Source organism: Haplochromis burtoni, unplaced genomic scaffold, assembly GCF_018398535.1.
Source record: "Haplochromis burtoni strain Fernald_Lab_line unplaced genomic scaffold, NCSU_Asbu1 Contig_13, whole genome shotgun sequence".
Taxonomy (NCBI): domain Eukaryota; kingdom Metazoa; phylum Chordata; class Actinopteri; order Cichliformes; family Cichlidae; genus Haplochromis; species Haplochromis burtoni.
Genome location: NW_024582374.1, coordinates 1673182 through 1744911, shown reverse-complemented (window position 1 = coordinate 1744911; position 71730 = coordinate 1673182). Strand labels below are relative to the sequence as shown.

The following is a 71730-nucleotide window of genomic DNA, read 5'->3' as shown; positions in this document are numbered from 1 at the left end:
CACACGAGATGATTTCAATATGGGAGCAGGTTCTGTGCCAGAAAGTGTCAAAAGTGTCAGTTGTTTTAGGTTAAATATGGTTGTTGTTGTTTTTTTTGTTGTTGTTTTTTACAGGCTATCAAGGATATAAGTCTGCTAGGTTTTTAATTAGAATAAAAAAGGAAGTTTCTGATTATGATGTACAAATGAGCACATGAAACATTTCACAGCCTGAAGACTCGCACCAAACCAAAGAAGAAAACAAGAACATGCACGGCTGAATAGGTGGCAGCATTTCACACCGCTCCAGGCAGGCTGTCAGATGTATGGAAGCATTTAGGTCGCCTTTAATGAACCTGCATTGTCCTAATGCACTCCATACAGAATACATATCAAATTCACCTCTCAGAGGACATTATTAGTAGCCAAAACTTCAAAGCCAGGCCTAATATGCTGCTGCACGCTGTTGTGCTTTACGTCCATGAGGTGGTCCGTGCCATTTCCTCTCACGCGGCACTTTGATGTCGAGCAACACGAAATATGCTGTGACACAGCTCGGGCGGAGGAATAATCTTCCCAGAAGTTGTGCAATCCATAAATAGATAAACAACAAGCGGGCTGGGAAATGGGAAGGGGGAGCCCGATTCCTTTGTGACCTTTTTCGTAACAGTTCAGTGTCCTAAAAACTACGATGAACCCTGCATGTGTGTGTTTAATTAGATGCAGTGGCCAGAGAGCATTTGGTTTTCATCACTCCCCCATCACTACTGCCACGCATATTCAGATAGCCTAACCCTGCTTTTGGCCTGGATCTGCTCTCCTTTTTGTCGAAGACCACAAAGGCTCTGATCGCTACAGATTAGGAGCCAGGGAGTTAAGAAACAGCTACTCAATGCTGTCTCATTGTCAGACATGCAGCTCCAGTAATCTGCGGTCCCTGTGGGTCGAACCACGGGAGAGTTTAATTATTTCAGAAACACAGTTTGTGTTTAAGAAACATGTCTTGTAATTCTGCACTCTGGAATCAATCATTCAAACAACCTGCTTCCACGTGAAATATTCACAGTGATAAATCGCAACAGGGAATGTATACAGCGGCTGCACATTATACACAGACCGCTATAGTGTAAATACATGTCCACTCACATGGCAATATACTCTCAGGTTTCCTCCATGGAGGTAAATGCTTGCGAGACTACCAACTGACAGATATACTGTTTTTGGGAACATCTACAGCATTTTCTTCTTTTTTTTTTTGCATCTGCTGCAGCTACAAAAGTAATAACTGAAAGTATTTGTCTACTTAGTGCTGAAATATTGTAACTACTATTGGACATGTCTGGAAACTGCAAGATTAAAGAAAACACATCCAATTTGCAAAAATCAACAATGACAAAATAAAGTAAGGTCATGAGCCTGGAGCGTTACTCATGCCTAACCGTAACAGGCTATAACTGATCAGAAAATAGGCGAAATGCTGCCAAAACATCTGCCAGTTCGGGCCTCTCAAACGGAACATACAAAACTTTCCATTCATTTCACAAAATTAATTACTAGCCTGTCCGCTCACTTTCCTTCAGCTCAAAGAAAAATAAGGCGCGAGTATAAAAACAAGAAAGAGAGCTTATAATATGGTGAGGGACAATGCTCATTAATTAACGAGCACTTGGGTCCATCGTGTAAATGTGCCCAAATTTAACTACAGAGGCTTTTCAACTGTAGTTCCTGGCACAGAGCAACAAAGACAGAAGCACATAACATTAAAGATCACCACTCATACAGTTTACACGCACAAACAAAATCACATGAGCACAATAAAAAAACCGATTGCACTTTGACAAATAGACCAAACTAAAACTCACCGACCTTGACCTTGAGCAGTTCTCTCGGCGCACACTTCGTGGTATGACTCACACCGACTTGTGCAGCCAGGTATTGGGGCGTGCTATCTTAAGATCACCGTCCACTTGTTTGACACCATCATCAGCGTCTCTTAACAGTGGCCAAGGGCCGCCAGGTAATAAACAATAAACTCTGATCGGAGAATGCTGTTAATAATTGAGGGACCGGATAGGATGGCCGGTAATGTCACTAATGCATTGACAAACCAGCGGTCATGCTGTTACACGCAGGGAGGTATCAGCGGAAGACTTGTCAAAGCACCTGGAGCAGAGACATGCGCATGGGTAATCAGGTGATTTTGTTTTTCCACCTGGGACGATTGAATAGAAGAGCTCATTCATCAATCAAAAACGCTCCCACCCGAACCCCTCAGACTCAGCCGACTTTCCTCTGTACAACAGCTTCATTATATTTCAAAGTATCACACGTGAACACAGATATGACTACATTAGAAAATTATTTTGACTCAGAAGGAATAGAAGGTGAAGATGGTATCAAAATGTAGGGAAAGAATTCGACCTTTCATATGCTGTAACTTGGTCATCACAATACGACACCATATATAGAAGTTTACATCACAGACATAAAACTGATGCAGTTTATAGAACTTCTAATTGGAATTGGTTTTGCCTTTTTTCTACTTAATGTTGCGTTTTTCTTTCTCTCACTTTAAATTGGGTTCAAAGATACTACTTAGTTAAAACATAGACCTTCACATCAGTAACCAATCACACTGAAAGAAGTTGGGAGTGACGGACCAATCATATCGATCTCATAGTCAAAAAAGGGATATAACAAAACAACAATATTTTACACTCCGGCACTATGATGCCGTCGTTCTCTAAGGGGTATCAGGCCCTCCAAACTTTGAGAACCACTGCTCTGAAGGCGCCCGTGGACCCAAAACTAGCCAGCAAAATGTCCCATACAGCACCTTTTATAGCGTATATGAAAGCGCACATAAAACTGAAAAATAAATTCAGGGTTCAAATTTTTTTTGCAGTCTAAAACCAGATATATAATAGCAAAAGAAAGTCATGATACACAGGATATAATGAGTGATACACTTTATACTGACAAAAGGTATTGGGCCACACCTCTTTAGCCCATTGATGTATAAAATGAAGCACCTGGTAATGTACTCTGGCTTTACAAATAAGAACCATAGCAGTTCAGCCATGAAGTGTCAGACCATGTGAGTCACAGAGCGAGGTTTGAGATTTAGTAACTGCAGTGCTCCAAACTATCTCTGACCATTAACATCAGAACAAAAACTGTGCACCAGGAGCTTCGTTGCATGTACTTCCATGACTGAGCTGTTCCGGTAGGTTAAATGTGTTCAGCACTTTGTCCATATAGTCCATATTTTATAGAGCTGTAAAATATCTCTACACTAGTTTCCTAATAAATATCACATTTTGCACCCAAACATTCTGAGTCGGACAGACTCACAGCTCTGTTGTGCAAGAGGATAAAGTGATGTGATGAGCCCAACAAAATTCATTAAATTCTCTTTAAAGTTATTAGATTACATGTGTTTTATTTCTCAAAAGAAATGTAAAACTTTAGACGTGTGTCTTAAAAACCAAAGTGATGACTGATGAATGCTCTTTCCAAGGTTTCTAAAAATAACAAAAATCTCAAACACCAGTATCTTTGGCCTGATCGCTCTGTGTGTGTGCACGCGCGTGTGCGTGTGAAGTAAACCTCACACCGCACACTGTTTATTTGATTGCAGCTGTTGCTGAGATGCGAGATGAGGGAAGAGTAGATGACAGCGCTGAACGAGTCTGACCTCGCTGTGAGTGATCCAAACATGGCAGCGAGTCCAGATCTGCAGCGGTCACTGTCCCGCTACATTCAGGTCACTTCTCGGAAATGAGATTATCCAACTGACACTTAAGAACCGATGAAACCCGCGATCTACGTTACAAACGTAAAACACCTCCAGAAATGTAATTAAGGCACGTCTACCTGCACACCTTATCTCTGCCACAGCTGGATTTAAATCATTACATATTCTATCCTGTAAATGTTATAAAGATTTAAATCGAGTGACTGTTTGGTCGGTTGTCTGTCAGATGACCTTTTACTTCACACTGAGTCTCTGTTAGTGTATCCAATTCATAAAGTGCCAAGAAACACGATATACCATTCAGTCTGCTACCATCATTACACAGCATCCAGAGGTGACAATCATAGCACTTCCAAGCCTCTTGGAAAAAAACATGACTGACAGTCAAATGTGTGTTTGATGCCAATGACATCCTGCTCTCCAGCTCCACAAAGGGATAGAGTTGCCGGCTCCAGGCATCAGAATGGTGAAAACGCTGAAACTTAAGCTTGTGGATCCCATAACGGGCTCAGCATTTTCACCCGCGGGCACTCCACCTGAGCCGCTGGAGAGAAGTAACTGATAGGCCTTTAGTTGGCGGTGGCTCGGGCTGCGTCGGACGCCACAGCAGCCCTGCGCTAATTAGCTTCCCTTTGTTCATGGGAGGATTATTTCTTAAGAGGAGCTCGGCAGTCACGCCTCACTACTTCCCTATCATCATCCTCTTCATGTATGAGTGCTGCTCTTCTCCGCTGACTTATTCATGGATCCTATTGGCCGACAGCTTTGGTTACTCTGTGTAGCCTGCGTTATAGGCAGCAAGTGAGGAGTGGTGATGGAAAATAACTACATCAGGCTGCAGGTGGACAGCTGTGAGGCTTTAACGTTCAACAAGTCTGCTGACAGAGTGGTCCCCACCTGTCCCAGGAGGTGATGCGACCATTCAAGGTTTACCAAAATTCAATGAATTTTTCTCCACTGAATTATCTGAAATCACATCAAACATCCTGAGTACAAACTTTTTTTCTGTTTCTCTAATTCACAGACATCAAATTAGTGGAGTTTACTCAAACTATGATAAGATCCTATCATACTGATGTTCAGAACTGGTTATAGAAGAAAGACGAGATCTCGGTTTCAGACACTTTTGACACTTAAGAGTGGGTCTAAAATTGATTTGGATTCGGTTTAAGCAGCACTTCAAATGGATATCCTCTATCCTTTCTTATTTGAGAACTTTCATTCAGGTTTCAGAGCTCTCCACAGTACAGAAACAGCTTTAGTAAAGGTTACAAAGGATCTTCTTAAGCTTTCTTCCACAGCGTGTTTTTATCCTGTCTTCCTCCCCTCACCCAAACCAGTTATAGCAGATGGCCACCCTGCTCTAAGCCTGGTTCTGCTGGAAATTTCTTCTTGTAAAAAGGGAGTTTTTTCCCTTCTCACTGTCACCAAAGCACTTGCTCCTAGGGGGTCATATAATTGTTTAGTTTTCTCTTTTTTTCTTTCTGTTATTATATATTTATATTATATACATACCGTACAATATAAAGAACCTTGGGGCAAGTGTTGTTGTGATTTGGCACTGTATAAATAAAACTGAATTAAAATGAATTGTGAATTACAGAATGCAAATTAAAAGCTATGAAATTTCAGCCTACTCATGTGACGTTATGAGTCAGTAACTCAAATTGTTCTTGTCTTCATGAAATATGCCAAAGTTATTTGAAAAAAATCACCTGATTCTGTGCACGTCAGGAGGAATGACTTACATCAAAGTGTTCTGAGATGATTAACCCTAATGCAGGTAAGTGCTTCCTGCAGTGACGTCTGACTTGAACAGGCAACACCAGCAAAAACAAGGTGTCAGCTCTAAAATATTGATCAATCGCATTGAGGAGTGCTGTGCATTCCACACGAACCAAAAGAGCTAGCCTGACAGACTCATCTGTGGAAAACAAAGAAAGAAGAATACCCCCCCTCCCTCCCGCCACAGTACTCACGCCATCATCTCCTGTAATGCCCTAAAGCCTTTATCCTCCACTTTCTCAGACCTCTTGAACTGAGAGCAATGTAATCAGGTTGAGTGGAAGAGAACAGCTCAGGAGAATGATAGGCTTGACCTGAATGAAATACATGTTACAAATTAAGAAAATGATTCACTGAGCTTCCAAGATCTTCCAGATGTTTGACCGTACTCGAGCTTTGATTTTTATGCCAAGGCAAACAGCTGTGCCGCGACACAAAGAGAGGAAACAAACAAGGGAAAACGTGCAAAATAAAATATACTGCAGGTGACAAACATCTTACGTTTCTCTCCATGGCACGGAGATATCTGGCACATTCAGCGTGTCCGTTGTACTCTGCCAAATCTGCTGCTGTGAACCCATCAATATCTTGATCTGAGGGGTTGGCTTGATGGGCCAGCAGGATCTTACAGCACTGAGAGATCAAACGAGACAAGTTTTATTAATACAATTGAGTTTATTCAGGCATAACACAAAACATAAGATATAAAAAATGTGGAAAAAAGTTAGCTCTGACCTCCAGCTCTCCATTCTCTGCAGCATCATGAAGTGGGGTCCCTCCCCAGTAATCTTTCATGACCTTTGAACCCATGTGTAGTAGCTTCTCCAAGATGCAATAGTGTCCCCTGCTGGCAGCAAAGTGCAGAGCAGTTGCTCCATCTATGTCCTGACAGGACAGGTTGATATCAGTGCAGGTCACCTGTTCAGAGTTCATTAAATACGGATCAAAGAAAGCATCAAATGTAAAAAACAGCTTCATAGATTTATGCTTCTTCACTTACCAGCCACAACGCCACAGTTTGGTGGCCCATGTGAGCAGCAGCATGCAGGCAGGTCATGCCATCATAGGCCCTCAGGTGCACATCAGCCCCGCAGTCCTTCACAAGGTATTCGACAACATGCAGGTGCCCTTCTTGGCAGGCCAGGTACAGCGGTGTAGCACCGGTAGCCGTCTGGTGGTTCACACACCTGTACACAAACAGGTGATGGAGGTTAGCCATTAAAAAAATATATGAGCACAGGCAGATTTAAGAAGTTAAAAAGAGATATTCCACTACAGATCCAACACTTCAGGCCATGGAAATAACCAGTCTCTTTAAAAATATGCACCAAAGCCTTCTCTTGTTTGTTGGTATAGCAAATTTAACCACTGTCAGTGATTAAAAGTAAGGACATATCCTTTTTATTTTTATTTTAACAGTTCATTTTTGTTTCTTTTATAAGTCTAGTTCCAATTTTTGTTCCGGTTAACAAATCATTTTGTTGTATTGTATTAGTTAGAGTTACCACAGTTACTCAGATCCATTAATAAAATACCTGAAAAAACCTACAGTGCTTTTTCCACTAAAATATCAGACTTGTACCGTTTCAGCTTTTTTAACTGTGAGCGTTTTCTCATTAAACATACAAGTTAAATAGAGTTTATGGCTTATAATTTCATCTGTTTTTATTTTTATTTGGTTTAAATTGTTCCTTTCTTTTCAGTTCAGTTTCAATTAGTTCAAAGATACATATAGGTTTGCTTATTTCATTATAGTTGCTATTGTTAAAAATGTTTTGTTGGTAGTTAAGTTAGAAATTGTTATAATGTGTAAGGTTTTTGTAAAGAGAGAAAGATCTGGTATTCTGGTATTCATGGCCAACATGGTCTGATGTGTTCTAACAGAGCAACATCTTAATGAAATATGAAAGCACAGATAATTGAAGTATGTTTTTAATTCTGGAAATGATTAAATAAATATTTAGTTGCTGAATGTGGGTAAAACATATTAAAAATAACACCAAAAATAATGAGCACACCATACGTGTATCTATGGATACACATCACACTGGACATCGATGTGGAAATTATGCAAAAATCGAATATAAGCAATAATGTTAAATTATGTCACAGGGGAAATTTCTTCTTTAATTTAAATCTTTTTTGGTCCTCAAAGCAGCGTTTCCACTGGTGTGCACACGGCTCTTTAACAACTGCAGGCCGAATGTGATGGACAGCATGTAGCCATGTATTATTCACAGGTCACTGATGGTTACTTGTGATGCTCTAAACTCTGCCATGCATCATGCAAATTACAGTCAGACTCTATTGTAACAAGAGGATAAGGCAGGAAGAGCCACACGCGCCATTATCTGTGCCGCTGTCTCGGGTTTAGGAGATGGAAAAGTTTAATTGGAGGAAGAAGTGAGGGCTGGTGCTTATGTTTACTTACTTGTTCCTTTTGATGAGCGCAACCCAATACCGTACATCCTTTAATCATCTCAGATGTCTGTAAATGTGACCTCATGCCATAATCGAAAAAGTTATGCTCATTAAGAATCGCAGATGACTGAACTAACTTTTGTATTAGAACCTGTTTCCCTGTGTTATCATGTGTAATTCTATTTTTGTCATTTAGAGTGGTAATGACTTTTTTTTTCTATACGTGACCTTTTGTCCTTTAGCATCTGTATGAACAGGGATAAAACTGTGCAGGTAAAGAGTGGCTGCTGACAATATCACGAGCTTGGTCAAAATCTCCTGAACTTCAAACAAACATCAAACTTGACCAGATGATGGCAGAAAAGTCACCAAAGCGTTTTGGACTGACCCTCCAGCACCTTTGAGGATAATTCTGTGGGGATGCAGACAAGAAATGTCGTTCTCATGGTGGCAGTAGAGGAAAAGCCAGACCAACAGCAGTTGCAGTCATAATCTGGGGACTACGAATTTCTGCACCAACTTTATTATGCTGAAGAGAAATAACAGCGCAATAGTAGTAATAATAATAATACTTTTTATCCAGTAATTTGCTGTTACTTTGTTTTCTGGTGACACAGACATTTATTGATAAGATTTTTTTAAGGGTTTGGAAGTGAGTCAGTGTAAGATCAAGTGGGACATCACTCTTAAATAGGGGTTGTTTTTTGATTATCGATTTATCGATTTATATCGATTCTAGCTTGGATAACGTGATATCGATTCATTAAAATCCTGAATCGATTTTTTATTATAAATTGATTTTGTCTGAAACGCCAGAATCTCAGGTTACAACTCACAAAATTTCAACCACCACCAAACAGCTAAAACAGTAAATGAGAGCAGGTACACGGATTCTGCACAAAGACGTAAACACAAAGCGTGGACGCACTAACACATAAGAATCAGTGAGATGTCGCTTTTCTCACCCGACGGCACGGACACGGTCGCGGCTGAAAGCTGACAGCTCGCTGATTCTGATGTTTCAGCGGGTCCGCGCTTTGTGTTTACCTCCTTTTTGCACTGATTCTGAAGCTGCAGGTTTTATCCCTCTCCAAACAATATTGACTGAACCAGCAGCAAAATTTCCCAGATTCAAATTGAATCGATTTGAATCAAATTGAATCGAATCGATTCGGAACCTTGTGAATCAGAATCGAATCGATTCTAGAAATCAGTGACGATACCCAGCCCTACTCTACAAAGTAAGTTCTTACAAGAACTAATCTGCCATCTAGGGCTGCAGTGAAACAGTAAAAAATATACCTAAAATCACCTTTGTCTTATCCCATTACCTTGGTCTCAACTGATAACATATCATGAGGTGAAAAAAAGATGCGAAGGAGAATTTATCTATAGAAAAGAGAACAGCAGTTCTCAGAGAACTATACTTACAGCAGACTGCTAAATAATGTGATTGTGGATGTTGCGGACATGCAATCTGAAAGTACAACATCGTGAAGAAGTTCATTGTAGATTCTTTACCCAGCATGCTCTTAAGGTGTCCTTCATGTGTTGTTTCATGCAGGTTAAATAAATGGGGATGGGCAGTGAAAAATATAACTTCACTGCCAAGGACGAAAAAAAAGAAACTTTACAAACTGAAATGAAATGTTTGACAGATTGAGATTAGTTGCTCATAATGTCTACAAATACTTTATCTTCTTAATGGAGGCATGATCCAAGCTAACGCCTGCCTTTTTTAGGCTCTGTACCCAAGTGCTGTTAGGACTCCTTATGGGTAGTTCTGTGCATAAAGAAAATGATTCATGCATTGCTGTGTAGTTGCTGTATAGTTAACAGTTGGTCAATGCTGGACAGTTTAAGCTCTAGTTGTAAAGGTAACCAACGCTGTCACATGTCAATCAGCGTTATCCTTCACTTCCACTGGAAGCTGCATCACTCAAAACTGAAAAATGTTTAACTTAGGACTCGCTCACTTTATGACTGTTGTTCCACGGTCTCTGGCCATCGTATAACCGCTAATCTCGTTTTATGTGGACGGTATGCTTATAGATCTGTGGTGATCGCTCAGTGGCAAAGAGAAGTAGTGTTTTCAATGCTTTAAAAGAGCAAAAGTTTCTAAATTTAATACCTGCCTGATAGAAGAATGAGTCTGAAACACCACTTTTTAAACTTGCACTTAATCAGTGCTTAAGAACTTCCAATGGCAGCGGCTCAGGTGCTATTATGCTTTGTTTGGGTCCGTCAGTTACTATAGTGCCATGGAAAATAAAGCAGATCAGAAGTATCATCAAAAATTATTCTAAAGTATAACATTTCTAACTTTTAAATTTTTAACATTTTAAGTTTCTTCCTAACAGCGCTACTTGAAGTTTCACAAACTTGCAACTCTTTGCACATACTTCCAAAAACAAAATACTTACTAAACTTACTTACTAAAAACAAATGGAAAAATGGAAACGCAAAGTCAGTTAATATTAATGTAGTAAGAGGGTCCAATTCAGCCCACTGGATGGCTTTGAAAAGTGTGGATGCAGATGATTATCTTTGTACAAACATCCTCAGGCAGGCAAACAGAGCCTGTAATGTTAGGAAGTGAAATTAGGGCTGTGAACTCACCCAGGTGCTTCCTGAATGAGCAGTTTCAGACAGGTGAGGTCCCCGTTGGCTGCGGCGTAGTGAGCAGGCACAGCTCCACAGTTTGTCTCCACCTTGGCCACACCGCCAACAGAAAGCAGCCACTTAATGACCTCCACACAACTGAACCGAGCCGCGAGGTGAAGGGCCGTGGCACCGGCAGCATCTCTATCCTGGAAACATTCGCAGAGATCTGATGTGGACAAAACTGAAGACCTGCTCCTCTACAGGCTCAGGGGAGGTAAATGATTTTTGATTATCATTTTAGCAACAGATTAAAAAAAATGAAGTAACATAAAACAAGTAAAGAGTAATTGTGTGTGCACAGGTTCTCAGTCATTCAGGTCATAGTAGCCTAAGTCCCTTACTTTCCAAGCTTCTTAGACTGAACCGTAAATGCTTTCTGTTTTTTATACGAAAAGCTGCAGGAGAGATTCTTATCTAAGAGATTTCCGATAATCAGTAAGTAAAATAGAAGCTTAAAAATCTGATCTTGCACATTCAGTTTTGAAAAACAATGTAAATAAACTTTACTCTGCTTCTACTCTGTTATACTTCCTGCAACCATCTGGGCATAATTACTGGACATGTGATACATTACCATAATGGATGTCAGCTAAGTCAAGACCATATGATGTAATCAGTCAGTAATACATCAGAATAGGTTTAAGCTTTTAGAGAATTTTTTAAACTACTTTAACTACTGTAATTAATTTCTTTCCCTATGCTGTTACTGTTATTACTTTTTTTCCTTTATTTTTCGACCCTCAAGGAACAAAATGATTTTAATAGCTAAAATAACAAAGTGAAGTCATTAAGAGTATGTTTTTAATGTGTGTTTATTATTCCTATTCTGCTTCTTTTGCATATAACAGATATTCTAAAGTCTTCTAATTCCATTAATTATAGTTTTCAGTTATTGCCTTCAGACTATCCTTGTATGTTACGTCTTCTAAAATACATTTAACCAAATTTTAGATGAATTGATGACCGTGTAATACTTTAAAAAACAACAACTAACAATTAAATCATCATAGTCAGTTCTTTTTCATCCTTTGTTACTTTCATGTTTCTGTTTTAAACAAAATCTGAAATTTGGAATAGTGGAATACTGAAAACATTTAGCTTACTGAAATACCTGAAAAACAGAACTCTCAAATCTTTAATGAATAAGATGATGACGTATTTCTCACATTTTGCAATCGCCTTTTACAGAATTTAACTACAACTTTCACCACCAGGGGGCAGAGTTTGTCTTTCCAATGGCTGTTATTTATTTATTTTTATCAGTTTCTGCATCTTTGCTGCTATTCTTTTAACTTCTGACACTTCTTTTTAGCCTTATTCTTAATTTATCAGGAGGTTTTCTTTTACTTTCCTTTGCAGGAAGTGACTTACCTACTAAAATAAAGGTTCGAATGACATACTTCCACTATCTTGTGGTAAAAATTGGTATTACACACTAGTACAGTCCGGCCCTTATTCCACTTCAGCTGATATCTCTTTAAATTGTGTTTTAATCATTTACAATGTAATAATTTGTTAATTTATCATAACCCTGTAATGCCAAGTGAGTTTTTGAGAACTCTACATCATCACTGTGATTTCCCCCCAAAAAACTTTTAATAAATGTAATTTATCAAAAGGTTCAATAAACACTGCAGTTTTAAAAAAAAAGAATTTTCTAACAATTACTTCTTGGTTTAGGCTTTACAGGTGTAACTACCTGCGAAAGGAATACATTAATAAATGTACTCAAGCCAGTGGAAGTCAAGTTAATTCCTTAAGCTCTCAGGATGGGTTTCACTCTCTAACTTTTTGTGCCAAGATTCCTATGAGTGGATATATTTACCTCAATGTTGCAGCCTCCTTCTTGCACAAGCCACTGCAGCTCCCGGATGTTGCCAGTAGCTGCAGCATCATGTGCTGGTGTGGCCCTGTTCGAGGCCCGGGTATCAGCACCCAGCCCAAGCTCGCTCACCAGGAACTGCAGGCAGTCCAGGCGCCCACACCTGGCTGCGTGGTGCACCGGGCCAGCACCCTGAGCATCAGTGATGCCTGGAGAGAGGTGACCAGAAGAGGCAAGCTCCTTCAGGGCTGCGAGATCTCCCGCTCGAGCTGCCTGGATGGTCCGATGAAGCACCATGCCTCGCTGCTATCAGTGGGTTATGGCACAGGCTGAACAAGCTCCCTGGAGCTCTTTCCCTTCCAGTAAAACACCATCTCACACGCACAAAGTCCCACACAACAACAAAAAAACCCTCGTGTACTTGTTGGCTCCTCCTGAGCCGGGAAAGCGACACTCGAGCGGGAGCCAGCTGGCCAGCATAGCTGTTGGGGAGAGAGGAGGGGGTCAGAGCCGGTGAGAAAGAAAGGTAATGAAAGACGGGTGGAGGCACAGCACTCGTGGCCTCCTGCTCTCTCTTTGTGTGGCAGTGACCATATGCTGGCACATGCACACACACTTCACTGGAGATGGGGGAGCTGAGGCAGCACGGAAACTTAAGTAATGGGAGAAGTCCGAGCCAAGGCATGGTGGATTACAATGAGAGTCATTTTTTACAACTATTTTAAAAATTAATCAAAGAGAAGGGCGACTAAGCAGCTGGTACATGTAGAATATTATAACCCACATGAAACATTTCATCGTTGACTTGAGAAAATATTAAAAGTGCATGTAAATATTTTATTTCATAACACTCATACATGTTCCCCGACTCCAATTAGCTGAAGCGCTCCTCACATGACGTGATGGGAGCCGAGTACACTCCTACATAACATCACCCCTAAGGTCACTTTGAGTTTTCCATTTTTATTATTTATATGAAATATTTCATGCATTTTACATGATCGGTTAAAGTGTCGATAAACACAGATGGCGCATGTTTAGCTCTGTGCATTCTTATTTGACCTGCAGAATAACTTTGTGCAAATGAAAGCCATCAGTTCATTTCTTCCAACAGTTGCACGGTTTCCCTCAGGTCCTCCACAACTGCATCCACATCTGCTTCAGTCGTCTCCCTGCCAACGCTCAGCCTCATAGCGTTAGCTGCCACCTCTGAGGGGACGCCACAGCTCAGAAGGATGTGGGAAGGTCTGATGGATATAAACAGGAGGAGAGCAGGAGGGGAGTGTTATCTAACAGCAAACAATACAGTGTGTGGACAAAAGCATAACAGCTTAAAGGGACTCTTTTACCTGTTTCCACTGTCTGAGTGGCAGGCGGCGCCGACACTGGCTAGCAGCCTCCTGCAGTTTGACAATACTCTCCAGCCTAAAGCACGAGGGGGAGAGATTAATCATTCAAAGCCTTTGTAGTTTACAAATAGCCTCGTGCAGGTCATGACCTGCCTCTGACAAACATTGGTGTAGGGTTAGAGGACACTGTTGGGACCAGCAAGCCAAAACAGACATAGGACAGAGAAGAGTCATGACATCACCTTGTAATCTTGGGCCCAGGATGGACACGTTACATGTGTTAGGGAGGATATCAGAGCCGAGGAAATGGCTGTTGAAGCGGATCCGGCCTGCAAACACGGCCTTTGGAAGAATGAAAGAAATGCAAAGAAGTAAGTTTTACAGAGAAGGAGGAGAAAGACCGTCAAAACCACAATTTCAAGACTACTCATCACAATGCAAACAAACAAAACTAAGGTGCACATCAGACTCAAGCTCACCTGCAGTCGTTCTTCTAAGTAAAGTTTAATTCTTTGCATATGACTCTCATAATCTGACAGATTAGAGGTCACCAGCTCTGCAGCCTAACAGACACACAAATAATAAATAGGTAGCTTTAAAAGAGGCACACTGTTACAGCTATTTAATTACCAAGCACTTTATTAGAAACACCTCCACACCTGCTTACTATTCAATAAAGCAAAAAAGGACAATCACTTGGCAGCAGATGTGACCCATATGCCAAAAAGACTGCAAGGGTCTGACTTCGATTCCACCCCAAAGCGTTTCCTGCATGTTGTTCCCCCTAGTTTTCTGTCTGGCAAAAAAAGCCAAAAATGTTCACATAGAATGTAAAAATGTTGTTCAGGCAAACACAGGAGGTTTCTCAGGCAGTCTTCTGTCTGCCAATATAAAGAATATAAAACAATATAAAGTGTAAAATAACATGAATTCATGAACCAATCTGCCTTTTGGTTTAGTTCAGGTGGACTAATAGCAGTAGGGGAAGTCTTCTTCTTTCTGGCACACCGTTGACCTCTTACTAGCGTTAAATCATGGTCTGGCAGCTGGCACATCAGTTCAAAATCATCCTCCGATTCCTCACCAACTTGTTCCATCTACTTGTTTGGTAATATGGCTCTGTCCCTATAGTCCCCTTGTTTATAGTTACTTTTTGAAGTGTGATTTAACACTAGCCTTAGTCTGCTTTGGCTTTGTTTGTCTGTTCACATCCTTTTACTAACCAAATCAGTTGTCAATTAAATGTATTTTAAAAAACAAACACATGTGCATTTGTTTTCTTCAACAGATATTTTTTTTGCTTTGTAAGTGACGATCTGACCACTGCTGTGGAAACAATGGCGATTTAGTTTTCATCAGTAAACTAGGGAGGTAAAGTCACTGTTTCAGCAATACTTGCTGGGTTTGTCCAAGTGTTGGCTCTAAGCTGGACCAGTTCAGACCTCCCCATGACCACAGTTGGATAAGTGGCTATGTTTCCAACTTTATTTGGACCCCTTGACACTCAGAGCTGAGACAAAGAGAACCTTTATGGTGTTTCTAATTAAATGATTAGTGAGTATACTTGTAGTACAATATTTATATTATGTAACTCAAGTATTTGTAGCAATAATAAGTGTTTTGCTTTGCCCATGATTATAATGCTAACACAACAGATTCTGTGGTAAACAATGTATCAATAAACATTCACCTACAATAAATCACTGTATTTGAAAGCTTTTTAAATGCTGGAAAGTGTCACATTATTTATATTTAGAGCATTACTGATTAATCTTCCATCTCCACCACAAGCAATAACCATTTTTAGTCATCGAATATTGACTGCTTTTAACCATAGTAATTAATGCAGACATTCAGTACAACAAACCAAAATAATATCATGTGTTTGTTCATGTTATTTGTCCACTGCAGTTCTATTGTAAAGAAACTGTGGTACCACTTAATAGTGCTGTATGTATAAAGCATTTATAACATGCAACTAATGAAATACAAGGTTTCATACATCAGTTTAAACCATTATTGGCCAGAAAATGTCATGTGGATATGTCCTTCACTTATGAATTTTGATTAAACAAAAAATGCTGGAAAAATTATTTTAAACAATCCCTTTGTACTTTGAGGGCCTCTAACTGAGAAAATATTGAGAAAATAAATGGTTTATGCTTCAAGAGAAACATTAGAAAAGTCCTAGAAATCATTCCAGTACTGTACATTTAGTGAAGGAAACGCACCTTTCCAAGACCGGCAATCATCGGTGTGTTTTCTGTGCTGTAATAATAACAAAGACAGAAAGGAGACACTTATAAATTAGAACTGCACTTATTTCATTATTACCAGTGTTTCATTCTTATTCAGTATTTTACAGTAAAGATCATCACCCTGGTCTAAAGTTCCTCTCCTGTCCTCCACCAAAAAGCATCGGATACAATGGAGTTTTGGTCCCAGGGCCGTTCACGTACAAAGCACCAATGCGAGGAGCATAGAACTAGAAACACAACAAAACCTCTCAATAACATTTTAGTCTTGCTATAAAAAGCTCTTAAGATGTCCCACACAGTAGATCCTGACCTTGTGTCCCACTATGGTGAGGTAATCCACTCCCAGATCACTGACATCAACTCGGATTTTCCCCAAGGCCTGAGCAGCATCTGTGTGGAGCAGGATCCTGAGGCGCTCACGCTGCTTGTTCAGAGACTTTATTCTTTGGCAGATCTCCTGAAGTGGCTGACAACAAGAAGGTGGTTCAGCATTCAGCTGTAAACAGAGCTGCATAGACTCATAGACACATTGCAATTAGAAGTAATGATTTAATAAGAAAATAAGCTCCTTTAAAGCTAGACACTATCCTACGTGTTAATCGTCTAATTTAAGATCCCAAAAATGGTTTCTCTAACATTAGTATGGCAGGGAAAGGCTCCAGCCCGTCCACGACCCTGAACTGGGTAAGTGGAAAAAAATTGATGAATGGATAGATTAGTAGTAGCAGAAACTCGGCTGATTTTCTAGCCTCTCTCTCATCTTACCATAATGACTCCCGTCTCATTGTTGGCCAGCATAACAGAGATGAGACAAGTGTTGGGGCGCACAGCGGCAATGATATCCTCCACCTCGACCCGGGCTGTCACCTTAGAGACGGGCACAAAAGTCACGTCTATGGAAAAAAACAAAAAACAAAGAGAGTAATTAAAGGCAAGGAACCTACATTAGGTTATGCGAATCTTGATTTGTTTAAAGGTACTTTTTGTAATTGCCCTCCACAGACTTAAACCAAAACTTTCACCACCAGGAGGCAGTGCTTTAGCAGTTTATATGCTGAATCCACTTTTTCTTTGACAACATTTAACATGAACCATGACTGGAAGAGTATCAAGGATCCGGCACTATTTAAAAATGGAAATCAGTAATTTTCAAGACCTTTTCAGAAACTCAATAATTAATAATTAAAATGTAAAAAAGCGGAATTAAATTAAAGTTTTCCATTGGGTTAGCACTCTTACGTGTTGGCACATAGAAGGTACTACATCTTCATTAAAAAAAAGATTATGACATTAATGTTATTGGCAGCAAATGGGATATAAAATAATTTAAGACCTTTAATTGTCTTGATATTTATTTTAGACATTTTGATTGCCCACAGGAAATCTGAAGCATGTTATTGACAGATTTCTCTTTAAAGTAAAATAAAGAAATGCATAGACTGTCCTTTGTAATACAGGAAATATTTCTTTATTAATCTTTTATTTTAATAAAAGCTACACAGAGTGGCTTCCTACCTGCTTTTCCTTCCTTTTCAAGGTGCTGAGCAACTAGTTTGACTGAGTCATGCTCCACATTAGAAGTAATGATGTGAGGAAGGCCCGTGCATCCATTCTGGTGTCCTGCACCTTGTTCTGCAGCCCTGCAGTGCTTCCTGAAGTGCTCTACAGCGGTGTGCAACACCAGGTTATTGGCCTGAAAGACAAAATCTTTGCTGTAAATGACCAGTTTGTAATGTCCCATGATCATAAATTACTCATATAACTTATTTGCGTCAAAAAAGAGCCCTGCCCACCTCAGTTCCGCCTGAGGTAAAAATGATGTCCTCTGCTTTCCCTCCAACCATTCTTGCCACATTTTCTCTGGACTGATTGATGATAGCCTTAGCTTTAGCACCTGAAAATATAAATGATTGAAACATTGAGATGTAGCATTCTCTTTTGACAGTGAAACTCACTTAGAACAGTAAAAACTTCACATTCAGCACTCAGAGAAAGCCACAAGTTTAATCCACACAAGCTGCTGTGATTGTATTCCCTCCTCCAGTTACACAACATACATTTAACAGTTTCTTTTGTATTTATTTGGTAGAGTGACCTTGTCATATTTCACACAGGAATACAGAGTTAGAGCACTAATGTCCAATTCTTGTCACTAGGCTGGGATTTGCGCATACAATATGGAATTTAAAAAAAAATTCTCACAAAACTTTATTCAATACACATGGAAAAATAATGAAAAATAATAACAATAATTTTAAACCTGTTAGTTTTGATACAGCTTCAAGCCTTCCTCACCTGCTATATAGTTGCTACTTGGGTTTCCCCAGGCATCCTGGAGGGCTTCAGAAATGGCCTGAATCACCTCTGGTTCTGGAGGGGTAGTAGCATTGTAATCCATGTAGATCCTGAAATATACAAAATACTCTCATCACACTTTGTGCATTGTCCTATGGGAAGTATATGCGTCATAACATATTAATAAACCATCTACTAACAAGATCAACTCATAAAAAAGTGAAATTTCAATTACTTAAATTGCAATCAATTACTTTGGTTTCTGACCATTCTTAAAATAAGAAAAATATTTAAAGAAAATACACAAATTTTCTAAAACCTACCTATAACCTCAGTAACTATGATAAAACAATATTAATTCAGCAGTCCTAAGTTACAGCATCACAGCTGCTGTACAAGTAACTTGATATATATCAACATTATTTTCTTACCTGTCTAGATTCATCTCAGAAAAGTGATGAAAATTATGTTCACCGAAGGTCGGACCCTGTACCAGCGGGACATCATCAAGCTTTTTGGCCATATTACCCTTGGAGAGGAAAGGACATTTATTTCATTTATCTGGATGTCTGAATAGATAAATTAGATTATAACTAGATTATAACTGTCTGCAAATAAGATGACATTCACTGACGGCAGATGCTGATACTTTGTGTGTGTGTCATTTTATTTACTTTATTCTGATATCCGGGATCCAGTTTCTTGTTCAGTCACACATCAAAATGTGACTGAATGAGTTTAGACCCTTACCCTGAATCCGCCCACCAAAAGTGTAAAAATTGCAGTCACTACAAAATATTTTGGTGGTGATTAGCATTAGTCTATAAAACTGGATTATAAATAAATACTAAAGTATTTATCTATTTCAGTAAGTTGTTTTAATTATACAAAGATTTACACATTATTGTTATTTTGCATAAAATACAAGATTTTGTTCCTCTGGCTGCGATCTGTAATCTGTAGAGACAGACTGACAGGATATGGAAAACAGAGACGTGTTGTTGAATATGCAACTTTTGTTTATTTCACAGTTCATCTGCTTCTTTGCTTTTTAATGGATTTAAATGGATTTCTCATCAAAGAGATGCTGTTTATTTCTAAAGTGACAGCTGCACATTAAAAAGGAAACTGAAACGTAGTTATTGGATATTCTCTGTGATAAACAGCTTAAATGACTGCCTACCTTGTGTCCCATTCGCTGCATTTCCAGCAGTGTAAAACTTATCTAAAACCTTTTCATGGATTTTCTGCATCACAAACTGAATGCTTGCCAATTCTAGTGACTGTGCCACGCACACGGTTTGGATTGCTTCATCACGCAGTGTTAGTCACGTACAGCTTCACAAATTTATGAAATGCGCACTTATTAGCAGACCCTCTATAGTGCTATAAGTTCAGTGAACACACAGTCTTAAAAAAGATTTTTTTAATGGTCATAGTTGTCCAGTGTCTTGTCAGTAGTCAGCAAACGTAACATCCAGCTGATAGCGCCCTGTTCACAACACTGTTCTAGTCAACCAGCACACAGAAAACGTATTAAAAGAACCACAGATATCTTTAGGGACACTGTCAGTCAGCTCGAGCTCTTCATTATCCAGCTAGCGCTATAGCGCTAACTTTCTGTGACAGCTCTCACTTTAGCCTGCAGCTAGCTAATTTTTAGCTAACTTAGTTTCGCTATAACATCGTATTTAACTGTGATTCCGCCTTTAACCTTAAATTGATAAAGGAACTGAATCCTCCAGGGACAGCCAAAGCTTTGTATCTGACCTTGTAAGCTGATGTGAAGATTTCCTAAATGGATTTACAACTATACGGGTCAATCATCAGCCAGCTAGCATGTTTCTGTCACGTCCCAGACGGGGTTGCCAGATTTGTTAAAGGAAACCCCACAGTTTAATATCTCGAAGAAAACGCACAAGAAATATTAATTTATTATGTAGAAGAATTGAGTGTTACTGTCATGTTCTTCAGTATTTTATTCTTTATTTTGTAAATATAATTAATTACTAAAAAGCAAAAATTATTTGGAGATTTGTCACCTCACAACTTGGGGAAGACTCAGAATGGTTAGTTTTATTTTCGTTTGAAGTCCGGCAGGTACCATGTTGAAAAAATAATTTTTTTTAAAAAACATCAACTTAAATCTAGTAGATGAAGACTTATATTAACAGTGAGTAAGTAAAATAAGAAGAGAATTATTTTAGAAACAGCTCTTAAAAAACGTTGACACACAGACATGGCAACACTGGCGTCTGCTGCTTAGCAACAGCCAGGGAGCTGAAAGTGCCAGGAGTATTTTATTTCTCTGATCGTAGTTGTTCTGCGATTAATTCATTCTTAATAGTAAAAAAAAAAAGTCAGAATTCTGACGAAAATAAAACTAACCATTCTGAGTCTTCCCCAAGTTGTGAGGTGACAAATCTCCGAATAATTTTTGCTTTTTAGTCAGAATTCTGACTTTTTTTTAAATCAAAATTGAGGAAAAGAAGAAGAAAAAAAGACGTGCCCACTTCCCCCCCCCCCAACGGCCCTAATCCTCTTCCGTATGAAGCTGCTGAAATGTTTTAACCCACATTTTATGTTCAAAGATTTTCAGTCATATAGAAGTGTGTGAAAAACCGCCTTGGCTACTTAACCTGTGAACTCAGTGAATGCTTTCCTGTTGACTTTATGGGCTCACAGCTCACAAACTGCAGGCCTCAATTTTTTTCCAGTGTAATGCATCACGAAAAGTATGTGTGATTTGTACTCTGCTGAGTACTATTAAAACATACAACACCAACATACAGTTCTCACCTTCATAATTCTAACACTAATACAGCTGGCTTGGGCATAGAGTCACTTCAAGATAAGGACTGACATGTGACACATTTCTATGCTGAGCATAGTTACCTGTTAAATAGCTGATAAGCCAAGCAATGCAGAAGGAGGAACAGTTAGCTGTAACTGATGTCATGACAGACTAAAGTGATGCATCTATGTCTTAGTTGCAAAGTCTGCCAGATGGACTTTGATGGCAGAGCTCTTTGGGTACGTTAAAGTCTGATTTGGGGTTTTTGAGTTTGGGTCTTCCAGATAAACATTATCAACATCGTAACAATATCTGTGATTGCCCAACTGACAAGCCAAAATCAAAAGTTGTATTGTCTTTAACAAAAAAAGAGAGAAGTCATTTTTGTGTTGCATATTTTCCATGTTTATTTCATATATGACAATGTGTTTAGTGTACACAAACAGCTGACGCTAAAACTCCAACACTCAGAGACATCGACTGAACTACGGCCCATTTGTAAATGGGTGCAACTTTATAATACAGTGTTCACAGCAATCATGTTTATATACAATGCAAAAAAATATCTGAAGAGAAAGAAAAGTAATGGTGTGAAAAAGATATGGAAGCACAAAAATGGAAATGATGTTCCTTGAAAAGGGGAGGGTTTAGAAAAAGTAGATTAAGTGAAGGCTGCCAAGAGCATGACGGTGATACTGAAAACTCGACAGTAAGGTAACCTACAGCATTACTCTGTACATGATGCCCAGCTGGGACACAGTGAACCACCACCCTCCCATACATTAGTGGACAGACTGTTTCAGCTATGTCCCACAGCCTCCAAAAGGTTCCCTGATATTGACCTACGTACAATCAATAAGGAACCGGAATGTGAAGACAATTCAAAACGATTATTTCAGCAGAGTAAGTATTTTCAAAGATCAGTTTACATTCAGTGTTACATTTTTGTGACTGCAACAACAAAACTTTGGTTGGCTCAAATGTGATGTACATTAAAAGGCCCAATAAAAACATGAGGAAAAAAGTCACCATGGAGACCAGACTGGAGCAAACCCGGGGACACGCATTCTTTTTTCTGACCACGTTGAATTTTAGGAAATGAGATGCGACAAAAACATGTTTGAGATATGGTGGCCTGAAGTACACTTTAATCTGTTTGTTACAAAAAAATATTCTGGTTGTTTGATTTGTCTCAACTGTCAATGAACTGATGATTTCCATAGCACACAGAATACTTTAAAACCTCTGGAAAGATACTTCTTATTAGACGTTAATGAAGGTATTACATCAGCAGCCAAACTTAGAACATACTGAACTGGAGCTATGTTTAATTTTACTCTCACTTACACTCAAATGACACGTCATGCTCTCACTGAGCATGCTCTCTAGGCTGGATGACCTGAGGCACGCTCATCAGTCCAACTTCTCACAACAGCTCACACGCTTTATCTTTTGAGGGTTTTTAAACGAGAGGCATGGTTGCATTTTCATCAAAAATTTGCCAACAGGACTAAAACTGTGTAAAAGGAGCCCCGACTATTTAACTTGTGGGCCTTAATATGCTTTAAATAGCCAACATTCAACAAAACTGTTGCAAGTACTATTAGTATGCAATGAATTCTGGGTCAGTGACATAAACTAAATGCTCTTTTTAACAACCTGCAGTATACAAACCATAAACAGTATCCCTGCTACTTTTGATTGTAATTTCCAGCAGTAAGGAAACAAGAGACATGATCATTAATCTCCTGCTGCTGAGAAAAGGAGAAAGAACCTGTGGCTGCATTCTCAGCACTAATGCATTTAATGCATTTAGTCACTAAAAAAGCTGACAAATACTGCTGGAAATGATCATTGAAACTAAATGCTGTTCCAGCAATCTTTTTATAGGCGTCCAAATGTTTTTGGGTAGTGATTCAAAATAGCTTGAAGAAACCTGAAAAATGGGAAACAATAGCTGCTGCTGACAGTAAACCCTCTGCTCTGAAAGCAAACCAAAGATCACGACTCTGTTTACAGAAAAGGTGAAAATCTGACCATTCGATCAGCTCAGCAGTTTGTACGTGTTCAGTGTTTCTAACCAAGGTAGCATTCGAGTTCAAATCTTTATTACTAACACATCTACAGTGGATTTATTGGCATCCCTTTTAAGTTTTAAGTGATTTTAATGTTAATATAATAAACTATACATGTGGTCATAGTCAGGGTTCCTTTTAATATGGCCATTTGTATGAGTGAAAATCCTGAAATATGTTTCTCTGAGTATGCTTTGTGTTATGGAAATTCCACACTTTATGATATCATAAATGAAACCTTCTGCTTGGACTTGAAATGACGATGATGATGATGGAAGGCAGGAAAGTGATGATATGACCTGCAGACACTCCCAGAACAGTATTTTAGCAGCATGAAGGATGTAGTTTCAAAGCAACCGGTGCAGAGGCATACTGTAGTGTGCAGTATGCCTGAAAAGAGAGGCACTACATTCAATCAATATACATATCATTCAGGAAAAAAACAGCTTCATATTCTGTACTGTGAAGAAGATTTCATCTTTTTCTTTTGATTGAATAAGGTAGCTTTGTGCAGCAGAGGATGAACTGGCCACCTACTTATATCATCTACCTAATTACTGGGCATTTTAAATGCATGTTAGCTGGGTCTAAAGTGTGACTATGCTAATCGCGTATCAGATTGCATTTATTCAAGTAATTTTCAGCATAAAGAAGCTGTGAGTTATTAAATTGTTTCAGTAATATTCATTACGAGGGGAAAAGGTTGTATCATTTAAACATTTAAAGAACTCATTAAAAAGTGCAGTGTGCAGAAATTGCACTGTACTACTACTTTAGAAATATAAATGCTTTTTTTTTTAAATAAATACACGCAGAAATAAATAATAAAACTGTTAAATATCTAAATATATCACATTTTAAAACAAATAAAATACAGGTAGAGATTAAAATGGGAGAATTAATGTCATGACATCTGATTACTTCTTGTGGGAATGCAGGTAACCTCAGTGCTCCTACGAGTGGCTAAAAACAACATGAATTTACTACAGCGACATAAAGTTTATGATGAGATGCCATTCCCGTGCCAGGCTGTGTGTGCTAAGGTTTCTAGAAGTTTTAGGAAGAGGAAGCAACTTACTGGATATCAGGATTTATGGACCAGAAAGAAGAGAGAAATATTCCTAAGAGAGAGACACGTGACTGTCCCTTCGTATTTTTTAGCTGTATGTTGTATGCAAATCAGTTTAGACCCTTATATATAGCTGTAGAAGAGTTTTTCTATTTACTGATGCAAATGTAGCAATGTGATCCTTGCAGCTTTAGGAAAACATGCCTGTCACTGCTTTTTTTTTTTTTTTTTTTTAAGAACTGATGTATAAGGCTTGATGTGTCACCGACAACAACTACAGTACATTACCATACGCATGTAATCTGAGATAAGAAACTGTTGCTACTCCCTCCATTTTCTTCTCTCGTCCAGTTATGAACAAACTCCAGTACAGTACAGTGACAGGTTTTTGAAGAGGTTCTTCAGACTAAGAGACTCACATTGCAGAATAGGCCTGACAGGAAATGGGTGCTTTAGGTGCTGAGGACACTAGTGATAAACAGAGAACGTACGGGGGAGAGAGATGGTTGTTGGTGACTGTAGCGGTGGAGACGGGGCTCAGCAGGAGAAACGGGATAGAGACAAGGATCTATGTACATCATAGTCTTTGAGTTGCTCTCATGACATTTTTTAAAATGTCTTGTTTCACATCCTCATCTGTCCGGCTCGTCTTCTTGACAACTTTGACCTGAGAGATAGATGAGAAAATGTCCATTAAAAATAGATTTTGTTTGCAGTTAGAATTTTTTTCCCACCTGGAGATTTTTTTTTAACTTACCTGATAGTTCCAGCAAGGAGCGGGTTAAAAGCATACAGCCAGTCATGCATGTCTTTGTCATTTGTGGCTTGAAGCAATATTCCACGATGTTCTGTGCACACAGCAAATGTGTTTGGGGTCTGTGGAAAGAGCCACGAAAGCTTAATGCAGCAAGCTTAATGCAACGTTTTGAATGATTCTCACTCAACTTTCTACTTTCTACTCTACCTGCTTCCTTAACTTGCTATTTTTATTAAATTGAAAGTGCGCACCTTAACTTTCACTTACTGTGCGATGTGTGTAACTTAAACCTGTTGGGTTGATCTGACTTAAAGTGAAGTTCATTAAAAAAATAACTTAATAAAACTGTTGATGGAGGAGTCTGGTTCACCAACCTTTAACATTGCCTGCTGGTCCTCGCTGTACTCCACCTGGGCAGAGGAGAGGTTGAGAATAGCTCGCTCCACTGCGTCTCTTTCCGTGTTGTAGATGTAGACGTACGGCCGCCGCACGACAACATAGCGCTTCACCCATCCGTTGGTGAGCGGCTCCAGGAAATGCAAGTAACCCTTCTTCGACACGATGGGACTGAAAGATAAAGATGATATAATAGCATGTTTGGGTCTGAAGTAAAGCTCAAATAATAAAATGTTCTGAAATGACTTCTTCCTCCTCACCTGACTCGAATCTCCTGGATATCTGGGACAAACTTCTGGGTCTGAGGTTTAGTTTCAGAGGCTCCGTTGATGGACTTCTTGGCCTCTGCGTCCTGCTGTGCATCAGGACCGGAGCTAACCACACGAGAGCGAGGGACAGGGGGTCTGCAGTAAAAATAGAGAATATCTGAGCTCTAGCAACAAAGGAGCTCTCTGTGCCTTACAAGACCCAAATACTGTTAATACCAGAGAATTTCAAAATATTAGACCTATTTGCTGATTCTGTTCCAGATGATAAGCACATGAAACATGTCAGACACCTTAAAAGAGAAAGAGTTCAACTCTGTCAGCTCTATATCTCTGTCTTATTACATGCGGGTCTGGTATAAAAGCGGAAACCTTAAGGTCAAGAGTTTCTGGAACTACGACTTTATTTATTCATTTTAAATATTTTTTTTTGTTTTTTCAGCAGGAGATGTTAATACTTATTTTAGATGTCTTTGAGGAACATCTTGAGAGCACCCTGGAAGTGAACTGCAGCCAATGTCAACACTCTGCTCTGCAGACCGGCTCTGATAATTACTAACAACAGCCATGTCAATCTGAGCACTGACCTGAGTCCAGCATTGCTGTAGCAGCCCTCAACAAGTGAAGGGCATGTAGAGGAGGGGGTGATTGTGTTAAGAGCAGAGATTGAAGTGGACTCTCTTAACGTTGTGATGGACATCTCAGAGATCTGTAATGAACACAGTCACACGGATCCACAGCGGAGCAAATGTGAGGACTCAGTCGACCAAAACAGAAATCTGATTTTCTGTGTGTGTGTGTGTTTAAACCCCTAAAGCCTGACCTTGCTTTCACTGGCGCTCACACACACATGGCTGTATTCTCTGTTGAAGGAGTGAGTGAGCAGCCGCAAACACTGTACGGAAAAAGGAGAGAGAGCTTAAAATGTCGGGTTATATAACAAAATCACGTGTGACATGATAAGCACTACATTTCTGCTTGACAGGAACGTTTATATGAACAGAACCCATTACAATAAAGTCAAACCTGAAATAAATTATCGACAGGGTAAAGACGGCTGACCTTAGCAGCGAGCTCCCTCTGCCTCTCAGTGGTGATTTCGTTGCAGCTGACCTCGGGGTCCATCTCAGTGGGCTGAGGAGACTCATTCAGCTCATCGGTGACACAGGATTGAAGGGTCTCCTGGCCCATGAGCAGCGTGGACTCTAGTTTCTCCCTCAGAAGGAGGTAATGTTTGGTTTTTTCCACCTAGCAGAAAAACATCAGTCACTAACAGCAAACAATGCCCCCTGCCTGAAGAGGAAATTAGGAAGGAAAGCTGTTTATTTGATAAATTCCAGTCTGGTTTCCATCAGAAGCACGGAGCAGAGCCGGCTCTCTGTGGCACTTCTAATATCATACATTAGAAAACTGAATGGGGCAATATAAACCCTAGGACTCGGCTGGCTTTATTCATATTTTTCTGATGGCAAATTCTTCTTATCCATTGATTAGAAAGCTGGGGTGCTGCTCACAAGTGGAAGCAGAAGAATGACAAATGTATTGGTGAATAATCTGGAGTGAGGTAAGAGTGGCAATGGTCCATTTTACTAAGGGCAAATCTAAGCACGGAGTCGGAACTGTCAGTTTATTGGATGATTCCCATTTTCACACATGGCCATGAAAGTGGTGGAAATGAGCTTCCTCTGGGTGAAAGTGGGTGAAAGGAGCCAGACGAGGTAGTTCTTTGAGGGTCTTCCGGCGTGTCTAACCAGGAGGAGACCCAGGAGATAAGGGAGACGTTATGTCTCTCACTTGCCCTAGGAAAACCTCAATATCCCCTCACTGACACGTAACCAGCATTAATTAGTGACAGCATTTTTTGTCAAGGAAAATGTACAATTTGAATGACATTCATCTCAGTTACTCTTTGAAGGCTCAATTAAGCAACAACTTGTCTCTCTAAACTTGTCTCTGGCAGTGGATGAACTGCAAAGCTGCACCAAAGCCCAGTATAAAATTCACGAGGCATAACTCAACCGGAGCGAAAGAACAGAGACAGTAAAAATTAAACAAATCTTACATCTTGGAGGAGGCTGAGTTTCTCCAGCTCCCACTGGTGGTCCAGAATGAGGCTGTCACTACGTGGCCTCCATCCAGCCAGGTTCTCTTCCCCACGGACGTAGGCCACGGAGGTGTCCAGCACCCGCCTGCGTCTCCTTTGCATTCCTGGTGAGAGGATGGGTGCAATGTTAGAAGTTCAGGACGACTGAGCTAAATGCAAAACTGTACCATTTTTTTTCCTTGCCTCTTACCAGGGCTTCCTGCATCTGCCTGGTGACACAGGCTGACCTCATAAACTCCAGTTACACGGTTTCTAAAAAAAACAGGAGTGAGAGGGCATTTAACATTTTTTTAGAACATCATCAGAGAGAACAAATTAGCTAAATGATGATTTTAAAGATTAAGATGCCTCACCCATCTGCAGCTCTTAGGCTACCAGTACCGAAAAGGTTACGGATTGATCGGGAAGCTGAGAGCTTTGTGTCCCTAGAGTAAAACACCATGCAGATATCTTTGGTAATAACTGCAGGCTGCGTGCAGTTCTCCATCTGCAATTCATAAAACAGGAGACATTTCCAACATTGTTCCTCTAGAGTAACTCACACGTCACCTCTGATCCTGTAAGAGCTATTTCTCCTTCTTATGAATGCAGGCAGTGTACAGTACCTCCAAGTAGGCTGAGAGGGTCATATAGATCTTCTCCCCGTATGGAGTGACTCGGTTTAGGAGCAGGGAGTTGTGCATTGAGCTATCCCAAGCAGCCTCAAACCGGAAGAAAGTTCTGAGGTGGTCCATTGAGACAAGAAGCCAAGAAACTGAATCAGCAGTTGAAACTCAAGTTCCTCTACTAAAACAACAGATTAGCTGCCAGAGCTTAACCCATGCTAAAGTTTACTCTGCAGATGTAAACATAAAAAACTGGATAAATCCCAAAAATGTCCAATAATAAACAATTTAAGCAGAAAAATGTGCCCTAATATCATGATTTATAAACAGAAGCAAATCAATTTACTGATCCACTTGTGCAATATATAAACATTTTAGTAAATATTTCTCTAGTTTTCAATAAAACAAAAGCTCTTATATGATCATTTTGCATGCAACAAACAGACTGAGTTATGTTTGCTTTGTATAAAACATCACAGAAAAGCAAAGAGAGCAGAGATGAATATTGGTACAGAAAGAAAGGCAATGGAGGGATGAGGCACGAGCAGGTAAACATGAGGGACAGGGCAGTGAAATACCTATGGTCAACTCCCAGGGAAATGCTGTGAGAAAGAGGAAATCAGCAAAAGAATAGACAGTGAGAGTCAGGAAGTATGTTGTGCTTGTGTGCTTGTGTGGCTGGGATGCCGTTTGCCTTTTTTTCACACTGATAACTCATCAAAGCTCATCAGATAGAGCGAGGAGGTTCTGTGAGGACGGCTGATTTACTGTACGTTAGAGAAGGTCAAATAACAGCACGGGACCATTCTTCAAGCACAACAATGCTGCTTTCTATTCCTCCGATGATTTACTCCATACACTAATGTACACAATTTTCCTCGTGTCCCTCGAGGGGAAATACTCACACACTGAAGTCACTTATTATTCTGGCCTGTAGCCCGGTGCTGCCTTAAATCTAAAAAAGATAATCCAAGCAAGAACTGTAAAAGGAAACTAATGTTTCTGTAAGCCATGAAAAGAGGCCGTACGGACTCTTCATGAGGTTCAGATGTTGGGCCCACTGGCCTTGGACTGAGGTGACCTTGTGGGAAAGTGAACAGAGTGTCACTAAGAAGAAAGCAAACATCTATGCGCAGAGCTCGCGTGAATAAAGGAGAGGTGCCTTTTCTGTTGCCAGCAATTAGCAAGTTCATACAAATTCACACCTTCACACATGCACACTTTTTTTCCCAGTAGTAGAAACCTGTTCGCTTACACTACAATGAAGCAATTTCCTCCCTGCACCCCTCTAACATGTGCTTCTCTGCACTTTACTGCCTCCTAAAAAAGTGGGAGCCAGCACTGAAGTCATGCTCCTGGCATAACATGTGAGGAACCATTTGTTTCTGGTGTTTGGCAGAGTTCCGCTGAGGTACGAGTAGGATTTAAAAATATTCACAACATTGCAGCAATTTTGTGTAAAGTGCTACTGGTGAGGTAATGGTTCACTGGAATACATTTTAATAGCTGCACTGGAGTATCGTGCCAGAGCGTGTACTGTAAATGATGTGATCCATATTGCAGCACTTGAGAAATAGCGAGCGAACAGTGTTCCTGTTAATATTCTGTAGCTTTGATGGGAAACACTCTGACTCTTGGGATTAGAGGTGACTAACAAAATCATATCCATGGATTCAAAATATTCCTTCACTGTAAAGGCCAAAAAAATGAACATAAGAAACAGTGTTGAGAGACAAAAGCAGAAAATAACCTCTTTTTAGCCTCTTTTAAATATCAGTTTGCCTTTGTAGAATTAGGCTATGTTTCTGTGATGGATTCCTACCACCCTCTACTGGTAACCAGTACAAATGCACCTTCTTCACAGTTTTACTTTACTGCCTTCTCAATGTAATCTGCAAATAAAGGAGCATTTGTAAACAAACAGGCTAAAGACAGAGTAAACATTCGTGTTCTAAAATCTGCCTCATCAGCTGAAGTGGAAACCGAGAGTTTGATACTGGCCCCACGACACCTCCAGCAGAGACACAGCCAAGGACAGTCCACGCGAAACAAAGCAGAGCCATGCAGATCCCGTCCGTCATCGGCCTGACAGAAGCTCAAACACACATCCAACACAGCCAGAGAAGCAAAGAGGCACAATTGAAATGCTGACAGCAATGACAGAGTCAGAGAGAAGGTAACAAAATCACGAAAGAGATGACAGGGTATGGAGGACGTTAGAAAGATGAGGCGTTCGTGTAACTTAAGAGCATGAAAACAGAGGCAAATAATATACCTAGGCATGTCCGAATCAAGAAACTGTCTGCAAAAGCAAAAAACAACATTCCGTTAGTGGACTGGAGGGAGAAAAATGTTAGCATCATATACTGTGATGTTAGTTTCTGACCACACTGGACCGCAGCTTGATCTGGCGCTTAGCCATTAAGCTTAAGTTTTGGCTACTGAGCCCATAACACGACAAACAATTAGGGTTAAAGAAAGGCTGATCCAGCAGAGGTTAGAGGTTAGTACAGTATGGAGCTCTCGGTTGCTTTACATTAAAACGCAGTAAACCCAAATCTGGACGATGCTGCTGCTGATGTTGTTAGATTTCTTGGCGATACGGGAAGCAAGAGAGATTAAGCAATGAGGAAAAAAAGCAGGGTCAGGATGCGCTATAATTTTCAGGACTTTTTATGTGAATAATTACAATATTATCATTCATATTTCTTATATTGTAAATATACTCATGGAGGTCTACTACTACATAAGAGTTACTACCATAAGATTTATACAAGGACGAGAGTTAAGTAATTTTAGATATTAATAAAGAAGCAAAAAAAGAGTTAATAACATCTTTTATGGCAGCAATTACTTGATTTATTAACCGAATGGTCCATCTACAAATCAATTGCTGTTTAATCCTAAATTCTCATCAGCTGTAAAAAAGAAACCTACTGCCCTCTACTGGTGGGATGCTAACATTAAGCTGTGCAAACTGGGCTTTTTACATTTCTCTGTTTTGCACTTCCTCGACTCCTCTCTCCTCCATCCTTCTGCCAGACACTCCACATTAAATCAATCCTGAAGGATGTCTCAATTTATAAAACACACAGAGGAGAGGAAGGAGGAGGAAGCACATACATTTATGTAATTTATGGAAGTCTTTTGAGCTTGAAAGGTATGTAAAAACCATAACAGGAGAAGTAATTACTCTTTTGTATTCATTTTTTCTTTCTGCCTGTCTCCATTAGTGTGGAGAGGATTATCAAAAAAAATGCATGATATCTCTACACTCTTCTCACAATGTGTACCGCTATCAAATAATACCAGTGGCAGCTGTAACAAAGCAATGGCCAGATACTGCTTCTGCACTACACTTTGAATTAAAATCACTTTAAAATGATGTCTCTGCAGCCTCTCATTCTGTTAAATGTTGGCTCAACTCCTCTCTTACCTCCTTGGTTTGCATTGTGATAAAATGCAAGAAAAGGAGGCAAGGAAATGATGCATAAAATGAGTGTCTGTACAAAAAGTTGCATGTATAAAAGTCAGAACATATTTTTCTGTTATACATTCACCACAGCTCATTCTAACCTCTTTCCTGTGAACTTTGTGTTAGTTATGCTATTACTCATTAAGGGAACAATACACCTTCTCTGTTCTTCTGTTTTTCTTTATAAACTAGGCTCCAGTTGTACATCACACCCAGAAACATCATTTCCAGGGTCATTAGAAAAGTGAAGGTCAATCAGGTGATTTAATAAAATGATGAAATGCTGCATGTCAAATGAATGACTCTGCACTGAGTAGAAAACAACAACAAAATAGTGTGTTAGTGATTTTATATTTAAGTAAAGAAATGCATGGCAGTGGAAAAGTTAGAAGGGCATGCATTTCTATTTTATACTGATCTGTTTACACAGAGTAAAATTAAGGTGCACGGTTAATAAAAAACACTTTTTAAACCTACACTGGGGTCAGTGATGAGAGGATTTAAATGAGAGGTGATGAACACAGTGAGATGCAACATGTAGGTGCAATGAGACAACCAACAGCAGCATATATTAACACCAAGGAGGGTCGCGCAGCCAGCATGGACGAGTGACTTCAGAGCTACTGGTGTGGTAAGTGTAGCTTTAAAGAGATTCTTAAATAACTCAAAGAAAGTGACTCTGGATCTGACCTGCTGTTGTCAGAAAGAGGGATCTACAGCATATTCATGCAGTTACAGTGATAACGATAAGAACACAAAGGGAATTGGCAGAGTTTCCTTACATAACATTCAAGCTGTGACTCTGCTGCCATGCTTTTTACAACTTATATGCTTAGGGTGACCAGATCCCAGCAGATTAGATGTCATTAAAGATTTTGTGGGCTATAAATTATTTCATAAATCTCACTTGTAATTGAAGAACAAATATGGTTTACTTTTTACGAGCACAAATGGAAGCAAAGGCTTGTTTTAATGGTCTTTACATACTTGTTTATTTCATTTGTCTTTTCCAGAAAGCATTAAAACTGTTAGCTTCTGTTTCAGTTGCTATTCTGTTTCCAAATCATTTTTAGGTTTTATGGTAACTTCATAAATCCGCGCACTTATTTTCAAGCCACATATTTCCTGCAAGCATCTGTTGACTCTGGCAAACATGAGCTAATCAAAATGTGGGAGAACGGGTTAATAAAATGAAGTTTGAGGACACCTGGTCACCCCATATGTGCCATGCATTTGCCGTGTGTCGTGTTCCAGTGCAGGAGCTGCCGCAGCAGTAACGCGCACTCTCAGATAAGACTCACAAACATCAGAACCGTAAAGTGGTTTCCAAATTCAGCTGAGCTGCCACATAATTCAAAAAGCTATGGGAACACAGTAGTTTGCTATTTAGATGAAAAATATTTGCTTCAAACATTAAGCATAGTACATACCTGTCATCGTGCAGGGGCCTGACATACCCAACAGATAAAATGTTGAGAGATAGAATATTAGGATCAATGATGGTCTCATCAGATTCGGGCGTGTTGCGCAGACGTCCTGGGAAAGCAGAAATGCCTCAGTGAGAACAGCTCATACAGACTATTGGTAAAATGTATTCAGCTTTAGAGAAGCTGAACATCAGTCTTACCCACAACAAGCTCACGGACTTCCTTCCATTCTATGTCATTTCCAGATTCATGTACAATAGTAACGGTGATTCTCCTCTGGAGGCCCTGAAGAAGGAACAAAGATAGAGTGAGCACACAGAATATGCTTTTACGACATTTTTCAAAGGTTGCAGAGCGTGACACATCCACTGAACAGGCTGTCTACAATTACTAAGACCAAATTGGAGACGCTTTTGATGTGCGTCATTCTGGGTAGAATTGCATTTGCCCTCTCAGAGCAGAGCTATGAGAGGGCAAATGCGAATGTCTTCAGGCATAAAAGATCCTTTGATGACAGTTGATTTGACTGCAACATATTTGCTCCCAGCCTGACTAAGATACCTGGTGCAGAAGAAATGTGCCATGGCAGGGCATTCCTCCTCTGTGGTCCACTACTGCAGGGATGTAGCTGAATGACAGAAAAAAAGAGAGTCTCAGAGATTTCTGTGGCCCATCAAATTCTCCCAATTTTCTGCTGACTCGGGATACTCACTCCCCGTTCGCCTCCAGCTCGCAGATCTCGAAGAAAACCATGAGGTCATATTTACAGTGACAGGGTCCTGCCTGTGGACGGGTCATGGCCGTCAGTTTGGTGGCAGGTACTGCGTTGAAAAAGATTAGAAATAGGATTATACAAGAAGGCACAATAGGGGTAAACCTAGTGCAGGCTAGCAGCTAACAGCAGGGAGAACAGCTACCTACCCTACAAAGGAAAGAGAAACGGGAGAAGAAAGGAAATCAGTGATTCAGGGAAGGAGCACCCACTCAGTACTGTACAAGAAGCTTTTTTTCATTTAGCACATTTTTGACCGCTCTGTGTAAAGAAATAAAAGTCTGAACCATCCTTTAGGCGAGAGAATGCATATGTATGTCTTTATAAAGCACTTTAACGTTCAGGTGACCAAGTGGGGATATTTACAATGCCAGACATCTTAATCTCTATAAAAGCTTGGTCGCCTGATGGATAATAGTAACATTTTTGTACAGTAAGTCTATAATGTTAATAAGACTGACTAAGAGTTAAAGAAATCCTTTAATTTCCACTGGTGCCCAAAAGCAGTTCAGAGGTAAAGAAAAAAAAATCCATGCATCCCTTAAATTTGTCCCAAGCTGAAGCAGAAATCAATTTTATAAGAATAAATACAATATAATGTGATGCATTGTGGGAGTTACTATGTATTTATATATATTAAAGGTGCTTTAAGTGTCACTTTTAGAGATGCGATATAATTCTTAGCCAACGGAATAACTGAAATAACAATCTGGTGGATAACTAACGCTAATATTGTTCATCTGTTTGTTTTCTACCTCCTTGGATTGATTGCTTTCCTATTATAACATGTGAATTTATTCCCAGGGATTGATAAATCTCAGGTGTGTTATATATGCATATGCACCACAATGTACATTATAGTTAACATTCCCATCGGAGAGAGTTTCATTCGTGGCAGACTAATATAGAAGAAAGGCACTGTGATCCAATCAAGAGGAGCTCAAAGAGGGAACTGCAAGGAGAACGCACCACATAACAGTGAACACACAGTACAAGAGAGCCAATCCAACTGCAGAATCCTGACACATGAAAACTCCCCTTTTATATCGATTAACTTGAGTTTTACTACACAGCAAGTAGCAACTAGTAACTGACACTGAATATTTGTGTTAGTGCTTTATCTACGAGGCGACTCAGTCACAAAACCTTAGAGCTGGAAGAGATACTTTTAGTGCTTTTAAAATGCACTTGGCTCATTTAAGTCACACCAAGAAAAACACTCGATATAAAAAAGGGTTTCCACTTGCAGGATTCTCTTGGATCTGACCAATCAGTGACCAACCCGGCTTCTGAGCTTTAATAACTGAACAGATAGAGATGGGTGGAGCTGGCAGCTGAGCTTGCTCGTTTCCTTCCAGCAGGAAGGAAGCAGCTAAGCCAGCGGCAGACAGAGCGTGGCCTGACAGCGAGTCCACCAGTGACCCATTGAACACATCTGGGACCAAGTATCGGATGAGCTCCAGCGATTTCTCCCGGTCCGACGAGGCGTCAGGATCCACTGCTCGCACCCAACAACATGAAGCTGAGATGATACGACTTGCAAGCAGACGAGTATCACAGCAATACAACAAAAATAAATGATAAGACACGAGCAGAGCATCTTATTTACCTGGTTTGGAGAGAGGCATCACTCGTGGAAACTGTCTCCTGCAGGGGCGTAGTGGACTGGGTGTCACAACACACGGTTACGTATGAATATAAAGAATTGCAAGCATATTCATCATAGTATGTGTATAAATGCAGTAAATGCTATAAGCAAACACAGTACCTCATGACATCTTTACAAAGAGGAAGAAAAGGCTGCTTCTGGTAGTGGCCAAAGACTTCAAACACAATTGGCTGAGTCTTGATGTAGTCCACGAATGATCTAGTAACCTCAACAGCAATCTACAAAAATAAAAAACAGTCCATTTTAGTGCCTAAACTCTTAAATACAGAACAATGCATAAAGCTGTGCAGGACACGAGCCGACTCTTCTTACGTTCTGCACATGGTAGAAGCCGAGAGGAGGGCCGCGGCCTGTGTTTTTTAGGGGTTCAGTGGAGAAGGCCTCATCATGGCGGTGGATGAAGCTAAAGACAAAGTAATCAATGCAAAGTTTGCATGTAAAACAGTAAAAAGAACACCAACGATCACAAATCTCCAGCGGAAATATTGTGAAGAGCAATTTACTTGAACTGGCAGAAGATGTCGGCATATTCCGCAGAGATGCTGGAGGCTTGCAGGACAGTCACTCTGAAGGTAAAAATATTACCGATCCTGAGATGTTCCAGAGTTGTATCGAGTGCTCCATCCAGACCAGCCTTCAGTGGATTCTCCACCTCATCTGATCCAGCTGCAAGGAACCACAAAAAAGAAAAAGGAAAAAAGAAAAATAAACGCAGGTTGGAAACTAGACTAGACATCCATGAAAGTTCTTTCCTAACCTAAATCTGGTTGGTGGGTGTGACCTTCATGTTTAATTTTTAAAGATTAAGCTTTGTTATTCGAGGATATTGGACAACCTAAAGGTTTCCCAGTAGCAAGGGTCTTGACTTTTCAGTGTTGATATTCTAGTTTTTTGATCTAAAGGCCATGAATAAATCATCAATCTACTTAGAGTGATCTATTTTATTGATCAAGAAATTCAGACACTGTTAATTCTACACTTTGACTTTGGTAAATACTGCATACATGTACGTGAGGTGAAAGACACTGCAAGATTGTATAACACTGTATGGATGTTATATAAATCCCTGCTGTTTAAAAAGGCCTCTCCTTTTACTCCTTTGTGTGTTTTTATTAGATTTAGTGGGTGTTTTTGCTTTTTTGATTGTTTTTTGCATCTTTTTTATTTGTAAAATGTCTGGCGCAGAATATTTTACAGCATCATTCTGACCATTAGATGATCTCATTAGTGTTAATAAAAAAAGAGCAAGAAGCATCTGGGTTCAAATCTCCTGGTTGTCTGAGGGGAGGTCGGTGAGGACTTCAACCACTTTTAGATTTCAACCACATTTAGTAGTAAATTTTCTTTAGGAGTAAAGAAATGTGTTTTCAATGACTTCAAAAGACAAGTTTTTCACATTTTTACTCATTAACAGATCTCAGTGATGTTTAGACACTTCTGTTTAATGTTTTTGTTGGGTAGGTTGCATTCCAGGTAGATGCTGAGCTGACTGTCAATAAATTCTACTGGAACAGACGAGGAATGGACTGGAGTTACCAAGAAATTGGAGACAAGCATTTGGGCTAATTTATACGTCTTCCACATGAGCCACCGTTTGCCATTGTCTGCCCTCCAAATCCAAGCCTATCTAACATAATTTCTTTTAAAGTCTTTCCTGTGAATTTTCAGTCTGCTGAGCCAAAAAGGAGACCATACACACACATACAGACACAAGCAAACACGCAGAACATGTGCCCATTCACTCGTAAAATACGATTACCCGCACATGTGTTGTTGTTGACTTCATCAGCTGACGGCCCCATTTCTGCATTCTGCCCTTCTCCCTCCACGATCCGAAGCTCCTCCTGAGAAATCCCAGTGCGGGACAGTCCTACAGAGCAGGACTCTGACTGGAACTACAGGAGCACAGCAGAGTGGTGAACAGTCCTCAGATTTTTAAACAGTTACATCATTTACTCATTTAGTTGTCTACCAAAACATTTTTCACTTATTGTATATGATAACGAGGGCTTTATTTTGCATTTCCCTCTTCATTTGAGCGCCACTATTGCATTCATTGTAGAGAAATAACACATTTCTAAATATAGTCACATATTTCAGATGTAGTTGGAATTCTCTCAAAGGCAATTTTAATGACGGGTATGGGTTATTTCTTGGTAATTTCTTCATAAAATAAGTGGATAAAAGGTCTGGAGATGATTCAGAGTTTGGCCCTTGTACTTGGAGGCTGTTTCTATAAATACAGAAAATGCATCAAAGGAAACTTAAATGGTAAAAGAAGTTCTTCTAAAATTGAAAAAAAAATACAAAATACATCTATCAGTTGGAGAGAAGGCAGGAATATTAGCAAAAGTAACAGTTTGGTGCTATCTGAGTGAAGTAAACGTCTACACTGGTGACACAGCGCTGTATGATGGCAGGATCCTTTCTTTACATTCGAGATAAGTGATTGGTCAAAGCCACTGACCAGCATGTTTGTATGGCCAGAAAACCCTAAATCTATTGAGAGGGTACATCGAGTTCTACAAAAATGTTACAAATGTTAAGAAGCCTTAGAACAGCGTGTAATTCAACTCTTTTTGTAAACACCTAAAATCACAAAAATTGTGACGGCAACTGTATACAGAAGTAAATCCTACACTGTGAAAACTAACTGTAATAACTATAGTGTGTTTTTCACTACCTTTTCATACTGCTGATCCTCAAAGGAGATTTTGGCAGTGCCCGACTGCCTCACTCCGGAGCCGTAGTCGGGAGCCTCCTCATCAGCTGGAGGGAAACACAAAGAACCTTCACCTCACTCCCTCCAGAAATCACACACAGCTTGCCCCGTCAATCGCTTCAACGATCGTGAGTCTGAGGATTTGAGCCTTACCTGATATGGCCTGTACTGCCACCCTAAGGAAGCCCTTTACCTCTCCCTTCTCACTGACAATGGCCACGCGATGGACGAGCGGAACCGGGTACAGCAGATTACTCAGATAAACAAAAGCCCTGCATGGGAAGCCAAAGAGAAAATAAAAGGGGAAAAAAAGCATTAACAAGAACCAGACCAAGGAGACGTGCCACATTTGATAAAAATCACTGGACTGGACAACAGAACACAGAACTGCAAAGCAACCAAACAGAAGCTGGGACTGCTCTTGCGACGGCCATGGCTGCCCTTTACTATTGCTTTGGAGTGGGCTTATCCTTATCATCCAATAATGACTATATAATCAGGTCAATAATGGGTCACATGCAATAACCCTAAACCTTTGAGTTGTACTGATGAAGGATAGTGAGGCTAAGGAGCATGTATGTAAGGCTAAACTTTCAATTCTTTTTATTAACTTCAAAAATTAGAACCCAGCTCAAGACTTTGCTGGATAGCAGATGTTTTCGTCGTAAGCAATGAATTCATTTTAATGCATTGCTTTATGATCACATGCTATCATGACAATGACTCTATATAATGTATAAAGCCAAACTGAGAACTTAAAGCACTTTGCTACAGACTATGTTTCTTTGAGAATAGAAATTTGGGAACAGCTGCATTAGAAATGCTTTTCTTAAAAATAATAGAATAACTGATCCACATTTTTCACAAGCCAATAGGGATAGACATTTAAGGGTGGACAGCGTAAAAAAGGACAGGCTTATGACAAGATTGGTGAGGTGCAAATAAGGCATGCTCAGGACAAAAAAGGTGAACAAAAATGCTTTCAACTTTTTGACTCAAAAGGAATCAAAAGCAAATGGAACAGAAATCATCATACGGAACATGGCTCAGCTTGAATCAAAACTGCCAACAGCTTCATAGACTGTATGCTACATCAAAAACCAACGAATGACATCAGAAATCAAAGTGCACCTCCTGGGCCGGAGTGGTAATTTCTACAAAATAGGGGTACGAGTTCATCATCAGACGTATTCACGTAAAAACCGACAAAAAAAAAAAAAAGGTCAAAATGAAAAGACTTGTGCTCTGGCATGCCTAAAAGAGACAGCTGCTGCAGAAACCAGCTCTTTCATCTTGAGATTTTGAGTCTTTGTTCGAACACCACTTAGCTCAAAAATTTTCAGATTCTTTCAACCGTATTCAGGTTTCACAGCACGGTGAGAACATTTCGCTGTTTGTTCCTCTTACTATGCACATCAGACCTCTATCTACTTCTTGAGCTGCATCAGTGCTTTGGGGAGTCAAAAGTCCTTTTTCTTTTTTATAAGCCACTATGATTTGACATACACCTCAAACAGCCGTGCAGCGTCAGCACTGCATAGAAACAAGAAGCATAAATGGACCCACTCTGGACTGAATTTAAGAAGAATTTAAGTAAGAGTGAGACGCATCGAGCCACTGTATACCCCCACTCCAAAAGCAAAGAAAAATAAGCATTTAGTTGAAAGAGAGATTAAAGATAAAAAGGAAAAGATGGACCTTAAAGTCCAGAAATGTCTACTCCAGTGTCCGCATGGTGTGGTACTCAACATTTTCAGCTCAAGATTTAGAGATACTGTGAAAGCTAAGGCAAGACACTAAAGGGTCTGGTTTGACTTTGAGCAGTAAGCAAGTGTTTAAGGAAATCAGTAAAAGGAAATGCCACAATTAAAAAAAAATGTAGGAAAAGTTGTTTTCCAAATTTCGGTTGCAGCTTTCCAACTGAAATGCTTCATGCCAGTGTTAACACTGAACCAGCAGAGCTCTGAGGTGGACAGTAATTTGGAGAAGACTTCAGTTTGACTAATTTCCCCTTCAAGGTCATCTCCTTGTGTAACCTTAGAGTGCTGGCAGTGTAGCGTCTATTTGAATCACTCTTTGGATGGCTGATGACCACTTTCACCTGAAGATTTGCCATGGACTTTATGAAAATTAGGTCACTACGTTCATGTTCAGGATTATCCTTAATAAAGAGAGCTGGATCTCTATCTACAACCCAAAGACCAAAGAGCTTTTTTCAGTGGAAGAGTGTCCAAGAACTAAGTCAGTCTACTGGATTAGGAGATGCTGCAGGGCTGAAAACATGAGCCAGCATCCAAGGGCCAAGCCTGCGGTTCCACTAGTAACCACTTATCCTGACTCCAAAAGCAAGTCAATCCCTACTGACTCCCATGTTAAAATGCTATTTTAATGTTGACCTCTGTGATAAAGACCATCCAATAAATTTCTGTACCAATTTTGATGAATTCAAGCATTACAACCTCCGATATCATCACTATGGGGTCCAAATAAACAACATAGCAGCTGCCAAAATGCAAATAATGTAGCTTCAAAATGTCAAATTAACAAAATACAGTGCACTGACTGGAAATGCAAAGTTTTACTTTAACATCCAGTGGCATCTGAGAACAAGCTGAACTGTGGTTTTGGGCCAAATAAAGACAGTCTTGGTCATATAAACATTGCTGTCATGCTGGAAGCTATCCAGAGGTGCACAAAGAGATAACCTTACAGGGTGTTTGGCAAAAATCAACTTAGGTATGCTTTGCTTTTTAATTTTTATGGAGAGAATCACTTTAAGATCACACCTCATGTTTGCCACATAAAATAACAAAGCACACTATGGTTATATTTTGTGTATTTATGCATACCCAGCCCACAACTCAAGGAGGGCTATGTGAAGATATACACGCTATTATTCACTGCATTTCCAAGAATACTGTTCCATCTATCCTGATGTTTGCCAAGGGAAAGGGACCTTGCATCTCAGCGTGAAAGAGCTAGTTTCCTCCATCAGCATGCTCCTGAAACCTCACCAACCTTCCCACTACACTGAATAATGGTGAGCGGTCGTAAAAGGGATCCAGGCCTTCGCTGGAGCCTCGGCAGAGCTCTCTCTCATCATCATCATCATCATCATCATCATCATCATCATCATCATCATCCTCTACCCCGAGCTCGGAGCTCGGGTCGTCCAAAAAGATATCATCGTCCAGGTCGTCCAAATCCTCCAACTCCTCCTCCTCCCCGCGACCCTCCCGCTGCGAGTCAGCCAGCTCAGTAATTTCAGAGGTGGAAAGGGTCGGGGATGGGGTGGGGTCACTCATGCGCTCGCTCATGCATGTGTTGAAAATGGGATTTCTGGTGCAGCCAGAGACATGGGAACTAGGTTAGTACAGTTAGAGAGAAGGGACGCACTGATCCACAGGAGAAAACCTTCTTCCCTCTGAGTCAGAAACAGCTTTTATTGTTTGTTTCAGTGTTGAGCAAAGAGCAGAGAAAGAGAAGACAGATGGGAGACTGCAGAAAGCTACAAATGTTGTGCTGATCGTGGGATATAGATAGACACATTTCTAACTTTAGGCATGTCAAAAACAAGTATTATTTCACCTACACAGGTATTCACTGTAATTTGCCCAGTCCTCATGCGCAGATTTAACCGCACATGTAAGTTTCTGCTTGGTGAGTGTCAGGGGAATTCAAATTTACTGTTTTAAGTACAGATTTTTACACATGCGTATTAAAAGAAGAGGCTAAGATGAATAAAATGTAGAGAAGGCAATTCAAGGAATGCGCACTCTTGCAGGTAACTGTAATCTAAACTGTTAAAAAAAAGTGAGCAGGGGAAGGAACCAAAGTTAATCATGCCAAGTGAGCCAATCATCAAAGGAGCTCTGTCCCATGATTGATCACTTTTTAAGGGATCACGTGCAAAGAACCTCCTTAAATGACAGCTTCAGTTCTATAGACCGAGGGAGTCCAACTCCAGTCCTCAAGGGCCAGAGTTCAGGTTTTAGATGTGTCCTTTATCCAGCACAGCTGATTTAAATGGCTAAATGACCTCCTCAACATGTCTTGAAGTTCTCCAGAGGCTGATAATGAACTAATCATTTGATTCAGGTGTGTTGACCCAGGGTGATATCTATAACCTGCAGGACACCGGTCACTGAGCCCTGGAGTGCCCCTACTCCTGCTGTAGACAGTGCTGTTTGACACCATATTTGCTCACAAAATGAATTCTGTTGACCAACCTGTTAACAGGCACTTGTTACAGTTGGATTTACTCCCAGCAATCACTGGATTACTGTAATGGTACACTATATGCTGCAACTGAGCTTTGGCAGTGAATATTTATGTGTGTGAAATAAGATCATTTGCTCACGGGCTTGCTTAATTGCATCTAAAGGTAATGACAGAAATTAAACGTCATACAGATTTCATTTGAAAATGGCCAGTCACTTTGAGTTATCACATCAGCCACATATGTACAAAGTGAGCTTGTATTCAGTTATGTATTAATTCAACCCATCAGTTCTCGACAGCAGCTACATTTTTTAAACTTCAAGTGTAAAGGATATAGTATAAAATAGCAGTAAACTATTAAAAGCATTGAAAACATCAAATGTTGTGCATCTGGATAAATATACACCTGCTTTCACCTTTATAATATGGACAGACAGATTGAAAACCTGAAAAAGAACAGCTCAAGGGCACAGTTTCCAATGTTTCCATGTCTTGCAGGAGCTGAATAACATTAAAGGCTGGAGTGAGAAGCTTAATATTACATAACAGGTGCAAGTGAGAGAGCGAGAGCGAGAGAGAGACACTGGGAGGCCATGTGCCAAGGTGGAAGAGAAAGAAACAGCAGGTTTTGAGTAGGAGGGCTGACGAAATGTTTTTCTCAAATCTTGCATAGATGATTTTCCCATTGATGTAGAAAGCTCTGTCATTAGCTGGGATGTATTGTTATCAAATGTATTTGATACTGTTACTTCAGTTTGTACTGGCAGGTTTTATAGTGGCTGAACTGCAGATAATTAATGCAGGTGTCCCCATCATTTCGGAGTACACTCCACACACAGTAAAGCCGCATTTCCAACCCAAGTGCCTGGAACTTTAACTCTCAGGAACGACATCCTGCAAGTGGAAAAGTGGACAGCAGCCTCCCTATATCCTAAATTTCTGATAGCTATGGCTAATACTGGTCTTTTTGGCCTCTGTATTTCTTATTCCTGTCCCGATGTGTTGGACTCAGTATTTACCTGCCAACCAGGCGGAACCAGGGGAAGCGATCGTAAAAGGGGTCACCTCCCGTCATCACATTTTCACAGTCCTCCACAGTACTGTTGGGCACATCAGCAGCACGATCATACATTTCTCTCATCAGATCTAGCCTCTGCCTGCAGAAAGCACCAACAATGAAGACATAAAAAAGACACAGAGCAGGGTGTTAATGAGAAAAAGTAAACAGCTTGGAAGAAATAAAATAGCACTGAGGAAGACACTGAAGCATGGCTCTTTTTTTTATTGCTGTTCGATATTAGGTTGGTAGATATTTTTAATTTGGAAGTGCAATTATTGAAGCGAATGTTTGCAATAAAAGAAACTGACTTATAAACTGAAGAGCACTAAAACAAGAGTTTCAGTGCGACACTTAATGAATTTTTGATTACCAAGATGAGTTTAAGATTTTGTTCATCAAAGACTTGCGTGCATGTTCAGCCACCTTAGTTTTTCTAATGTCCAATAGTGAGTTGCTCCATTCTTCTGATCTTGCACCTCCACCGCCACGATAGTACGTGGGAATTGTCGCTTCTCTCTGTCTTTAGTTGCCTCTGGGGGCAACAGGTCAGGAGGCAGGGGGGAGTAAAGAGTGTCTGTCAGCAACACAAACTGGAACTGCACCTGCAGGGGAAGAACGAGTATGCTCAAAGAGCCATTTCACAGCGTAGACCTGTGGATATATTCATCAGTCTAAATGACATTTCTAACCTTCTTCTTAAGTTCGACACTGATCGCATTAGCCTCCTTCAGGAAGATGGCATTTCCCCATAAGAGATCACGCAGCGAGGTGAACTGGTAGCATCGCCATTTACGGAAACTCCACACAGCCAGCTCTCTTTCCCTCTCCGTCCACTGCACTGTAGGCCAGAAAGAGGACTCGATGAAGGTATGATTATCCCTAATATAGATTTATAAATGTGTCTTAGTATTAATTGTTTTTACCTTCTTCTTCCGGTTCCTCCTCTTCTTCAGGGCCTTCTGGGTTATAACGGTCCACTTGCTTCTGAAGAGCCTCCAGCTTGCTTTCATAATCCTAATAATTTATAATTAAAGTTTTAAATACATGAACAAGCCATTCACGTTGAATTAATCATTAATAACTGGTGAAATGAAAGGCCCCAAAAAACTGCATTTAGAATTAAAGCGCGGAAAAATGTGTCGCGGCGTACAACTGTGCATATAAATACTGTCAAATACACATCCATGAGAATTAAAAATACTTTATGATATTATGCTGCAGATCCTGCCAGATAAAATTCTCCCACAGACTGTGGATTCTCCTCGTGCCACAGAGAATCAGAAATGAAATGCTGTAGCTTGTGGGCTGTCAGATCTGCTGATTAAATCTTGTTTTTTTTAAAAAATAAATAAATAAAATGTGTCTGTTATGTAATCCCATGTATCGGTTCTTCTTTCTCCTGCTGAGTAATATTTGTGAGTTGCAAAATTGCCTAGAAATTCCAGTAAGGTGAACTTTGCTTCACATTTGATCTGAAAACACCATCATAATTTTTTTATTTGGTATTTTCTGTAAATCTGCTCACTGATAATACAGTTTATATAATGTAAGCAGTAGATACCAATACTGAAATATACAAACTGCAGCTACATCTGTGTGTACGACAGTTCAGATAGATTTTTTGTTGGTTTTACTTTAATGATTACTGCTGATAGCAGTCAAAGCTGAACTCTCATTACCATACCAGTCTTTGCTGCTCTAGAAGGTTGCTGGCCTCCTCTCTTTCTTTGCGATACTGATCTTCCAGCTCCTGCAGCCTGAGGACAAAAAAACAAAGTGAACAAAAAAGACTTGATGTAGGTGGGTGATGCCCTACCTCACTGTGTGTTTTTAAGCCATTGATACTGAGAAAGAAGCTCAGGCTTGGGTAAAGTGGCAACTTCGGTCACTGCTTCAGACAGGACCACAAAAGCAAATTCTCACTCCATCTGTAGTCATCTACATTTGGAGATATGGAAGTTATGTCCTGACTTCTCCACCTTTCCTGAATGCAGGACCCCGGCACAGAAAAGATCAGACTTTAATGACAGTAGATATATATGACTTTGATTTGAGCATGAAAATGAGGAACTGGATTGGAGGTGGGTTACAAAGCAGCCAGTAGCAACAGTGGGGATAAAGCTATATAGATTATGCACACCATGTAAGAGTCCATGGTTACACTGTTTTTAACCTCACTGCTTTATCTGATGCTTTTTCTCTAATACATGAAGACTGGCTCATAAATTGCTCAGAAGTCTCAGACTCAGAAAATATTAAAAAGTAACTGAATGCAGTTTTAGAAATAGCTGTGGGTCTCTGGAGTGGTACCCTCGAAGACTGTTAAATTAAGACACAAGCTTAACTGCTGAGCCCAAATTAGAACAAAGTCCAAAAGAAAAAAAGAAGATCCAAAACATGTGGAAACAAAGTAATCCAAAGCACAAAAATGTGGCAGGAACAAACAGAGCAAACAAAAATGAGCAGGCTGAGGAGACGACAGAACTATTTATAGACAGGGATTGATTTCTGACGTAAAACAGGAAAGATAGGAACAACAATCAATCATTCAAATCTACTCTAAGAATAAAAATACACATTTTATTCAGTTTATCTGTGCATTGGGACAAACTGTTTCCTTATTGCACCTTGCAATAGGTATAGCAAAATCTAGAAGAATTGGTGCAAACCTGGTCCTTTTTTTATACTAACTGTTACCTTAAGTTCCAGAAATGGACTTTTACTGTATCTTTATTCCTGAAGGCGTACCTTTGTTCCATTTCTTGCTTCATGTCAATGCCCTGTTTCTCCAACAGCTCCCTCTGAGCGAAGGCCCAGTCCACAGGCTCAACAGGGGTTTCGGCACATGGGTTCTTATCCCTGTCAGCCCGGGCCTGTACAGGGTGGTTAAAACGGAAGACGTGGCTCTTCCCCAGGATGATGCGATTTCCTGCAAGGGCATCACATCAGATCAGAGAGTACAAGTACAAAATCTATGCATATAATGTTTGTGCTAGTTATGGCACAGGTTGCACCAACCTGATTTCAGAACAGTGGGTTCTGTCACCCTCTTTCCATTAACGTATGTCTCAGCTCCTTCACAAGGCTCAAGGATTACTGCTGCTCAGGAAAAGAAAATTCCATATGAGGTTTTGCTGACAACATTACAGCAATGTTTAACTTTGATGTGCACAGATACAAGTCTCACTTTCTCCCATTGGGCCAGTAGAACTAGTGAAGGTGCAGTGCTCGTCCTTTATGAAGTGACCACTGAGGACTATATCCTGGCGACTGCTGGCATCTAAACGACCGACCCTAAAATACATAAAAGTTAGTATGAATATATATAAAAGCAAGTTAATAACACACTTCATCTATGTAACATTTAGTCCTTTTTCATTTAAAGGGACAGTTTACCTCAAAATCAAATGTAGTCTTTTTCCTCCTGCATGTCGTGCTTTTTATTCATCTAAATTGTTGGGCTATACAGATGTGCTGAAAGCACCTGAAACCAAACCCCAATCCCAAAACACAGTAACAATGTTTGTTTTCGGAAATCATGTCCTGGTTACTTTAAAAATTCACAAACGTTACTGTGAACAGTTCAAAGCTACACCATCAGATCGTATCACTGTGCAGAAGAAAGCGTCCATCCACCGTGACAAGAGGCTCATGGTGGTGACAGTGTCACAGGAAGTAATCACTGATGGCCTCCTCCTTAGCTGGGCTACATCATTAGCCAGCCATACCTTTACTTTGGCTGATGAATCCATAGAAAAAAAAGAATTCTGGCAGGAAGCTGCTCACATCAAGCTGAGTGAATTTCTTTTAGTAACCAGGCTGTGATTTCTGAAGAGCGACACTTCTGCTACTTCTCCTTTTGAAATCACATCAGTGTGACAGAGTACGATCACATAGTGGCTAATTGAAGCTAGCATCTAAGCCCATAATCTCATCAGGAAGGTGTTCACTGAGGACAGGGACCAAGAAATGCGCCTTTTCTTTTTAACAACTACAGAAATTCTCATCCACTTACTGCCTATTAAAACCATTACAGCTTTATGGCATGTCCATCTTTCATATACAGTTTATGTATATGAATATATTCATTTAAGAAATAAATCAGTGTATGTAGTGAAAAAAAACAAGTACTAAATACAATACAAGGGTCAAAATGGGCGACAAACCACAATCTCCTGGCTGATAAACCTGTGACCAAAATGTGAGTCTCTAAATGGGGACCACTGGCAGAGAACATTTAGTGCCAGTGAGGCACAGGCATCTGACACAACATTATATGACGCCATGTGATGAGAACATGTTTGCAATGCAGGCCTGTTGTCTCTTGAAGTTAGATTAGCATAAAAACAATGTCCTTTTTTAATCAGTATCGTTCTAATACAGCAGTTCTTAAACTTTTTCTGGTGTGCCCTCATCATAAGCTGACCCCACACTTTTTATGAGTCATTCGCAATAATATGGGAGGCATCTAATAATAAAAAGGATCCAAGTGGGGTTTTAATTAAATAAAGGTCATCATGACAGCTTCAGCAGACTTTACTTTCTACATAAATCACATTTGTTTACATCGCATTTTCTCCTGGTCTCCCCTGCAGTGGTTTTGTCCTCTCAGGGTGAGAACCACCTTCCTCTTATTACGCTGTAAAATGTCAGCCTCTAACCTGGTGATCCCGTCTTTGATATAGTACAGCAGGCACTCAGACATCAGAGGGTCCTCGTTGAGGTTCACCAAATGAGGCGTCTGACACAGAACGGGGAATATTTCACTGTTAACTTTCGGTAAGCAATATGCATGAGTCATTCAACATCCATATGTTATTTACATTATAACATATGTCAGCTGTGCACAACAGGTGGTCTGAAATACAAGCTCTCCCAGTAAGAAACATCAAACAATCAGCAATAGTTAAAACCATGCAGTCACTCCCCACAGCGTCCCAGCATGGAGTGTTTAATGAAGTCAGATGTTTTGGGGCTGCAGGCAAGCAGCCATAAATCACTGAAATTAGGGCACTGCTATTATCTTTTCCCCCATGTTTACACCCATGGCTGCCTTCGGTGCAGTGAGGGAGTGTTTGAAGTGAGTAATGAAGTAGATTTAGGATAACACTTAATGAAACAGTGAAACTCTCGTCTGATCTGCCTCGACGAGGCTCGAGCACTCATCAGAGGAGACACTTTAAACACTTCAGAGCTACAAACCTCGTTGGGGGAAAACAGCCCGACTGTGTCGATAAACACGGGCTCGGGCTTTCTAGGGCTATCAGTGGGCTTTGGGGGTAAATAAACAAGCACAGCAGTGAATAATCGAAGCGGTAAGGATTATATCACAGTGGTTTTGGAGAAGTAGAATACATCTTTTACCTTCTTTGGAGAGAACACACCAACTGTTCCACCATCTTCTCGCATTGCTACACCCATTTCGGCCAGCAGGGCCTCTCTGTTGACGAATATCATCAGCATACCAAGTGAGATATTTTTTTTAATGTAAATATACTTTTTTTTCAACATTGATTCAATGAGAAATGTTCCTAAATAAAGCATAGACCCAATATTATTCTGGAAGTGGCACCAATTGCTCTATACTCAGATCACCGAAAGCTTTTATTTTTGGCCAAACAGTTACTTTGCCAGATTAGCTCAATCTGATCACAGAACCACAGCTAGACGTCACTGCTTCGACAATCCTGTAACCTGAGGACATGCCACATCAGTTTGGTTTTCTTGTTGATTATAGCTTAGCCTGTAGTAGGTTGCATTTGGTGCAATATGACGTTATTCCTGATTTGAGCCCAGAATCACAACGTTAACACAGCGTTTCCTGATGGCCGCTGTGGCGTAGGTGAGATTATCCAGCCTGTGACTTTAATCTCAGAACACCAAGGTTTCTTATGCTTTTTTATCTTTAGTTTTTGCAGGTTTTGACTTTAATATCTTTAATGTCCTTGAAACTTTGAATATTTACTACTAACCTTAGAGAACTTCTTTATTTTTTATAAAACTTTTATAAAACTTTTATAAAAACAAAAAAAAGTTTGTTTTTTAAAGAAATATATTTTCCTGCAAATGAACAACTGTAATCTTGGAAATTTAGAAATTTTAATTCAGGAAATTGTCCTTTTTTTTCCTTTGAATATTACCTCTCTCATCTTACAGCATTTAAGTTTTTGTATGTGTGTTGTAATCCTCCTGTGTTTCTCTTTTCTTGAATTATTAGGATGGTGTTCCTGTTTTGGCATCTTTAGTATTTCCAAAGTTTAATCTTAAAGAGGAATTTAAACAATGCAATAAAATAAATTAAAATAAAACTAAGCATCTGGTTGTCTTACCTTTCCATTCTAATGGCTTCTGTTCTGCGAAGTTTCTCTTCCCAGGTCTCATTGAGCTCAGCGATGATTTTCTCTGTTTCCTGACGTTAAAAAATAAAAAAGTGTGGTGATAATCATTTAAATAATAACTATATCTGGACTTAACGCAAAGAAACATCCAAATTCAGCAATGAAGCAATAGAATTCCAGTATATTCCAGTATTTTATTAGCTTACTCAATTGCTTACTTTTTTAAGTAGCAGAAATTAAATGACCCATATCTGTGATTTCATTAGATGACCTTATGTTGGCATGTAAAAAAGGGTGTGAATATAATGTCTTTGTGCCATAATGTAGAGCTTCACTGAGTATTAAAATGGCCGAAAGCGCCAGGGACACAGATAAAGGGGGGCCTGGGGTGACCCTGCTCTGCTTGTCCTCCTTGGTGCATCATTTTAATTATAACTACACTGCTCATAAAAAGCTTGATTGGCATTCACCAGAGAACACGAGAATTGGTAGGTGTCCCAGTGGAGCCCCATTCTCTTCACAGATGAGGTTCACACCGAGCACGTGTGACAGATGCCACGGCGTCTCGAGCCTTTTTCACGTCTGTCACATGTGCTCGGTGTGAACCTGTGAATAGAACTGGTTGCCAGTTCTGCTGTTCTTTGATGAATTGAGTTGCATTGTGGTGGGCTGTCCCACAAATTCTTTGCAAAAATGCAGCGTGTACTGTGTTTGCATCGATAAAATTCAGAATTTTCACAATATGCTCAGTGTGTAATGGCCTTAGTCTGGGTTTTGGTCAGAAATATGCGCGCGGAAGCCTGTTGGTGGTCATTTTGTTGGGCTCTGGGAATTTCTGAAGACCCATTTGTTTTTAGGAAATCATGTTTTGGGTTATAATCTACTGGAAATGCTCAGAAAGGCAAAAAGTATAAAAGACCAATTTGGTTTTTTGAACTTTTTTATTGAATCTGCCCACAATTAGAAAGACTCTGAACCTCAACAAATGCTTGGTGAATCTCACTGAAGTTTTATTTTCTGACTGTGTAAGACTGGGGTGGGGGTTAAACTGGGTTTTGTGCTCACCTTCAGCCTCTCGATGGCCTCCTCGCTGCCTGGGCTGAACATGATGCGATCGTGCAGACTGGCAATAGATCCGGCCCGACTGGACAAGGCTGAGAGAGATGGAGAGGGGCTCATCCCCGTCATGGCATTGGTCACTGTGGAGAGATCATCCCTTTGATTCACAGCTTGGCCTTTATTGTTATTGTTCTTGTAATCGGATATGTCTGCCAGGGTGGGACGGGGCGTGGGGAGTGGGGACAGGAAGCGGGGATTGGGGTAATCGATAACAGGGAGTAAAAGAACGGAGAAATGCAGACAGAAAAGGAAGAGAAGAGAATAGAAAAGAAAGAAGACACGTGTCTTGAAACAAATCTAACTTACAGAGAGAAATTTGAACTGGTAGCACAGAAGCGAGGGCAGCACCAGCAGAAAGCCACAGACAACTCAAATGATGCAACAAGGAGGCCATCCAGCCACAAGACGACTCAACGAAAATGTAGCTACCATACAAAACTTCAAGCACAGCGTGATATGCAGAACCATTGAGAAACTGTTCGAGCAGCGTGAGAAAAGATTTCCATTACTCATTCCCATTCAAGCATCTCTACCAAAAAATTAAAAACTGTCACCAGTTATGGAAAACAACAAAGTACGTGAGCTCTGCAGAGCCTGTGTGCGCAAACACGATGACTCATTTTTAATGGCGTCTTATTTTCTGCACAGAACATTAGAAAGCCAGAACTCTCAATTAAGATTATTATCTAAAAGCAGCAAGATGCATTTACTGCTCAGCATGCTTTGCTGAAATTATTAATGTCAAACAAATTACTGGAAGCAGAAATCCATTTCTCTGGTAGAGGATCAGACACAGCGATGAGTTTGTCTGATTAGCTTTGAATGAAATTTCTGGGTAAATCTATTATTAAAGTAACACATAAAAAAGGGCCCCTTATATTTTTCTGTTCAGAGCTTTATCTTGGATTTATCGTGGCACCTGAAAGGCCTGAGCAGAAAGCAATAATAACAACCTTGCTGCTGCTGCTATGGCAACACAGAGCAATAAACTGGCCAAGTGTATCACACCCATCCATCTGGACAGGCTTCGGCTCGCCAAGATTGATCACATAATATTGCCTCTGCGGTTAATTAAGTTGTGTATTATGGAAAGACTGTAAAAATCTATGGCATGAAAAGTGCAGAAGACCTAAAAGATCCACTATTATGTAAGTGATTATATGTCTGAAGACTACATCATCACCCTCATCTTATCGTTCCTCTGTGCCCTGTTATCCTGCCTGCCAACAGGCGTTGACAGACTGATGATTCGTAAACTGTAAAGGGAAATGTAACAAGGTAATTATCCAAATATCTTTTTAAAGTAGAGACATTTTCTTTCTCTTAAAAGTTCTATTTTTTACAAATGACCTTTTTCAGGGAACTTGAGAACTTAGGGATCTAACACAGGAAAGGTGTTATATCACCTGGTCCACTTTTATATAGCTTTATAGCTAAAACAGGATAAAAACATTTTTTTTATATGTGCTGCTGCCAGTGTGGTCTTTAAAAAGACCTTAATAAACATACTGAGCTGTACTATAATTTTTAAAAATACATAGCTTACTTCTGTTCAAATTATATTGCTACTATTGACCAACTATACTGTACGTTTTCTTTAATTTATTCATTATAAAATACAAAAAACCCCCCACTTGGAATAATGTTTGAAATGGAGATAAAGGCAGCATGATTTTCAAATCTCATAAACGCATATTCCATTAACCCCAGAACACTAAATATTTAAACTGAGACTTTTTACTCTTTCATGAGAATATTTGGAAGGAAGAAACAATTAAAAGGAAATAATTAAGGGAAATATCGCTGCTAATAAGGTTAACTGGCAACAGGTTAATAACAGGACTGTAATCCTCAATCAGACAAGGAAGGAACGTTTTCCTGTTAAGAGTGCAGCAGCTGCTCTCCTCGGCTCCCACACATTTATAGGATGTTGTTAAAAGAAGAGGGGATGCTACACAGTTGGAAATCACCCTATCCCAACGTTTTTGATTGTGCTGCTGCCATCAAGTTCAAGATGAGGTCATCTTTTTCTTAGACGTTCTATTTTGTTAATTGAAGATAAAAATATGTTTATGAGATATGCAAATTATTGCATTCTGTTTTCTCACAACATCCAAACTTTTAAGTTTGTTTATTGAGGTTTATTCAGATTTTTATTACATCGTTATCTATTTTTTAAATGCTTTGTGAATATATTGCTTAGAATATATTAGGGGATTTAATTCTTTACTGCACTGCATTGCATGTGTCATTAAATCTTTTTATGTGATATGTGTGTTTTCTTGCCGGAAAAATAAAGCGCGTCGTACACAGACAGACCTGCCAGGGGAAATGGATGTCACAATTTCTACGTCAGGGAAATTAAAGATGAAATGAATCCCATTATGGTGCACAAGCTTCCATACTATATTGCTCCGCTGACCTATCAGTGCATCTATAAAGTCATACTCAGATCTCTACAGCACCATAATATAGCAAAGCCTGAATAGGGGTGGAAAACATGCTGTTTGTATTTCATTAACATTAGCTTCTCGCGTTTCACTAAAAATCATGTAAAACAATCAGAACAGTTCCTTTGGTGCTGCAGAGAACACTGAAAAACCACTTTAACACTGCCACATTAATCAGCTGCAATTCTAAGCTGCAAAGCCAGAAAGCAAGAAACAGAAAACACACATTTCAAACCCTCGATATCAGCACCAGACGCTCGATATGCTGGGAGAAGAGACAGAGAGACAGCACAACACCTTTAGTTAAATTCTCCACAGGTAAAAATGTTCATTTAGCTATTGGTGAACACCTGAGCACTGCAGTCTTAATATGCTCTATGCGCTCCAAACATTAATCCTGATCTTTCTCTGGGAAAGGAACTGTGCATGGTTTCAAAATAATATAACATCCATCTAATACATCTGTTTGCAGTACTGCAGTAAAAGTGGTATCAAGATTAGAGATGCAATGAGCTAATACTATATGTTCTGGCCAAAATTATATATACTTTATAACTTATATAGATATAATTATATAAATTAACCAAAATTAGTGGATTACATTTTGGGAAAAACAAGTGTAATATAGTCTAAGCTAATGCATAGGAGAGGTGAGTCATGAGTGAGCATCAACCTCAAACGAAGTATCAAAAACTGCAGTTCCTTTAATGTCACCCTGAGGCTGGCTCCAAAAATGAATCAATCCCATGTTAAAATATTCATATATTCAAAAATGTTTACAGCCAGTTACAAAACAGTTTCACCCTCCATAGATAATTTTTCTACTATAAATCAACTGTTCAACTTTGTGTCTTTGTGCAAACAGGCTGCTAGGATTCTCCTGCTGATGCTGTTTTACATTACTGAGCTGGAACTCTTGACCATATTTGTTTTTTCGACCATTTTTAAATGATTTGAACAAATATATGGTTTGCTGTACAGCTCATCCAAAAGTTTTGTGTTCCACCAAACACACTATAAACTGTTCAGGTGCCTAAGAAAGGGAATATGATATCGGTGCTTGTGGATAACTGAGGCTGTGGTATCTGTAATGGTTTCTGACATAAAAAAGTGCTACTGAGATGATACCTAATCAAGATGAATTCACTTCCCAATATAAGGAGATGTATAACTTGTGCCGTGTTATTTATGTAAGAGCACCCTGCCTGTCTAAGGACAGGAGTGGAGGCAAAACATTTCCTCTCACATAGCTGGTATGATGTGTTAGCTTCAGATGCTAATGCTAGAAACAACGCCTACACCATTTTTTCCAGCCTGTTTTTAGACACAAATGGGAGAATAATGCATTCGTGCCAAGTTTGGTCCTACTGCTGTCTGAAACCACTTGCTATCTATTCATTTTCATTAACTTCTTCCCACTGATTTTATTGCCCTGGCTGGTTCTTAATTTGCTTCTTGGCCTATTTGAACAGATCAACATGTCTGTGAGTACATCACGGCTTCTGTGAGCACAGGGAGAACAAATTTGTTTGTGAGTGGGCTGAGCTGAGGCTGACTCTTAAAAAAAGGGTCCAAGACCATTATGAACAATTTAAAATTCAATCTACAGATAATGGGCACATAAATCCAATGAATGGTCCCTTACTCTCAATGATGTCACCCAGGCCTTGAGCAAAGAGGAGCTCTTTCAGGCGAGACACCTCCTCCTTCAGCTCACGCACCAATCGGTTGTTGGGATCCTCGTTAATGACAGCGTTACAGCGAATCTGTTTGGCACGGTCAGCATACCTGGGAATGCAAAAGATCACTGAGACACAGGTGTGTGAGGAGAAACACACACATATATACACATTCATAATTCCCCCGACATCCCCGTCTCTGCAGCCCGGAGCTGCAGCTGCAACCCGTGAAGGATGTTTGAAGTGTGAAAGTGAGGCAAACCTCTGAGGGAAACGTGGATTACACAATGCCTGCGTTTCACCAACACCGGTGTCCTTCAAAGCAACATTCACCAGCTGTGTGGGAGGAAAAATCTGCAGCACAAAATGTGCTGTCTGCTCTGTTTACCTGAGCGTGCTAAGGGTCTCATCGTAGTTGATATCAGCTGGACTCAGAGCAGCAACCATCGCAGTTCGAGAATTTCCCCCTGACAGAGAAGAACAGATGTAAATTTATGCTTTGAGTTCAGAATGTGTACTTGATTGTCACTAGTTCTGCATGAATGTGGTGTCAGGAAAATAGGAAAACACTGTCTGAACAAGTTAAAATTTAGATTTTGCTACACCCAAAAAATGTCATTTGATTACATATAGTACAATTACATAAGTACAACATAAATCTTACATTTAACAGAAAAGTTGTGGTTTGCATTAAAATGTAAAAGTGATTAGCTTTTGGGGTTCAGACGCACAATTTTCTGGAGGGATTCTTTTACATATCACAGTGATGTTAGAAATATTAGAGACATTCAATGCCTTTGAAAAACGGTGTTCATACCCAAATTTTCTCTCAGTAGCCAAGTCAAAACTGAATCTCGGTATGGAATGAAGCTTTCTGCCTTTTTCTTCTTTTTATTCTGTTTATAAATAAAAGACACACAAAAAGTCAGCATGAATTAATTTTTTCTGTGTTTACTATAGGTTCAAATAAATAATGAATTAGGATAATAACATGTGAATCACTCACCTTATTCGGCCCAGAGTCCTAAAATGAAATGAGACAGTGGAAACTGTAATTTTTATCCAACACAAAATCGACTTCACCTTAAAAAATACAACAAATGGTTAATACAGACCATTTCTGCCAAAGCAGAGATGACTTTCCCCAGCGTGGTTAGAGATTTGTTGATATTTGCTCCTTCCTGTGACAGAACAGTAGGCAGATAAGGATTACGATGACAGTAAGCACAGACTGCTTTAACATGGATTTAGTCAGATAAATAAACATGATTTAAGATTTTTTTTTGTAGTGTTTTCACCTTTAGCCTGGTCCCTTTGGCTCCGGTAGAATCGGCCCTCTCACTGCCAGCCAAATCCACCAAACTGATTTTACTGACCTAAAACAGCACACACCAAATCAGTAGAATCCAATTAATAAGATGCAACACATGGGCTTTCAACAACACAAAAAAAGAATCAATAGGCATTCATCTTTATTATAGAGACAGGCCTTATTAACAGCTTAAGAATTATCCTCATGACCTTCAAGGAGTCATTGATTTCCACGTCCCATCAAGACTTAAATCAGCGTCATCAGTCAGAGGGCAGATAAACCGAGACAGCAACTCGATGTTAAACAAATTCAGTGAGGATCAGATAAAAATCCTCTACCTTCTCGGTAGTGTTATCCATCTCTGTGTCGTGGCGTTTCTGGGTGAATATGATGTTGAAGACGGCGTGCGAGCGACTGCTTGTCTCATTCATGTTGGTGGCAGCCACAGTCCTGCACAGAGACAATGAATTTTAATTACTTTGTACAGTTCAGATTTTAGCTAGCAGGATGTGGGTTTAAGTATAATTTAATGAAAATGTTTTTTTTATATGACACACTCATAAAACACTATTCAAAGTAGAAATAGGTAGTTATATATAAAGCGTATTTTAAAAAAAGTATATTTAGTGTAACAGCAGCTATGTTTAGGTAAACGTCATGGTCACTGTGCTTGTGTTTTATCCCCCAAACCTTATGACACTTCCCATCTTCATGCTTCCTGTTTTATTTTGATCATTCATTTTTTTCCTGTGTCTATTGTCGTTTTAATATTTATATATAAATATTTAAATTGATATTAACTGTTCCCTTCATTTCCCTTCTGTTTTCACTGTATGTATTCATAGATGATCCGAGTGGATGTATCCATCCTTCTATGCAAGACAGATTTTTAAAAAGGGGTCAAAACTAAAGCACAAAAAGCCACGATGTTTAGGTTTTTCCTTAAGCCCCAAATCATTTTTGGAGGGAATTTCAACCAATTCTACAGCCAAAATCAAAAACCTCAGAGTCTAAGAACAAGAGAGACGTTTAATATCTCACAATCATAACCAATCTAGAATTATAAATGGAAAAACCTGGAGCCTGCTAAGCAATGCATCTGACATTTTTATAGTGCACCACAAACATACATTTCATTAGAGTTTCATTCATTCCTTATTGCAAACCTCATATCCGGTGTGCAGTTACTTTAAGAGAGAAAGAAAGTGACTAATTCAATGGAGTCTCTCTTTAATTAGCCCTTTCATTCATTTAATTTCCTCTGGAGCTAAAATAGAGCTAAATAGAATTTGCAGTTCCCCAAACAGCCACTTTCAATTTCCTTCAAAAGTGAGTTAATCCACATAGACTGCAATGTTAAAATGCAATATCACAACAGAAACATGTGTCCAGAAAACCAGCCTCCATAACAACTGTCCATGAGGTAAACTGTTATATAACTTATTGCTTTAATTTCTATTAACTGGAGTCGCTACTGAACTGCATTTTCCAACCCTGTTTGTGGTCTTTGTACCTTTTGGAACATTTTTATGTAAATATCTGTTGAATAATAAGCCCTGCTGTGAGGAACAGCTCGCTTAACAAGTTTGTGCTTCTATTTTGTTGTTAATTGGCAGGTATATGCCGTGTTGCCAACTCCTCAGTAAGGAAAATCGCTATTGGTTGTCCTAAAAGTCGCTAGAAGTCGCTAAATGACGTCATTGCCTAATTTGCATAATTGGTCATGCTAATCTAATTGTAACCTATGTTGTTGGAGAGAGAAATAACATCGTGGAAGAGACATAAAGTGAGTAAAAAACGTCCTAAATGCATTTAGAGTTTATTTAGAACTACAAATTAAATTTATTTTAGCAATTGTTGTTTTTTTTTAATGTCACAATTCCAACCCTGCTCCTTTACCCAGGCTTGGACCGGCAAAAGTGACCAAAAATAGGCACTCTGGTGGAGTTACTTTGTGTGTGTGTGTGTGTGTTTATAAGTAGTTTTAAACCTTGTGATCCACAAAACAGCATAAGAGTAAAAGAGTAAAAGAAGAACTGACTGCGTTACAGCACCCGCTGCTTGTTGAGAGTAAAAGCAATACGGGCTTTCACGTCTTTTTTTAGCGACTTTTTTTTAGAAAAAAATTCGCTAAGGGATCTGAAAACTCGCTAAATATAGCGACAAAGTCGCTAAGTTGGCAACACTGGGTATATGTGTCCTTAGTGTTGCACTCACACAGTTTATGGCAGTTTACGCTACTTGCTAAGCTAATGTGCTAACTTAGCACTCCTCCTGTGGTTCACTGCCTTTTCCTGAGACTCGAGAAATAGTTGACTACATTACCTAGCCTTGTTGCCAGAATCCATCAGGTCCTGGATGTCATTGTAGGAGGTGACAGCCAGCTTGGACAGGTCCTCCACATAAGGTCCCATTAGAGGATGCTCTCGCACACGCAGGTGCCCTTTGTTTTTTGGGTTCAGCAAGTCCCGCACACGCTCACAGTAGATTTCCATGTAGCTTACCTGTTTCAAATTGACAGTTGATTGAACATTTATAACAGATGCGAGGTCTGAATCCACTGTATGAACAGGAGGGGCGCCCACACTCACCTCTACAGAGTAGGACATACTGTTGTCTGTATTATCATTTATCTTTGTAAAAAGGTCTTCACACAGCTGGAAGAGGAAAACATAATAATCCGCAAAAAGATAAATTATTTAATTTATTATGTGCCCTGTTAAATTAATCAAAGTGTGTCAGTACCAGGGGAATAATTCCTTGCTGATCCTTCACATCCTGTTTCCCCATCATGGTGTAGGACTTGCCTGCACCCGTCTGACCATATGCAAAGATGCAGACGTTGTAGCCTTCAAAGGCATGAAGCAACATTTCCTCTCCGATGTCTTTGTACACTTGCTTCTGAGATGCATAATTGACATCTTCGGGCTGTGGACAGAGATCAATAATTGGTCATTTAAGACTAAAAATGTCTTGTAAGGCTTGAACAAATATATCCAAAACTGATGAAAATATGTGGATGCGTTGTGTTTGGGCTCCGGGGGTGCACGGATGACTTACCGAAGTGTGAGACCAGTAGGAGTAATCAAAGTTGAAGCTCTTGTTGTCTTTGGCCTGCTTAGGGTTGATGATGGCTGAAAGACAGGACAAGGAACATGGGTCAGAGGGAGGGTGAGAACCACCCATGTGAAACTGGATCTGAGCTGGGTTAGTATCATGTTGTGCTAGTAGAGCTGGAAAGGTTTCAGTCACCTCTCCTTTCTGCACCAACAGCTACCTTTGGGATTAAGTTATTGGGCTTGGCCTACATAAATTCATTACAGAAACGCATCACATTGGAACACTTCATCCAGAAGAGGACCAAACAGAAGGCATTGGAGACCACGTCAAAGTATACAATCCAATATTTGTTAAATCAAAGGCTGAGGTCACACACCGTCAGCCAGTCAATGAGGTAAACCAGTTGAGAAACAGGCAAAAAGGCCAGTTATTTTGTTACCTGTCAGGACTTTTCTAGGACACCTTGCGCTCAGCTCATCTTTCAACAGCATACAGCTTGAAACAACCAGCCGCTTTTAGCTGTAATCTGTCAGGCTCCGCTGACCTTTGGTAGCCCTCCAATAAATTCCACCTTTGTCAGTGTTATAACTTTCAGTCTTCCCAGAAGGCCAGTGAAGTGTCTACATGCTTTTATGTCTTCCTGTGTCTGCCAGCTGTTCTGTAAATCACAAATCCTCCATGAGCTATTTAAGCATCCATCTCGGTACTCAAACAGGAAATGCCTTCTCCCCATCAAACAGTGTATTCACACAGCGTATGCATATTGATAGCGTATAACTTCATCCCAGATTAAAGGGACAATTCGCTCTAAATCATTTTTGCCCTCCAGATTGAATTGCTTTTTTTTTCATCCAGACTGTTTTGGTGAAGGTTGCCCAGTTTTCGAGATATTGACTGCAGAGATGCCTGGTTTCTGTTAAATATAACAGAATAAACAAACAAAAAATACATCTGAAATACTCAATGTTTCATGATGTAGTTACTCAAAAAAAGTGCCAAAACCTTATTGTGAAGATTTTGTGCAGGAAGTAGGAAACATGCATCTTCTCATGAAGACAGGCCGGGTTTAAATATTAATGGAGTTTCCTCTCAGCTGATGTTGGTCATTGAAGATGGTGGAAAGGATAGTTCCTACATGACACTGTTCACATCAAAAGCTGTGATTTTTTTTTTTAAATAAGTATTTCAATATTTTTAATAAGAGATGTTGAGTTATTTAAATGCATTTTTATTTCAAGTTTTGAGCACCAAAATACACCAGATTTTTACATTTTCATTACATTCAAGAGAAGGCAGACATCTCTGCAGCCAAAATTTGATTTTGGAATAAGCACTAACAGTCTGATCCCCAGAATGACGACAACTCAAGAAAATCCAGTTAAACAGTGATTTATAATTAAATCATATCGTACTGATGGCTAATCTAACGTCATGTTAAGGATGTCTGCCCCGAGGCCTGATCGACATGATGATGATACACTGGTTTCAAAAATAAAGCATAGAGTATTTAAAGTATTTTGAGTGGAAAAGGTTTTGCACTTCGAACCAAAGGACTAATTACAGCTTTTTATAGATTTAACTTGTGGAAAAACACATTTTTGGGGAAAACAATATTTCAAGTTACACGTAAAACCTTTTGATAATATTATTGTGCTTGTTTTTCATTCGTAGACATTACAATATAAACACAACGTAAAATATTAGATACACAAATTATCTTTTTTCTGCAAAAACATCTAATAAAGAGTATTTCTTGAGATTTTTTTTGCTGTGCATCAAACAGTGCATCAAACCCTGATTTGTCCAAACTCAGCAGACACAATGAAATCGAGATTAGTTTGTTTTTTGTTTTTGGCATGAATACTACTCCACATGTTGGTGTGCCCACATATCTCATTTGGTCTTGGTGCCAACATGATGCTTCCTCCCTGCTCCCTGGGCTCCAGACCATTTTCTCTACTAATGCAGATGTGGTCGATAAAAGAGGAAAAGGCCCAGAGCTAAGTACGAGCTCAAGTAAGTGTACACAGTTTTATTTCCTCTCTACACTGCTACTGTTCCCAGCTATGAAATATAGGCCAGTGTGGTTGACTTGGGTTTCAGATTTCAGATCTAATCCTCGCCATGACTAAGAGATGAGACTTCACTTACTGGCCGTGACTCATCCTGGTACTCTGGAAGAAGGCCAGATATGAACATAGATGTACTACAGTCCTCATATTTGCCATACTTATCCAAGCAGTGTCATCTGTATTTGCTGCTAACAGAAACAATTTCGAGAACCATAAGGACATTCGAAGAGAGGATCTTCAATCAACGTCAATACACTTAAAATATGGAGTTTTAAAGAAATATGTTCTTCTTTTGTCCATTTTTCACCTTTCCACAATGTTTTAGGATTTTTGGCCTGCTTAGGTTAGGTTAAAGGTAAACCTGGCTGAAAGTTAAAAAATAATCCTCATTCATCTTATCATCATCGTATCTTGCTGCTGACTATCACAAATCTAGACTGCTCACTAATTATTATTAATGTTTAGCACTGTTGCCTGTGCTGCTACTGTCACACAAACATGTTGTGCCCGTCTGTGTGGATATTCTCCAGAATCTCCGGCTTCTCCCACCATCGGAAAACATGCTCTGCTAATGCTGCCTATCTGAAACAGGATGCTCTCCCAAAGGAGATTACTAATCTCTCTACATTTACTTCTTATTTAAATAAGGGTTAAAAAAGGGTTAAATTTTAAAAAATAACAGCTGCCGAAACAAAAGACAGTTCCTACGTAGCAGCAAAGGAGTTTGTGCTGCTTCACTGCAGCTTATTCTGTGTTGCATCTTTTATTATGCAGTAATTTCCTTTTCTGACATATTTCACTAAGCAGTATTAGTAGTCACATTACTTATTGCTTTTAACTGGGTGTATAGTAAATATTACCTAAATATTACACAATCAGGAAACTGTCCATTCTGACAGAAAACGCTGATCTGCTTTTACAAACTCTGGATTCACTCACTCGGTAAATAACTGAAAGGAGACATGAACTACTTTATCAAACCATCCATCCATTCGCTTCCGCTTATCCTTTTCAGGGTCGTGGGGGGCACTGGAGCCTATCCCAGCTGTCATAGAGCAAGAGGCGGGGTACACCCTGGACAGGTCGCCAGTCTGTGGCAGGGCCAACACACATGGACAGACAACCATTCACACTCACATTCACTCGCACATTCACACCTAGTGGCAATTTGGATTATCCAATTAACCTATCCCCACAAGCTGCATGTCTTTGGACGGTGGGAGGAAGCCGGAGAACCCACGCAAACACGGGGAGAACATGCAAACTCCACACAGAAAGACCCCCGGCCTGATGGTGGAATTGAACTCAGGACCTTCTTGCTGTGCTAACCACTGTGCCACCGTGCTGCTTTATCAAACCTCTAAAATTAAAAAAACACAAAAAACCAAGGATTTCATTATTGCCCAGAAGCCTTCGCTATATGACATCCTCTCTAAACTTACTCATCTTCAACAGCGCTGTGATTCATACAAGATGAGCCCTCTGCATCCCTACTTAAGCACAGAATACAAGAGTGTCTTGCATTCAGATAAGGTAACTACTTTGGAGTGGTGGTGACTGGCAGCACGAATTACCATCAGAGCGGAAGTACCGGGTACCGCCTTTGCAGACTGCACGGGTACAGACTTCTTTTATACTATCCTAACAAAGCTTGTTAAATGCATGTAAGGTTTTTATTTGCAATGAAACGTTTTTCTGAAAGTAGCCACAAACAAAAAGAGAATTTCTGACTGAGTAATTGTTTAAACTAATTTAGTAACCGACCATATATGAGGGCTGCAGTGAGACACGGGAGCAGGACTGAGTGTTTAAGATCAATAGCTGAGGTATCTCTTCCAGTGATCATCGCTTATCTCTCCACCATAGGACAGTTTCTGCATCATTTCAAGCACACAGAGGAGACCTCCTTCAACCCTTGCCGTATCCACTTTTGCCATCTATCTTCCCTTTTTATGATGGAAGCACTTTTTAATTTTTAGCTGTAGATTTAATTGATGACCCGTCATTAAGTGCAGACAATTAGACGAGAAAAGCGAGCAGTTCATTTTCTTCCGTCTTTGTCACCACGTCTGGAGTGTTTTGAAGTAAAAGCCCAATCGATACATTTATCAACATAAAGTACACACCAGGGTCACTGCCATTCATCTTTACTATACACATAAGATATCTTGGTAATCAAATATTAAAAATGTATGAAGACGGAGAAACTGCTGATCATATTTTTTTTCAGTGTTCTAAATACCCAAATACCTCAATAAAAGCTGTTTCTAATTCAGTTTTTGCATGGAGGTAATTAACTGAACTGTAAAAACCGGCATGTGATAACAAAATATTTTAAGTTAATGTAATTTGATTTATTAAAACAACAGTGTATGATTTGCATTAACAGTCTATATTTACAATGTTGAATCTATATTTCTTTATAAACATTTATCCTATGAATTTTAAAATGAAGGACTTATTGGGCAAAAAAATTTATTACTGTTTACTGTTTTTGTTTAATCTTTTTGCAAATGTTTACCACCTTAAAATGTACTTGCAACAATGTTTTTTTTTATAGCTGTGTATTATGAAAGAATACCACTACACTGTATTCCAATTTTGAGCATTCCATATGTTTTATATTTTCCTAATATTTCCCTAATAACATCAAATAATCTTTTTACGTAACCGTGACTGAAAATAGTACTGCTCATGCTGATCAGGTGGCCCAGTTTTAAAGTTTCCCACTTTATCAAATGCCTCCACTCATCACTATATCTGTCAGGAACGCCCACGTTCCTCGTCTTTTTCCTAATTATAGCAGCGATTATCTGCTCGAGGTTAATTTCAGTTGCCCTTCTGTCATGTTTTCAGTATCCTTTTACTGCACATTCCATGTTTGTCTTTGTCATAGCTGCTAGGTCTTCATAATTGTGACTGAGTGATGCTGCTCAGGACTGTCACGGCTGACCTGCCCCAGTCAATAGAAGACGAAATGTGGTTGCGTCAGCAGGTCTGAAAGAGGGGATATGAACTCACTGACAGGGACTGGAGGAAAGCCACGTAGATACTATATTCAGCCGCAGCAGCTGTTTGCTGATTTGTATCTGAGTTTATGAAGTCTGACTGTCAAATGAGTCTTTGCATGACGCACTTTTACATAAAAGAGCAGTAATCATTATGGTAATGAGGGTTTTCACTACACAGATGAAGAAAAGGCATGAATCCACAATTTCTCTCAAAAAGACGTTAGATGTTAGATATACTGTTACCGGAAAAAGTCACAATGTTGAATAATAAATAGAATGGGGAATACTGGGAATTTCACCCCTGTTTTTAAGTTCAAGTTTGTCGTTATCGTCTTTGACACAAGGGACAACGCTTGTGGGCTGAGCTGAGGCTTTAAAGAATACCCTGCTTTGGTGTCTATTTTACTCTAATGGAGATGATGATTTAGATCACCATTATGATGCACTAAAGAACAATTTAAAATGGCAATCAGACCATAAAGTCACCATAACAGTGGTTAACAAGGTCATAAACCAAGTGAGAATCATGGCTGTTTTCCCACAGGCTTTTAAACTACTCTATTCACTTCCTGCTGCCTATGAAAGAGCATCAAGGTTTAGGCTGCAGCCAATTCCAATATGCAATTCATATCCTTAGTGCAGTGCACTGCTAAGCTCATGCTACTTGAATGAGAAACTGCAATTTTTTTAGAATATAGTCCAAATGGGATATAATGCATGAACACATGTGAAAGAAACCACCAAATGCATGTTAAAGTAATGCATCTACACTCATATACCTGATTAGATTTCTTGCTTTTGCATATATTACTAACTGTTATGTTGCGATGGTGAAAATTTTGATGTCTTCATAACTTTTCTGCAGCAAAATTAACAGAAATCTACAGAGTATTTGCAGCAAGTAGTCTTCTAAAGCGAGGCCCCTTATTCCTTCAGGTCTTTCCCCTGCATCTTAATTAAGGTCGGCGTGGGAGGGAACTTCTATCAGACAACAAGATTACTGCCATTCTCCTGCTTTGTGGGAACTGGGCTATTGACCCACACATGAATGTCAGGGAGCACAAAGAAGCGAGAGACACACACACACAAAATCCAGAACTCCTTCGTCTTTTCCCTTTCTTCAACCCAGACTACAGAGAGACAAGGGGGCATTTATACCCCGATTCCCTATCCCCTCCAGACACTGCAACCAATGGGCTTTTTCATGACATCAGCCTGCTCACATCCTCCAGCCCACATCCAGAGCTATTGACTCAGTTTGGAAGAGAACAATCTGCTCCACTGAAAGACCGGCAGTCTCACTGAAAGCAGCTTTGTGCATCTGAAAAACGTGAAGCTTCTTAAAAGTGTTGACAGGATGTTTAAAGTCTGGGTTTTAGGAAAAATAACTGAAAGAGAAATATGATAAATTCACACCTATATATGACATAAAGTGGTGACTTCCTTTTAATATGTAAGAATAAATGAATTCATGTGTATCTTTTTCCAGATTAACGCATCAACACAATATGAAATTCAGAAAGCATACTGCATGTATTTATTGCAAGCCCCACTGTGGTTTTAATAAACTTTATAGGGCAGGTGGCTGAAAATCCCCCATTATTTCTTTCTGCTGGAGAACAACAGAAGCAAGCCTCTGCTACAAAAACTCATATTGCATTCATCTAATTTATTAGCACTTGCTTTGGTTTTTGAGCAGTGCATTATTTCAAGCTGCAGCTCCTGTGGGCTGGACATCAGATCTAGCTCATAGCAGCAGCCACTTTGTTAGAAGGTCGTCTTAAATTTCTGATCAGAATTAGACAAATCAAACACAAATGCTTCCATATTTGCCCACATGCAGGTCTGACTATACCTTTTTCAGTAACCTGTGTTATACTAGATTAAAGTAGATCGCTGTATTAGAACCAAGACCAAAGCTATCACCACGATTGTTTTATCTGAACCAGAGGTGCCGTTGAAATCTCAAGGAGACAGAGAATTTGTGGGCCAAAACCTATGGAATAAACCTCCTCAGGAAAGTTATAAACCTGATTATTTCTTGGTTTAAATGATTTCTAGCTTAAGTGTGAGACCCTGGTATTCGTTCGACTAGTTGATTTTTGTGATCTTTGCAAAGCAATTTACTGTAAAGCACTTTTTAAGACAAGCTTTAAACAGTGTTACACAATGATGGCAGTGTTCGTGAAGTGTTTTAAATTTACATGTGTGTGGATAATGTCATGGATAAAAACATAAAAAAGGGATTTGTGTGATTAAAAATCAAATTCACAGATGGCTTAAAACAGTACATCTTCAAGGACTTTTTATCACTCCACACGCTGCCAGTTTATTCCCAATGGACTCCGGTACCTCTGGTCTATGTTTACACTGCTGAAGTAGGCAAACACTTATTGTTCACTGCCATAGAAACAGAGAAGGAAGCCAAACGAAGTAACATCACTCCTACTGTACAGTAAAAAATTTCAAACGAGTTCTTAAACACCATCCCACATAAAAATATGACGGCCCAGAAAGGCCACCCAGCTCGTTGTGTAGTCACCCGTGACATGAGCAGGGAGGAGGGAGATGCCTAAATTAGGCCAAACGGTAAATATTTTAGGAAGTCTCATCAATTATTGACAAACGGCTTTACCTTGCTAAGCAGACTACATATCGAGTGTCTTTCCAGTCTCTTCGCTCAGTCCTCTGTTAAATCTATGAATGTGTGCTGCTCTTAAGCACATTTTTTTTAAAAGTGAAGGAAACTTACAGAGCAGGTTTCCTAGGAAAATTAATGTGGCTGGTTTTGGATTATAACAAAATTGTTCACTGCATATACTTGAACAGAAAGATTAATTATAAAATGGTGAAGAAGGAATAATTTTTAATCTGTATTCATAAATAGCAGGACTTGTCCAAAATAAATGAGAAGATTATGTCGCCTAACACGTGATGTTCAACTGATTTGCAAAGCTGGTGATGTGCTAAATCCTTCACTGCTTGCTCGGTTTAGCTGCTGAAAAGGTGGACCCTGTAGTAATTACATATTGTCTCAAACAAGTTCAGTTAGATCACATTTTGTCTGAGGCAGGAAAAAGGTTTGCTCCCACAGAAACTGAGTCTGAGTCTCTATAAAATGTTGCTAATTTGATGTGTCTTGAAATACGCCTTACATGTAGAGAGGAAATTAATGGTTCAGTAATCCAACCGCACAGAAAGGTTAAAGGTCGAGGTGAGCTACAGCTGGAAAACCTTGTGCTTAATGCCTCGTGGAAGAAGAAGCCTTCCCCAGGTTAAGCAAACATCTGTCAGACTTAATTACAGTTTTACTTCACTGTATAAGTCAGCCTTGAAGATAATAAAAAAACATGCACTTTTTTCAGTAAAACCACAGTTCTATGAAAAAATCCTAGTTAGAGTACTTACTAGTGGTGTTTCCAGACATCTGAATGATCAGTTTGCTATCTTTCTCAATCTCCCTAGAATTGAAGGGGCGGACCCGCACCGCCACCTTCACAGAGGCCCCTGCCATGGTGCTGTCTTCTTAGCACCTTGGGGTGCTTTCTGTAATGCCGGTCTGCAAGTCTGTTGAAAGGAGGAGAATATGAATTACAACTGAGTTGCTGCCAATACTAAACTAAAAACTAATGTGCAAACCACTCCCCAAGAAACCCAGAAACTGCAACTTAATCAACTTAAGCAGCATTTTAACAGCTAATTCAAAGTAATGGATAAGCAGTAGAAACAGGACGGCAAAAGGAATGCATATATAAGTTATAGTCATAAAGTCACTAAAGAGTAGAGAAGGAAGACTGAAACATAGAGTATAGTTAGTAGTATATTTTCTGCCATATTTCAAATTCAAATCCCTTCACGATGACATCATCAAGATCTAAGGGTAAAGAAGCTGACTGTTTACAGCTGTGGGCTCAAAGGGATTACTTGTACATACACCGATCAATTATCTGAAACTTTGTTCATGTTTAATACCACATAAAATGCAGTGATGAACTGTCAAATGGACAAAAAGCTTAACCACAGACAAAAAGTTAGGCCAGCTTACACGACTGATAAATGGGGAGCTGAAAGCTTAAAATTAGATAAAAAATGTCTAAAGGGTTAAAACAACTAAAAGTATTTTAACTACTTTTCAGCGGAGGGAGTGGGATCACTCAGTCATCAACGTTTATCCAGTATCCTAATAAGCCAGCATTCTTCTGATTGGCTGCCCCTCGCAAAAAGAGCATGTGAAAAGCAAATGGGTGGGGCCTCGATATGATAGATCAATCTAAAAAAAATCAAGCTTTCTGCTCACATGAATTTCTTGAATGCCTGATGACCTCATTATTTCAATTGTTGGTCATGTTTAATATCAACTATTATACAGTTTAGTAAAAGTACAGTTCCAATTTTAACATTGTGAAGAAGGGATACTTGAGTCCATTTCCCAGGCCTACAGAGGCATGTTATATGAAAAAGGTCGGGAACGACTGTCCTTATTACTAGATTTACTGATTTTATAAACATCCATCAGTTCATAAGTGATCGTCATGCCATAGCAGACTTTTCTAGCATGTGCTCTGTTTGCATAATATTACAAATGTTGTCTTATTTTTGCATTATTTTGTTAGAAATTGTAAAGTTGGAATATTGCATCTTGCGGTTGATGAGACTGGGACAATAGCGTAGGGCAGGGCTAAGTGGCTGTAACATGAAAAGACCATGCATGGTCAGCTACAGCCAGGGGAGTAATGGATAATAAAGCAAGCTGTAACAAAAGAAGTGCAGCAGCAGCTAAATGTCAGGCTGTTTCTCTGGATGACAATGGCACTGAAACCAGCCACAAATCCAGGGTCTGGCTCCATTCAGCAGCTCCATTTCACCAACGACTCGTTACGCAGTCACTCAAAAGGCAAAAAAATTACATTCAATAGATTTTAGTGGGTGGTGGGTGGATCAAGTACAAACATGACTCATCATCAAAATTTTTAATGTGGTTATCAATAAGCTTGACTATGATACAATTAGATTTCAGTGATGCTGCATCAGGTACAGCTATGAATATTAATAAGAGAGTCTGTCATTTCTTTTACTCAACTGATGCCTAAGATTTGGGATCACGTCAGATTTGGTACCAATACTCAGAGCGTGTTCGTGACTCAGATTGTCTTTCATCACTGAATGTAAATCTGCTGTGTCACCCCGATTCCTGGTACATCCTCTCCAGCTGGCACCTGAACAGATTCACTGGCAAGATGCATGCAGGGAACATAGTACAACAGCAAAACAGGTGTGAACTGACTGCAGGCTAAAAATCAGGATTAATAAATGAAAAGGAGCGAATGGTGTACAAGGTGTGCCATAAATCGGCTCTGGTTTGGTTATCTGAAATGGAAAATATTAATCATGTCACAGTGCAACTTGTGCATCTTGTGAAAATATATTTCCACTTCTTTTTTCGCCCTTTCCACATAACATCCATGGTCATAATCTGCTCACACACCAATCAGCTGATGATGGAGCTCAGCTGGGCGGCCACCATTTTCCCAGTGACAAAGACTAAAGTAATGCACATAATGTTTTTGACAAGACTTTAGGCAAATTTTCCTTATTGATTAGGTAACTGTGAATTTATTAAATGCTTTTAAAAAACAAACAACTTTGTTTTTCAGGATGGCAGCAGGTCCATAAAACGCAAGTCATGGACACTGTCGTTATTAAGCTTAAACTGACCATTTTGACTTGATAAAAACATCATTTATTGCGTCATTTCAGCAGCTTTTGGCGTTATGACACAACACTTTCGCGCACACGTCTACCTCACCTGTCCCCCAATGACAGTGCATTTATTGCTGCCGTCCTGCTCACACAAATAAAAGCCTCTTTATTAAAAATAGACGCAGTTAAACAACATGACAGCACATAGCTGGTGTCAGACAGCAGCTTTAATGCCTCTGTATCGCTCTAGGCTGCCTTTTTCCCGACAATGACAGCCTCTTCAATGGCCGCACCCTAAGCCCATCTCTCCCCAGGAGATTTAACACTAAGTAAATAAAGGCTGCTTCATTAAAACTGCATCAGCACTGTGACAATGGAAACACTGAAAAAAAGCCGCCCTACCTCGACAATGCCAATAACGTGAATTGGCTCTATTTCTCGTGCTCGTCTGTTTTATTGTCCAGCTCCGCGGACACCACCACCACCTCCGCTGCTCTCCTCCAGGTCTGGCACTGCCCCTGCTAACAGCTTCCCTTCTCCATGAAGGGCTGAGGAAGTCACCGCCTGCTGGTGCCTTGTACCTGTACCTCCTCTTCCTCCACCCGTGACTGCCAGTGGGGACTCAAGAAAAACGGAAAGGCAGCTTGGGATGTTCGGCCGAAGCGATCAAAACGGCTCTGTTGTCTCCCTGTCTTTGGCAAGGATGCTCGAGCTCCACTGAGCCAGTGACATCATCACCGAGGGAGGTAACAGCATCAATGCAGTAGTGGGAAGAGAGAGAGAGGGAGAGGCGGAGGCAGGGAGTGGGATTAGTATCCCGCTTATGACCTCTTATGAAAGCTGTAATAGAGAAAACCCTTTTATTAAAGGTAAAACTCGCGGATAGCGGGGGAATTAGTGTTTTTCTCGAGGGGTAAAGTCAGCCTGGATTACTTGGAGGATTGTTTTGGAAGCAGTGCATGTGAGGACACACAAACGGTGTTGTACTTGTAAGGTTTAGTAGGTCAGATCAGGGACATCAAGCCGAGAGGAGACAAGTGGCACAAAGCAGGTCGCCGCGCATGGAAACTGAGTGTTCACTGAAACATCCAATACAGCTTCTTAGAGTAGAGCCAGGCCTCGGGAACGGCAGAAAACAACAATATAAGGCCCAAATTTTTTATTTTTCTTGAGATGTGTTTATTTATGACAACGATTTTTGTTTCCGCATTGCAGTTTTAAAGTGTGTCGCTGTATTTTACTGGAGC

General features: G+C 39.8%; 3 protein-coding genes across 22 annotated transcripts in view; all 3 read right to left on the bottom strand.

Moving 5' to 3' along the window:
• The window catches only part of espnla (espin like a), a 22905-nt gene extending 9648 nt beyond the window's left edge, over positions 1 to 13257 (bottom strand). The window contains exons 1-5 of the mRNA XM_005919759.3: positions 12432 to 13257; positions 10562 to 10752; positions 6522 to 6708; positions 6257 to 6439; positions 6023 to 6154 (exon numbers count right to left, since the gene is read on the bottom strand). Coding sequence (XP_005919821.1) covers positions 6023 to 6154; positions 6257 to 6439; positions 6522 to 6708; positions 10562 to 10752; positions 12432 to 12725 — 987 coding nt within the window. The 5' untranslated portion in view covers positions 12726 to 13257. The remainder of the gene's footprint in view (positions 1 to 6022; positions 6155 to 6256; positions 6440 to 6521; positions 6709 to 10561; positions 10753 to 12431) is intronic.
• A 118-nt stretch (positions 13258 to 13375) lies between these two features.
• Positions 13376 to 20197, bottom strand: scly (selenocysteine lyase). 4 transcript variants are annotated; one of them, XM_005919755.3, is made up of 13 exons: positions 20101 to 20197; positions 18762 to 18859; positions 18331 to 18440; positions 17829 to 17929; positions 17551 to 17728; positions 16801 to 16928; positions 16346 to 16501; positions 16156 to 16262; positions 16009 to 16045; positions 14257 to 14340; positions 14020 to 14119; positions 13778 to 13853; positions 13376 to 13675 (listed from the first exon to the last, which is right to left on the bottom strand). In XM_005919755.3, the coding sequence occupies exons 2-13, from the start codon at positions 18851 to 18853 to the stop codon at positions 13522 to 13524; spliced, it is 1323 nt and encodes a 440-aa protein (XP_005919817.1). In that variant the 5' UTR covers positions 18854 to 18859; positions 20101 to 20197; the 3' UTR covers positions 13376 to 13521. The 4 variants fall into 4 exon arrangements, with proteins under 4 accessions (XP_005919817.1, XP_005919816.1, XP_042072317.1 ...); XM_005919754.3 differs by having other exon boundaries at positions 19514 to 20188; XM_042216383.1 differs by having other exon boundaries at positions 20027 to 20188.
• Positions 20198 to 23398: 3201 nt separating this feature from the next.
• Positions 23399 to 71242, bottom strand: kif1aa (kinesin family member 1Aa). Of its 17 annotated transcripts, none has more exons than XM_042216297.1 (50): positions 70886 to 71242; positions 68192 to 68350; positions 59701 to 59774; positions 59386 to 59568; positions 59232 to 59297; positions 58966 to 59144; positions 56979 to 57090; positions 56627 to 56704; positions 56444 to 56509; positions 56335 to 56352; positions 56146 to 56224; positions 55717 to 55795; positions 55295 to 55437; positions 53876 to 53914; positions 51146 to 51348; positions 50072 to 50151; positions 49107 to 49182; positions 48404 to 48483; positions 46930 to 47036; positions 46761 to 46841; positions 46491 to 46671; positions 45427 to 45499; positions 44666 to 44756; positions 44432 to 44580; positions 44166 to 44344; positions 43702 to 43839; positions 41480 to 41800; positions 38615 to 38733; positions 38423 to 38529; positions 37499 to 37634; positions 36243 to 36405; positions 36052 to 36142; positions 35839 to 35957; positions 35680 to 35735; positions 34011 to 34119; positions 33860 to 33926; positions 33499 to 33583; positions 33302 to 33407; positions 30672 to 30698; positions 28397 to 28511; positions 28145 to 28278; positions 27982 to 28043; positions 27750 to 27895; positions 26750 to 26935; positions 26511 to 26582; positions 26275 to 26396; positions 25682 to 25825; positions 25400 to 25592; positions 25026 to 25144; positions 23399 to 24935 (listed from the first exon to the last, which is right to left on the bottom strand). In XM_042216297.1, the coding sequence occupies exons 2-50, from the start codon at positions 68295 to 68297 to the stop codon at positions 24893 to 24895; spliced, it is 5502 nt and encodes a 1833-aa protein (XP_042072231.1). In that variant the 5' UTR covers positions 68298 to 68350; positions 70886 to 71242; the 3' UTR covers positions 23399 to 24892. The 17 variants fall into 17 exon arrangements, with proteins under 17 accessions (XP_042072231.1, XP_042072234.1, XP_042072240.1 ...); XM_042216300.1 differs by lacking the exon at positions 30672 to 30698 and adding an exon at positions 28975 to 28998; XM_042216306.1 differs by having other exon boundaries at positions 35680 to 35717.
• Positions 71243 to 71730: the final 488 nt, after the last annotated feature.

Coding starts and splice junctions, on each gene's coding strand:
- scly (XM_005919754.3), bottom strand. CDS start 19,534: ATGCAGCGAATGGGACACAAG. Junction 17,930..18,330: donor AAGTAGCAACTATATAGCAG/GTGAGGAAGGCT, acceptor TTATATTTTCAG/GTGCTAAAGCTAAGGCTATC. Junction 16,046..16,155: donor GAGAGGAACTTTAGACCAGG/GTGATGATCTTT, acceptor TTATTATTACAG/CACAGAAAACACACCGATGA.
- kif1aa (XM_042216297.1), bottom strand. CDS start 68,297: ATGGCAGGGGCCTCTGTGAAGGTGGCGGTGCGGGTCCGCCCCTTCAAT. Junction 38,530..38,614: donor GGCAGTACAGGCCATATCAG/GTAAGGCTCAAA, acceptor AGTGAGGTGAAG/GTTCTTTGTGTTTCCCTCCA. Junction 25,145..25,399: donor ACCAGCAGGCAATGTTAAAG/GTTGGTGAACCA, acceptor CTCTTTCCACAG/ACCCCAAACACATTTGCTGT.